This window comes from Pongo pygmaeus, chromosome 1 (assembly GCF_028885625.2).
Source record: "Pongo pygmaeus isolate AG05252 chromosome 1, NHGRI_mPonPyg2-v2.0_pri, whole genome shotgun sequence".
Classification (NCBI taxonomy): domain Eukaryota; kingdom Metazoa; phylum Chordata; class Mammalia; order Primates; family Hominidae; genus Pongo; species Pongo pygmaeus.
This window is the reverse complement of record NC_072373.2, coordinates 217987395-218059483: the sequence shown is the minus strand read 5'-3', so window position 1 is coordinate 218059483 and position 72089 is coordinate 217987395. Positions and strand designations below refer to the sequence as shown.

At 45.7% G+C, this 72089-nt stretch overlaps 3 pseudogenes; 2 read left to right on the top strand and 1 right to left on the bottom strand.

Annotated features, from left to right (window-relative positions):
- Positions 1-2629: 2629 nt before the first annotated feature.
- LOC129015599 (PRAME family member 17-like) lies at positions 2630-5469 on the bottom strand (annotated as a pseudogene).
- A 20143-nt stretch (positions 5470-25612) lies between these two features.
- LOC129016228 (PRAME family member 22-like) lies at positions 25613-28447 on the top strand (annotated as a pseudogene).
- Positions 28448-53745: 25298 nt separating this feature from the next.
- Positions 53746-54902, top strand: LOC129012863 (PRAME family member 1-like; annotated as a pseudogene).
- Positions 54903-72089: the final 17187 nt, after the last annotated feature.

The following is a 72089-nucleotide window of genomic DNA, read 5'->3' as shown; positions in this document are numbered from 1 at the left end:
CCGCCCTGTCTGGGAGGTGTACCCAACAGCTCCGAAGAGACAGCGACCATCGAGAACGGGCCATGAGGATGATGGTGGTTTTGTTGAAAAGAAAAGGGAAATGTTGGGAAAAGAAAGAGAGATCAGATTGTTACTGTGTCTGTGTGGAAAGAAGTAGGCATAGGAGACTCCACTTTGTTCTCTACTAGGAGAAATTCTTCTGCCTTGGGATGCTGTTGATCTATGGCCTTGCCCCCAGCCCCCTGCTCTCTGAAACATGTGCTGTGTCAGCTCAGGGTTAAATGGATTAAGGGCGGTGCAAGATGTGCTTTGTTAAACAGATGCTTGAAGGCAGCATGCTCTTTAAGAGTCATCACCACTCCCTAATCTCAAGTACCCAGGGACACAAACACTGCAGAAGGCCGCAGGGACCTCTGCCTAGGAAAACCAGAGACCTTTGTTCATGTGTTTATCTGCTGACCTTCTCTCCACTATTATCCTATGACCCTGCCATATCCCCCTCTCCGAGAAACACCCAAGAATGATCAATAAATACTTAATAAAAAAAAAGAAATCATTAAAAAATGATTCATTATCTAACAGTGCAGTTGTCATCAGATCACAAGCACATGGTCATTAAGGTGAGGGGCTCTGCTCCCAAGAGGAAAGCAAACTCTTTGGATCCATCTCAGATGCTGGGTTCTGATGCTGAGTTGTCTGTTTCCATCTCTTTTGCTTCTCCATCATCTAGAGGTTTCCAGTTACCAACTCCAAGCTGGAAAGACACTTGGAAAATCATTTCATGTCATATGCTACAACATGGGTAAACCTTGAAGACATTATGCTAAGTGAAATAAGCCAGTCATGGAAGAACAAATACTGTGTGATTCCACTTACATGAGGTATCTAAAGTACTTCAATTCACAAACACAGAAAGTAGAACAGTAGTTGCCAGTAGCTGGAGAGAGCGGGGAAGGGAGATGATGTGGTTTGGATGTTTGTCCCTTCCAAACCTCATGTTGACATTTGATGCCCAATATGGGAGGTGGGGTCTGGTGGGAAGTGTTTGGGTCATGCGAGTGGATCCCTCATGAATGGCTTGGTGCTGTCCTTGTGATAATTTGTGAGTTCTCTCTCAATTAGTTTTCTTGAGAACTGATGTTGAAAGGAGCTTGGCACCTTTCTCCCCTCCCTTTCCTTCTCTCTTGCCAAATGATGAATGCGCCCCTTCGCATTCCACCATGAGTGGAAGCTCCCTGAAGCCCTCACCAGAAGCTGAGCAGATGCCAGTGCCATACTTCTTGTACAGCCTACAGAACCATGAGCTAAGTAAAGCTCTTTTCTTTATAAATTACCCAGTCTCACGTATTCCCTTAGAGCAACACAAATGGACTAATACAGGGGAGTTGTGTAAAGTTTAATACATACACAGTTTCAGTTTTACAAGATGAAAAGGTCCTGGAGATTGGTTGTACAATGATGTAAATACAGTGAACACTTCTGAACTATACATTTAAAAATGGTAACATGGTAAATTTTAAATTATGTGATTTTTCTAGAAAAAATATAATTTAACAAAAAATCAAAAAGAAAAATAGGTGAGAATTAATCAAAATGATCACATTTCAGTTTTGATGCCTTGATTTGCTGCAGCTGAACCTTAATCACAGATAACGTAGTACCTCTCATCAGTAACTAGAGATTTCTGATGTATAAATACCTAAAACAGATTGATCAATCATGGAAGACACCAGAAAGTTTCCATTCAGGTTCCACTTATTTTTGACAGTTTAAAATAACCATCCTTGCAGGCATAATTCCTGCATCACTCTAGAACTTCAGGTTCCATTTCTGAGTCTAGGACACATGTCCCTGAAGGCTTTATCGATGCCAAGTCAGCATTTTCACCCAGTCCTGTCCCCAGCTGAGTCACCTTTGTTTTTCCACTCACAGTCAGCACGTGCCTGAAATACATGGCTGTGTGCTTCCTTTAAGATGCACGTGACCGGGCCTGGCTGCTCATGCCTGTAAACCCAGCACTGTGGAAGGCCAAGGTGGTCAGATCACTTGAGGTCAGGAGTTCAAGGCCAGCCTCCTCCAACATCGTGAAACCCTGTCTCTACTAAAAATACAAAAATTACACTTTGAGAGGCCGAGGCAGGCAGATCACGAGGTCAGGAGATCAAGACCATCCTGGCTAACTCGGTGAAACCCTGACTCTACTAAAAATACCAAAAACTAGCTGGGTGTGGTGGTGGGCACCCATAGTCCCAGCTACTTGGGAGGCTGAGGTAGGAGAATGGCATGAACCCGGGAGGCGGAGGTTGCAGAGAGCCGAAATCATGCCACTGCACTCCAGCCTGGGTGACAGAGCGAGACTCTGTCTCAAAAAAAAAAAAGAAAAAAATACAAAAATTAGCTGGGTGTGGTGGCACACATCAGTAACACCAGCTACTAGGGAGGCTGAGGCAGGAGAATCACTTGAACCTGGGAGGTGAATGTTGCATTGTGCTGAGATTGTGCACTGCACTTCAGCCTGAGGGACAGAGCGAGACTTCATCAAAAAAAATTTAAAAAAGCACCTGTGTCCTAGATTTTAGTGCCCAAGGGTCCAGAAGAAAGCATATCCAACTCACTAACCAGGCCTTCCCTAAGAGCAAAGATGGAAGTCAACTTTCTCAGATGGCCATGAGCCACAGGAAGGGCAGGGGACGGGACCAAAAAAGATCCTCTTGGGCTGCCTGACTTCCCTGAGTGTATGAATCAGCTCAGCCCGAATTGGGGTGAGGATCTCCCAATTGACATGACCCCTGTTGTCAAGACACTCCAGAGGGGCAGGATACAACTCCAGGCCTAACATGCTCAGCCCGCCTGTGTGACACAGCAGGTCTTTCAGAGCATTCATGGAGGTCTCATTTCCACGAAAGTAGAAGGTTTTAAGCTGAGAGTAGTGGCTCAGGGCAGGCAGGAGGACCCTGAGTTGGGAGTCCTGGATCTGACAGTCCTTTAACGTGAGGATTTTGAGAGTAGCAGCAACTTTCTCTAGCAGAGCTCCAAGGAGCTCAAGATTGGTGGTTCACATTAGGATATGAATCAGATGCAGCTCCTTTAGCTGACTGAGGCTTGGGTACTGAGACAGACACTCCATGTCCCAATGAGCTAGGTAAGCATGACAGACTATAAAGGTCCCCAAGAGGTTCTTGAAGCACCTGGGGAGAACAAGAAATTAGTTATGCTCAATGGTGCCAGTTAGAGGATGGGGGTGGGAAATAATCTCAATGGTAAACTTGAAGTGGTATTGAGTAATTCTGCACCTTACTACAACACAGGTGTTATAGTAACAGCAATGGGGAAGCCTGTTTCACCCAAACACAAATTTGTTCCCATCATCATATGATGGGCCGCATGCAAGGTGCTGCCTGATGAAGACTCAGATCATTCAGGGGCAGCTCCATTTTAGGCTCAGTCCTTCCACCCTTGCTTGTGTGATTGGTTCAAAGCCACAAAATCTTTAAAGCCTCTTTACTTCATCTTTCAGCAGACAACCTCATCTCTGGGTCAGAGAAGCCTAGTGGGAGATGTGCACAAAGAACTCAGCTGAGCAAGGTCTAGGGATATCTGCTAGGGCCACTTGCCTGCAAAGGTTCCCTGACATGCCTGCATCTGTAAACCACCTATCAGTTTATACCACTCTCCTGCCTACTCCCTCACCTCCATCCAAGAAGCACGCTTTTCCCATGTCAACTACTTTTCCTGGGGTTCAAAAGAACCTTTTACAGACAGGGAATTAGAGAGAGGATCATTGGTGTTTACTAAGCAGTGTAGACGGAGCTTCTACTGTGAAACACACAGGTTTGATGCACTTTCCCTTCTTTCATACTCTCCTCTGTATGAAGTGTAAGTTTCATCATGTAACTTCAAATACACTTCCTAAAAAGGAATTCACAAATGCACCCTCCCTAGATCTGAACCCCTGACTAACTAGCTCCCTACATGTCTCTCTGTGTAGCATCTACCCCAGGTCATCCCTCTACCCTTATTTGAGCGGTCTTGTGATACCCACTTCAGGATATAGAGCACTGAACAGCATAAGGCGCTGACATTCTAGCGTCCCTTTCCCTGTGACATCACCAGTGGCTGGCACATGGTAGATGCCCACTAGCATTTACTGTGAAAAAGAATAAAAGTCTATGGTATGGTCTGCAGAGAAAGCTCACCATCCTTTCTTACCTGAGCAGGTTCTCCAGATGCTCTTTGATATTATTGACCTTTCTTATGTAAAGCATCTGAAGGTAGTACAGGCAGAGGAATGGACAGTCCAAGTCAGGAACTAAGTGCTGTTGGCCGCTTACATATAACTCATTGTCATAACTGAAGGCTAAAAAGAGTTTGTGAAGATTGCTCATCTGGCTCAGGTAAGGGGCAAACTTTCCTGTTTTATTCAGAGAGCACTTTCTCCTATCTTCCAAATCCTGGATACTGTCTGGGTATACCCTTTTCAATAAATTTCTGAAAGTTGAAGTTGGCATTGAGTAATTCTGCACCTTATTACAACACAGGTGCACTAGACCTCTTTTGTAGTGGATCCACCCACAGAGATAGCTCAGGCATTCATCCAGAGTACTTTTCTTTAGACAGAGGTTTATGAACACCTTCAAGGGCTGGTACTCTCCATCCCTGGACAGTCCTCCACTGTCTGCCTTTTACTCACGCACTCTGCGGAGCAGGAGAGCGACCTAGCTCCAGAGTATATGGTCCAGAAATTCTCATCAACATCCCACAAATGCAGCACTTGAAGTTTCCACCTGCTGTGAGTAACATAGAAGAAAAGCTCAGAATGTAGGCAAGGACCCACCCGTGACCTGAGCTTTCACTCCACATCCAGGACATCAATCAGCTGCTCCTGTCCTCAGTGCTCCTCCTTCTGTCTCTTCTCCATCCTGCTCCCCTTTTATTCTGCCTGGTTCTCACTTCGAGAACCTTTACCATCCACTGGGAGAAAGCAGGTTCCTGTTTCCTCAGTAGACCCTCTATGGTGAGCAGTCCTTTCCCAGAGGATCTGGGCAATGGTCAAGACCTCTCATGGGCACCAGCAGAAGCCTCTGAGCCACCCTTGCTCCCCAACCCCACCACTCCTCCTGAGCCCGCTGTCCCTTCCCTGGATGCCTGGACCCTTCCCACCAGGCCACCTGAGTCACCTCACCTGGGGCAAACCTTCTGGGCCAGCAGTGTATCAAGTCCCTTCAGCACAGCTTGCAAGGTCTCCAGATGAGGTGTCTTCATCAGGGACCCCAGAGGGACGTGGGTGAAGGGCCAGGCCTGCACCATCAGCTTCAGGGCCTCACAGTGTCTCATGCTGAAGGCCTCCATGAACATCAGAGGGAAGACCTCCCTGGGCAGCTCATCCAGGGTGAAGATGGTCAAGCACTGCTTCCTTAGCAGGCTCTGCCCTGCCAGCTCCAGGAGCCTGGATGGGGACTGGAGGCTCATTCTGACAAATCTGCAAGGAAAAACTCTAGAGGACAATCCAGTGAAAAGGCAAGTTTCTCAGGCCCATCCCCTGCAACCCCCTCTTCTCCTAGGGCCAAAGTCATTTCTCTAGCATGTGTGAAAGAGCCCTCAGTTTACTCCAATTCCATTCCGCAATACGTGGCCACAGAGGCATAGTTCTGCCCTTCTGCTACCAAGAAGAGTATGTCCCAACCTCTAAAGAGCAGGCAAGGCACTCCTATAGGGTCCATGAATTATTAGCCACTGCTCCACTAAACTGATAACACTGGGAAGTGTTACCAAGGATCTTTGAAGCTCAGATCTCCACTTTTTTGAGAAAACAAAAATGTCTTCTTAGCCGGGCGTGGTGGCTCATGCCTGTAGTCCCAGCACTTTGTGAGCCCGAGGTGGGGAGATCATGAGGTCGGGAGTTTGAGACCAGCCCAACCAACATGGTGAAATACCACCTCTACTAATACAAAATATTAGCCAGGTGTGGTGGTCCATGCCTGTAATCCCAGCTACTTGGGAAGCTGAGGCAGGAGAATCTCTTAACCCGAGGGACAGAGTTTGCAGTGAGCCAAAATCTAGCCACTGCACTTCAGCCTAGGTGGCAGAGCAAGACTCTGTCTCAAAGAAAAAAAAAAAAGTGAAGAGAAGCCAAGCATGGCAGCCTACAGCTGTAATCCCAACACTTTGGGAAGCCAAGGCAGAACAATCACTTGAGCCGAGGAGTTCCAGACCAGCCAGGGCAACATAGTGATATCCCATGTCTACTAGACTCTACTAGAATATTAAATAATTATCTGAGCATTGTGGCACATGCCTATAGTCTCAGCTACTCTGCAGATGGAGGTGGGAGGATGGCTTGAGCCTGGGAAGCAGTGGTTTCAGTTATCTGAGATTTTGCCACCACACTCCAGCCTGGGCAACAGAGAAAGACCCTGCCTCAAATAATAATAATAATAATAATAATAATAATAATAATAATAATGATAACAACAACACACTTTGGGATTGAGTCTAGGGGAAGAAATGGATCCTACATTCAAAACAAGACTCTACTCTTGAAAATAGTGTATGGGGCCAGACATGGTAGCTTATGCCTGTAATCCCAAGATTTTAGGAGACAACGTGGGGGGTTTGCTTGAGTCCAGGTGTTCCAGACAACCTGGCTAACAAAGTGAGAACCCATCATTATAAAAAAATTTAATAGAACCTGGTGGAAAGAATATCTTGATAATTTTAGTAAAAAACAAAGCCTATCTTTCAAAATCACAATAGCATTCCTGGGTGGGGTGACTCTTGCCTGTAATCCCAGCACTTTGAGAGGCTAAGTGCTGGCAGATCACATGGAGTCCAGGAGTTCCAGACCAGCCGGGGCAATATGGTACAACCCCATCTCTACTAAAAACACAGTTTGCCAGGCCTCATGGTGTGGGTCTGTAGTCCCAGCTACTGAGAAGGCTGAGGTGAGAAGATCCCTTGAATACAGGAGACAGAGGTTGCACTGAGGCAATGATCACACCACTGCAGTACAGCTGGGTGACAGAGTGAGACGTTGTCTCAAGAAATTAAAATCACAATAGCATAGTCTATAAACTGTAAATTAAGGGCACACAATCTACAAACTTTAAATATCAAGGAATGAGATATTAATTAATTGGATTCTTTTTTTTTTTTTAATTGAGATGGAGTCTGTTGTCCAGGCTGTAGTAAAATGGTGTGATCTTGGCTCACTGCAAACTCCACCTCCCGGGCTGAAGGAATTCACCTGCCTCAGCCTTCTGAGTAGCTTGGATTACAGGCATATGTCACCATGCCCAGTTAATTTTTGTATTTTTAGTAGAGAAGGGGTTTCACTGTGTTGGTCAGTCTGGTCTCAAATTCTTGACCTCAGGTGATGCACCCACCTTGGTCTCCCAAAGTGCTGGGATTACAGCCATGAGCCACTGTCCCTGGTGCAATTGGATTCTTTTTTAATTCTTTGGTTAAGAATTTTGAAATGACATAAAACAAAGCACAAATAATTTTTTTTTTCCTTTTTAAGGCAAAGTCTTGCTGGGTCACCCAGGTGTGCACCAACATGCCTGGCTAACGTTTACATTTTAAGTAGAGATGGAGTTGGCCTCATGTGATCTGGCTGCCTTGGCCTTTCAAGGTTGCTGGAATTACAGGTGTGAGGCATCATGGGAGTCTCAGCTACTTGGAAGGCTGAGGAGGGAGGATCAGTTGAGCCAGGGGGGCAGAGGTTGCAGTGAGGTGAGGAGTTTGAGAGCAATGTAGCCAACATGGCAAAATCTCATCTCTACTAAAAATACAAAAATTAGCTGTGCATGGTGGCAGGTGCCTTGTAATCCCAGCTACTTGGGAGGCTGAGGCAGGAGAATTGCTTGAAGCCGGGAGTTGGAGGTGGCAGTGAGCTGAGATTGTGTCACTGCACTCCAGCATGGATGACAGAGTGAGACTCCTTCTTGGAGAAAAAAAAAAAAAGAACTTTGAAATGTGGCAGGGCCCAGTAGCTCATGCCTGTTATTGCAGCACTTTGGTAGGCCAAGGCAGGTTGATCCTTTCAGAGGTCAGGAATTCAAGATCAGCCTGGTCAACATGGTGAAAACTTACCTCTACTAAAAATACAAAATTAGGGCTGGGTGCAGTAGCTCACACCTGTAATCCCAGCACCTTGGGAGGCCGAGGCAGGCAGATCACATAGTCAGGGGTTAGAGACAAGCCAGGCCAACATGGTGAAACCCCATCTCTACTAAAAAGACAAAAATTTGCCAGGTGTGGTGGTGGGTGCCTGTAATCCCAGTACTCAGGAGGCTGAGGCAGGAGAATCACTTGATCCTGGGAGGTGGAGGTTGCAGTGAGCTGAGATTGTGCCATTGCTCTGCAGCCAGGGCAACAGAGTGATGCTCCGTCTCAAAAAAAAAAAAAAAAAAAAATTGCTTATCAAGCCCTGAAGCAATATGGGAAAAAAAATGCAAAATTTAGTCAGGCATAGTGGTGGGCGCCTGTAATTCCAGATAGCAGGGGGGCTGAGGCAGGAGAATCACTCAATCTGGGAGGTGGAGGTTGCAGTGAACCAGGATCAGGCCACTGCACTCCAGTCTGGGTGACAGAGCAAGAGTCTGTCTCAAAAAAGTAAAATAAAAGAGAACTTTGAGATGGCATAAACTAAAACAGAAATAAAATATTTGGAGAGTGACTGGGCCTGGTGGTTCATGACTGTAATCTCAGCACTTTGGGAGGCTGAGGCAGGTAAACCACGAGGTCAGGAGTTCAAGACCAGCCTTGCCAACATGGTGAAACCCTGTCTCTCTAAAAATACAAAACAAATTAGCCAGGCGTGGTGGTGGGCACCTGTAGTCCCAGCTACTCAGGAGGCTGAGGCAGGAGAATTGCTTGAACTCAGGAGGTGGAAGTTGCAATGAGCCGAGATTGTGCCACTGCACTCCAGCCCAGGCAACAGAGTGAGACTCTGTCTCATAACAAACAAACAAACAAAAATATATATGTAGATATATATTTGGAGTGTAGATAAAACTGTATTAGAGGAAAAATCAAAGCCTACATCTGTTCATCTGAAAAACAAGCAGGAGAATTCTCTGTGTCGTCTTGACCTCCATGTCATCATCCGGACTGTCTGACTGTGGGTCATAGGAGTGCCCTTTGTGGAGGTCCCTGACTTACCAGATCTGGACTCACTTTGCAGTGTGCTCGGATCTCGTGGAGAACCAAGCAGTAACTCCAGGCACCACAGCTCTTGGTCTCTTCTGGGGGTGCTCACAAGCTTTCTTGAACCTTTCTCATCACACCTCCCCTTTTCAACCACCAGCTTCCCATCAGAGGGTGATGCCTGATTGTATTTCTGAAGCTCCACTCAGTTAAGCCTGTGAATTCAGGTGTCCATTCAATCCCTTGGATATCCTAATCATGAAACTGAAAGTGTTGGGATAAGGATGCAAGTCAAGAATTCATTTTGATAACGTTGATCCAGACAAAGATCTCTGAACCATAAAGCTTTCAGGTTCTGTTTTTCTGTCTAATCTCAGGAGCAGATTGAACCCTTCCCTCTCTCAAACTCAAAAATAGGAAGGAAGGTCACATATTAGCACAACTCATTCTCTGTGGAGGGCATTAATGAATGAATTCTTGACTTCCACCCTAATCCTAACAAACACTGATGGAATTTACTAAGGGACTGACTGATAAGGTGGGTGGTGTGTGCCTGTAATCCCATTGAGCAATTCATATTTAGGAATTATTTTCTTATTTTGCTGAGAATATTTTTAAAATCCTGAATGAGTCATTGAATTTTTTCAAATATTTTTCCTGCATCAATTAAGATGATCATTTTCTGGTGCTTTTATTCTATTTATTTCTTTAAATACATTCGTTAAATTCAAATGTTCAACTAATTATGCTTTTTTTTTTTTTTTGGGAGACGGAGTCTCTCTCTGTGGTCCTGGCTGGAGTGCAGTGGTGTGATCTTGGCTCACTGCAACCTCCATCTCCCGAATTCAAGCAATTCTCCTGCCTCAGCCTCTTGAGTGGCTGGGATTACAAATGTGCACCACCACGCTTGGCTACTTTTTGTGTTTTTACTAGAGACAGGGTTTCCCATGTTGCCCAGGCTAGTCTTGAACTTGTGATCTCTGGTGATCTGCCCACCTCGGCCTCCCAAAATTGTTGGGAGTGCAGGCGTGAGCCACTGCGCCTGGCCCAATCATGCATGTTTGGTTGATATTCAAATGTTAAAACCATTTTCATTGTCCCTTTGGTCATTTTTATAAATTGTTGGAAGACACATAGATGGGTGGGATTGGAAGGAGAAGAGTGGAGAGACAGGTGGCCCTAAGGTGGGTGGAACGTACATGTGCCTTCATTTTACTGAGGACTAAGTTCTGAATTTTTTATCTTGCCCAAATTCCTAAGGAGTCTACAGAGTCATGCTCCGAAATCATAAATTCTCATCAGATGAGTTTTTTTTAGCCCTGTATATGGCGACTTACTTTCCAATCTGACTCTGGCATAACATCCTGTGACAGAGGAGAAAGTCAAGATATTTTGTCCCAAGGCATGTTTCTTTGCCATATCTTGAAATGGCCCTGCAAAGCTGTCCTTTATGGGGGAAAATCTGCATCTGTAAAGAATCTCCATTACCACAGCTAGATCTTTTTCTTGCAGGCTCTCCCAATCCTGAAGAGATGAACTGTCTGGCACCTTTTAAGGGTCTGAATAGTAAACATTTGTCATCTGTTGACTTCAACGGTGGCCACTATAAGACTTTAAAAGAACCTTGGTCTCCACAATCTTTTATTTCACCCTGACCATTTCCTTTCTATGGATCCCGAGTGTTTAGACAAACTCAACCAATTGTCAACCAGAAAATGTTTAAATTTACCTATGGCCGGGAAGCACCCCACCCTTCAGTTGTCTCTCCTTTCTGAGCCAAACCATTGTAATTCTATTCTATTCTATTCTATTCTATTCTATTCTATTCTATTCTATTCTATTCTATTCTATTCTATTCTATTCTATTCTATTCTTTTCTTTTCTTTTCTTTTCTTTCTCTCTCTCCCTCCCTCCCTCCCTGTCTCTCTCTCTCTCTCTCTCTCTCTCTGTCTTTCTTTCTTTCACACGGATTCTCAGTCTATCACCCAGGCTGAAATGCGGTGGTGTGCTCTTGGCTTACTGTGATCCCTGTCTCCCGGGTTCGAGTAATTCTCCTGTCTCAGCCTCCAGAGTAGCTGGGAATACAGGCACACACCATCATGTCTGGCTAATTTTTGTGTTTTTACAAAAATTAGACCGGGTTTCACCATGTTGGCCAGCTGGTCTCTAACTCCTGACCTCAGGTGATCCACCAACCTGGGCCTCCCAAAGTACTGGGATTACAGGCATGAGCCACCACGCTCCCGACCATGTATTTCTTTTTTCTTTCTTTCTTTTTTTTTTTTTTTTGACCTGGAGTCTCGCTCTGTCACCCAGGCTGGAGTGCAGTGGTGCGATCTCAGCTCACTGCAAACTCCAGCTCCCAGATTCAAGCAATTCTTCTGCCTCAGCCTCTTGAGTAGCTGGGATTAAAGGGGTGTAGCACGATCACAGGCTAAATTTTGTATTTTTAGTAGAGATGGGGGTTTCAGCATTTTGGCCAGGCTGGTCTTGAACTCCTGACCTCAAATCATCCACCCACCTTGGCCTCTGAAAGTGCTGGGCATAGAGGCGTGAGCCACAGCACCCAGCAGACAGGCCATGTATTTCTTAGATGTATTTAATTGATGTTTCATGTCCTCCTAAACTGTATAAAATCAAGCTGCGCCCCAACCACCTTGGGCACTTGTTCTCCAGACCTCCTTTTTTTTTTTTTTTTTTTTTTTTGAGATGGAGTCTTGCTCTGTCACCGAGGCTGGAGTGCAGTGGCATGATCTCAGCTCAATGCAAGCTCCACCTCCCAGGTTCACGCCATTCTCCTGCCTCAGCCTCCTGAGTAGCTGGGACTACAGGTGCCCGCCACCACGCCCACCTCATTTTTTTTTGTATTTTTAGTAGAGACGGGGTTTCACCATTTTAGCCAGGATGGTCTCGATCTCCTGACCTCGTGATCCACCTGCCTCGGCCTCCCAAAGTGCGGGGATTACATGCTTGAGCCACCACACCCGGCCTCTCCAGACCTCTTGAGGGCTGTGTCATGGGCCATGGTCATTCATATGTGGCTCAGAATAAATCTCTTCACATCTATTACAGTTTGACTCTTTTTGTCAACATTACTATAATATTTTTCAACTGCATACATATTATATGTGTGTATTTACTATATACAGTGTTCTGATGGTATGTATAATTTATTTTACTACTTATTTATTTTAAGTTTGGAAGGGAGAGCTTTATTATTCATAAAAGGTGGCCATGGCCAGGCAAGGTGGCTCACAGCTGGAATTCCAGCTCCTGATCCCAGTGGGTGGATCACCTGAGGTCAGGAGTTCGAGACCAGCCTGGCCAACATGTTTAATCCCTGCTCCCACTAAAAATACAAAAATCAGCTGGGCATGGTGGCCCATGCCTATAATCCCAGCTACTTGGGAGGCTGAGGCAGAAGAATCACTTGAACCTGGGAAACAGAGGTTGCATTAATCCAAGATGGCACCACTGCACTCCAGCCTGGGTGACAGAAGGAGACTCTATGTCAAAAAACAAAAAAAAAATAAGAGTGTCCAAGTGTCGGATGGCCACTCTGACGGGAGGAACAGCGTCAAGCAGTTGGTTGCTATGAGTGGTAGATTCTTAAAGAGCTGATTTCTGTTTCACCCTTAAGGAAGAAAGGCTAATGGTGGTTAGCAAGGGAGGGGGTATAATGAAGTATGTGGACCCCCCGGCCCACCATCTCGTTCTCCTTGAGAACTCAGTTTTCAAGGATAACTGGGGGTCCCTCTTGACCAACAGGGGGTCTGTTTCTTCAGTTAGGGGGCTTAGAAATTCACTGTTATTTCTCATTTCTCCCCCTGTTCACCAGGATATGCTAGAAGCAGCATCAATGGCCAAAGTTTTAATTTGTCTCATGTGGATGACAGCGTGGTGGAGCTACCTGCCTCGGTCCACCCAGCACCTAGGTGGGACTCCTATGGACGTGAGATTCAGAGCCAAAAGACTTACAGCCAATTAAAGCATCCTAGGCCAGATGAGCATGGTGGTGGGCAGGCATGCATCAATCCTTAAAATGTTTTAGGCAACATAAGCCTAAAACCAAAGCCAAAAAGCAAGGTTACAAAAATTGACTTATCTATAAGTTCTACACATTGAGCTACTGCAACCTTGGTTTTAGTTAGACTTGTAGCAATTAGCTATAAACATAAACATTTCCCTTAAACCACTTAAGGTAAGGAATTTAGTGACTTCTCTGTCCCACAGCATTTTTTGTGGTTTCTTTTGTAATCTGTCCTAAAGTGGCCAAAAAATATCTTTATCATATCTCTATTTGCATAAACCCAATAGTGAGAACAACTATACACAAAAGGCTTTATCACCACCTGTCTTGATATCCTCTTGGTGATTCTCCTTTAATGCTCTAGAAAGCAGGAATGTTTCCATAATCGGAATGGATGGATAACGACCCAGGAGGAAAAGTCCCTCAGTTGCCAACTGTTGAGGCATCTGTGTGCCCATTCCTTTTTTTTTTTCTTGGATAGAGTCTTGCTCTGTCACCAGGCTGGAGTGCAGTGGCACGATCTCAGCTCACTGCAACCTCTGCCTCCCGGGTTCAAGAAATTTCCTGCCTCAGCCTCCCAAGTAGCTGGAAGTACAGGCATCCCCCACCACACCCAGCTAATTTTTGGTAGAGACAGGGTTTTACCTTGTTGGCCAGCAATAAGGAAATGACTCAGAACAGCTGGGCTCCCAATTTAACCCACCCTCAAGCCTGGAACCTTGGCCCTAAGTGAAAACAGCTAACCCCATTTTTCTGCCCAAATGATTGCCCTTTTGGCCTTCCCCACACCCTACCCTGGGCCCATAAAAAGACCAGCTGGCAGAGCAACACAAGCAGCTTCTGCAAGTGGTTGGGGATGCAAGATGCTGAGCATCAGAATACAAGTGGCTGAACGTTGGGGATACAAGCAGATGAGCATTAAAGCCTACAGAGAGATGCAGCTACCTTCAGATGGTGTTTCTTCAGGGGAAGATCACCTTCTTGCTGCACCATCCCCTTTCTTTTTTTTTTTGAGACGGAGTCTCATTCTGTTATCCAGGCTGGAGTGCAGTGGCATGATCTCAGCTCACTGCAAGCTCCACCTCCTGGGCTCAAGAGATTCTCCTGCCTCAGCCTCCCAAGTAGCTGGGATTACAGTCGCCCGCCACCATGCCCAGCTAATTTTTTTTTGTATTTTTAGTTGAAATGGGGTTTCACCATGTTGGCCAGGCTGGTCTTGAACTACTGTCCTCAGATGATCCTCCTGCCTCAGCCTCCCAAAGTGCTGGGATTACAGGCTTGAGCCACTGCGCCTGGCAGCACCATCCCCTTTCTAACTCCCCTTTCCCCTGAGAGCCACATTTATCGCCCAATAAAATCCTTCACTTATGCTACCTTTAAATACCTAATGTGACCTGGTTCTTCCTTTACACAGAATAAGAACCTGGGCGTCAAAAAGGGCAGGTGCGGGAAGCTGTCACTCTGACCCTACACTGAGCTATTAATACTCAGCCATCCGCAGACTGCAGCCAGAGTGAAACAAGCCACTCTAGTTCCTGCCCATGAAGAAGGTCAAGGTCAAGGGAACAATCCTGTCTCAGGAACACACTTTGTTGGACAGATTATCAAATGCTTAAAGAAGATTTTACAAATTTAATGGCATTACCATTGCCCTTGTTTTTCTCAGCCTTCTACAAAAGTTGAATGAACAAATGCTATCTTGAAACTAAAATCAGCTTAATCAGGCTGGGCAGGGTGGCTCACATCTGTAATCCCAGCACTTTTGGAAGCTGAGGCGGGTGGATCACTTGTCAAGAGTTCGAGACCAGCCTGGCCAACATGGAGAGACCCCTTCTCTTCTAAAGATACAAAAAGTAGCTGGGCATGGTGGTGCATGCCTCTATTCCCAGCTACTAGGGAGGCTGAGACAGGACAATCACTTTAACCCAGGAGGCAGAGGTTGCAGTAAGCCGAGATTGCACCATTGTACTCCAGCCTGGGCGACAGAAGAAGACTCTGTCTCAAAAAAATAATATTAAAAATAAAATAAAATTAGCTACATCTACAGGGAAGTCTAGATTACACAAATCAAAATTTTTTTTTTTTTTTTTTTTTTGAGACGGAGTCTCGCTCTCTCACCCAGGCTGGAGTGCAGTGCCATGATCTCGGCTCACTGCAAGGTCTGCCTCCTGGGTTCATGCTATTCCCCTGCCTCAGCCTCCTGTGTAGCTGGGACTACAGGCACCTGCCACGACGCCCGGCTAATTTTTTTGTATTTATCGTAGAGATGGTGTTTCACGATGTTAGCCAGGATGTTCTTGATCTGCTGACCTCATGATCTGCCCGCTTTGGCTTCTCAAAGTGCTGGGATTACAGGCATGAGCCACCGCGCCCGGCTGACCAAAAGTTTTACCACTGATTTTTTTTTTTTTTTTTTTTGAGATAGAGTCTCCCTCTGTCACCAGGCTGGATTGCAGTGGCATTATCTCTGCTCACTGCAACCTCTGCCTCCCGGGTTCAAGCGATTCTCCTGCCTCAGCCTCCCAAGTAACTGTAACTATTGTTTTACGCCCCCATGCCGGGCTAATTTTTGTGTTTTTAGTAGAGATGGGGTTTTGCCATGTTGGCCATGCTGGCCTCGAACTCCTTTCCTCAAGTGATCCTCCCACCTTGGCCTTCCAAAGTGCTGGCATTACAGGTGTAAGCCACCGTGCCTGGCCTCTAACTAAACATTCTCTAAGTTCTACTGTTCAAAGTTTAGCTTCTTTCACTAAGCATATCAATTACTGGCTATGTATACATTTTTTTAATCTCTATTTTTGTTTTTCTTTTTTGAGACAGAGTCTTGTTTTGCAACCCAGGCTGGAGTAAAGTGGCACGATCACAGCTTATTGCAGTCCTAACATGCCACATTCAACCAATCTTCCAAATCTACCTCCTAAATAGCTAAGATTACAGGCGTGTGCCACCACACCTGGCTAGGTTTTGTGTTTTTTTATTTTTTGTAGGGACAGGGCTTCACCATGCTGCCCTGGCTTGTCACTAACTCCTGGCCTCTGGGCTCAAGCAATCTGCCTGACTCAGCCTCCAAAAGTGCTGGGATTACAGGTGTGAGCCACCAAGGAAGGCCTGGAAATTTATTTCTGTGCATAGAAAACCTTAGTGCAACTGGGTTGAACTAGGCAGTGTTCCAGACTCCCTCTGTAATCCAACTCTTTGGTTTGACACATATTATGGAGATTGGAAGCCAAAGTGTAAGGGAAATCGATATAAAATTAGCACATGACCACTACTTAGGAGGCTGCAGCAGAAGGATCACTTGAGTTCAGGAGCTCAAGGCTGCTATGAGCTGTGATGATGGCACTGAACTCTAGCCTGGGCAACAGAGTGAAGAAGGGCTTATCTCAAAAAACAAAACAAAACAAAACAAAAACAAAAAGAAACAAAACAACAGTCAGGGGTAGTAGTTCATGCCTGTAATCCCAGCACTTTGGGTGGCTGAAGAGGGCAGATCACTTGAGGTCGGGAGTTCAAGACCAGCCTGGTCAACATGGTGAAACCCCATCTCTACTAAAAGTATAAGAAAAATTAGCTGGGTGTGGTGGCAGGCCCCTGTAATCCCAGCTACTTGGGAGGCTGAGCCAGGAAAATACCTTGAACCCAGGAGGCAGAGGTTGCAGTGAGCTGAGATGGCAACACTACACTCCAGCCTGTGCAAAAGAGTGAGACTCTGTCTAAATCAAAGCAAAGCAAAACAAAACAAAATAACAAAACAAAACAATACATGAGCATGATCATGTTACCCTCTACTACGTGATCAACGTCTTACTAAAACCAGACATTGGTGGCCGGGCACAGTGGCTCACGTCTGTTATCCCAGCACATTGGGAGGCCGAGGCAGGCAGATTACCTGAGGTCAGGAGTTCAAGACCAGCCTGGCCAACGTGGTGAAACCCCGTCTCTACAAAAAATACAAAAAAATCAGCTGGGCATTATGGCGAGTGCCTGTTATTCCAGCTACTTGGGAGGCTGAGGCAGGAGAATCACTGGAACCTGGGAGACAGAGGTTGCAGTGAGCCGAGATCCTGCCATTGCACTCCAGCCTGGGTAACATAACAAGACTCCGTCTCAATGAAAAAGCCAATAAACAAAAAACTAAAAAACTAGACATTGGTTTAATGGAAACATGAGAGGCAAAGGGATTGTCTCTACAGTTCTACTATATGAAATAAGTAATAGTTTCTTTTGTTTGTTTGTGTTGTTTTTGTTTTTTTGAGAGAGAATTTCACTCTGTCACTCAGGCTGGAGAGCAATGGCGTGATCTTGGCTCACTGGAACCTCTGCCTCCCGGGTTCAAGCAGTTCTCCTGCCTCAGCCTCCAAGTAGCTAGGATTACAGGTGCTCTCCACCACACTTGGCTAATTTTTTGTATTTTTAGTAGAGAAGAGGTTTTGCCATGTTGGCCAGGCTGGTCTGAAACTCCTGAGCCCTAGTGATCCACACACCTTGGCCTCCCAAAGTTTTGGGATTACAGGTGTGAGCCACTGCACCCGGCCAATAGTTTGGTTTATTGGATGCATCAATAATCAGGGCATTTTGTAGAGGAACCTACTTATCCTTTAATGGAGATAGCATGCAATGGCTACTTCATCTACTTCATTAAAATGCTTTTTCTTCGCACATTTATTTATTTATGTTTTTATTTTATTTTATATTTTTTGAGATGGAGTTTTGCTCTTGTTGCCCAGGTGGGAGAGCATTGGTGCGATCTCAGCTCACCACAACCTCTGCCTCCCCAGTTCAAGCAATTCTCCTGCCTCAGCCTCCCTAGTAGCTGGGATTACACGCATGTGCCACCATGCCCAGCTAAGTTTGTATTTTTACTAGAGACAGGGTTTCTCCATGTTGTTCAGGCTGGTCTTCAACTCCTGACCTCAGGTGATCCAACGATCTCAGCCTCCCAAAGTGCTGGGATTACAGGTGTGAGCCGCTGCACCCAGCCTTATTTATTTATTTATAAGACTGGTTCTCACTCTGTCACCCAGGCTGGAGTGCAGGGGCAGATCTTAGCTCCCTGCAACCTCTGCATCCTGGGCTCAAGTGATCTTTCCACCTCAGCCCCCCAAGTCACTGAGAGTACAGGTGCATGCCACCATGCCCAGCTAATTTTTGTATTTTTTGTAGAGATGAGGTTTTGCCACATTTCTCAGGCAGGTCTTGAACTCCTGGACTCAACAGTCTGCCCACTTTGGCTTTCCAAATGCTGGGATTACTGGTGTTAACCACCATGCCTGCTCCTCTATGCTAATTTAAACCATAATCACACAATCTGTTGTCAATGGAAATTAAGGCTGTTGAGGGAGAAATAATTTGATAAAAGTTTATTGGAAGCTGAATGTGAGAATTGACCCAGGAATATACAGCAACAAAGTGGGTGTGTTCCAAAGTCTGTTATAAGTTGGAATGCTTTCCTGAGAAAGTGTAGAAGGCAGTGGGACTCCTTATAGCTGAGTTGTCCTTCTTCAATTATGGGTACAACACAAAGGTTACAATCATTGGCCAAGGTTGACAACGTACAGGTCAAAATGCTTGATGTGCAAGACAGTCAAACTTCATGATCAAAATCAAATCAGTGTCCTTCTCAATGTCAGAAGGTGAAGCCTTCCTCAGTACTTGAAGAGTTTGAGAAGCTCATGATCAGATGATTTACTCGGGGACACGATGTAAGCCATGAATCCTAAGTCCTTCCCCAGACTGTTGGTTTGGAAGCCTGCCAACTGTGATTTGCAGGCTTTTGTTTTTGTTTTTTTGAGATGGAGTCTCACTCTGTCACCTAGGCTGGAGTGCAATGGTCTAGTCTTGGCTCACTGCAATATTCGCCTCCCTGATTCAAGCAATTCTGCTGCCTCAGCCTCCCAAGCATCTGGGATTACAGGTATGCCCCAACACACCTGGCTAATTTATATATATATGTATATTTTTTAGTAGAGATGGGGTTTCACCATGTTGGCCAGGTTGGTCTTGAACTCCTGGCCTTAGGTGATTCACCCGCCTCAGCCTCCTAAAATGTTGGGATTACAAGTGTGAGCCACCAAGCCTGGCTGATCTGCAGGTTTTCACTGGCAATATGCAGATACAGCTATGATGAAGAATAACCATGACCGTCTCATTACCCCCGACTGGTGGGGAATGGGATCTTTTGACCCTTTCTCTCCCTAAAACCGGGTTACTCATCTGTGTGTCAATAAAAATATGGTGTACTTAACAGACAGAGAAAGAGACTCTGTAAAAAAGGATTTTTTTTTTCTTATGAAATGAGCAAAGAAATGGGAATAGGTGTGAGACTATTCAGGGAGGTCAAGGAAGACAACGGTTTTGAAAGGGAAAATAAGGAGGATTACATAAGTGGTTTTGAAAGCATCCTCCTTGGCCGTAAGGATCACAATTAAGGTGGCATCGGCCAATGTTGAAAAGATTCTCCCTCCATCCCCACAAAAACCCAACATGTTGACCATGCCTTGGTTCAATCTCAAGGTCCCATTGGAACACTAAGCCCAACCCAGCCCAAACCAGCCACCACCCTTACTTCTCTTTAATTTTTACCTGATTTCCTCCAGAGAAACCTGGAACAGAATCTTGAGATGAATCACACCTTTGGTGGTACCTCTCTTCCACACGAATGAGCATACGATTTGCTCATATGGGTAACTTAAATCCCAAATGACCAATATATACACAAACATTGAAATTCGATTTTGTAGGGATAAAACCACTGCCTTCATGAAGCTGTTTTTTGTTTTGTTTGTTTTTGTTTTTGATACAGGCTCTGTTGCCCAGCCCAGAGGGCAGTGGATTGATCCCGGCTCACTGCAACCTCTGCATCGTGGGGATCAAAAAATGGATCTTCCCATTTCAGCCTCCAGAGTAGCTAGGACCACACGTGTGTGCCACCATGCACCACTGATTTTTTTTTTTTTTTTGAGATGACATCTCCCTCTGTTGCCCAGGCTGCAGTGCAGTGGCATTATCTTGGCTCACTGCAACCTCCACCTCCCGGGTTCAAGTGATTTTTCTGCCTCAGACTCCTGAGTAGCTGGGACTACAGGTGCATACTACCATGCCCAGCTAATTATTGTATTTTTAGTAGAGACGGGGTTTCACCATGTTGGTCAGGCTGGTCTCGAACTGCTGACCTCGTGATCTGCCCACCTTGTCCTCTCAAAGTGCTAGGATTACAGGCTTGAGCCACCGCGCCTGGCTTATAAAGTTTAAACTCTGAAACATTGTATTTTTGTTTATTTATTTATTTATCTTGAGACTGAGTCTTGCTCTGTCACCCAGGCTGGAGTGCAGTGGCACGATCTTGGCTCACTGAAAGCTCTGCCTCCCAGGTTCATGCCATTCTCCTGCCTCAGCCTCTGGAATAGCTGGGACTACAGGCACCCATCACCATGCCTGGCTAATTTTTTGTATTTTTAGTGGAGACAGGATTTCACTGTTAGCCAGGATGATCTCGATCTCCTGACCTCGTGATCCACCCGCCTCGGCCTCACAAACGGCTGGGATTATAGGCATGAGCCACCGTGCCTGGCTGAAACCTTTTATAATTTTGTTTTGTTTTGCTTTTTGAGGCAGAGTCTCTCTCTGTCACCTAGTCTGCAGTGCAGTGGCATGATCTTGGCTCACTGCAACCTCTGCCTCCTGGGTTCAAGTGATTCTCCTGCCTCAGCCACCTGAGTAGCTGGGACTACAGCTGCCTGCCACCACACCCGGCTAATTTTTGGATTTTTAGTAGATACAAGGTTTCACCATTTTGGCCAGGATGGTCTTGATCTCCTGACTTCGTGATCCACCCACCTGGGCCTCCCAAAGTGCTGGGATTACAGGCATGAGCTAACGCCCCCAGCCCATTTTGATAATTTTGATGGGGCCAAAGACTTCCCCAACATTAATCCTTTTAGGTTTTGTTCTTCTGTTTAATGTCAGGAACAGAGTGAGAGTTCTGTCACACTCAGGAAAAAGAAGGTCACATACTAGTAAATTTCATCAGTGTTTGTTAGGGTTAGGGTGGAAGTCAAGAATTCAGTCATTAATGCCCTCCACAAACAGAGATGGAGTGGCAGTAATATGTGACCTTCCTAGTCATGAGTGGAAGACAGGGAAGGGTTCAACCTATTACTGAGATTAGACTGAAAAGCAAAGCCTGAAAATATCATGGTTGGGAGTTCTTTGGTCACATGAAAATCATCAAAATGTGGTCTTGACTTCCACCCTAATTACAGTGCTTTCATTTTCATGATTGGATATCTGATTCAATCCATTATTCTGCAGAAAGCCAAAACTTCAATCAGGCTTAACTGGGTGGAGTTCAGAAATCCAATCAGGCATCACTTTCTAATAGGAATCTGGAAGTTGATAAGGGAGGTGGGATTAGGAAGGTCCAAGGAAGTTGCTGGGTGCCGTGGCTCATGCCTGTAATCCCAGCACTTTGGGAGGCTGAGGAGGAGGGCGGATCATGAGGTCAGAAGTTCCCAAGACTAGCCTGGCCAATATGGAGAAACACCATCTCTACTAAAAATACAAAATTAGCCAGGTGTGATGGCGCATGCCTGTAATTCTGGCTACTTTGGAGGCTGAGACAGGAGAATCACTTGAACCCAGGAGGTGGAGGTTGTGGTGAGCCGAGATCATGCCATTTTACTCTGAACTGGGCAACAAGAGTGAAACTCCATCTCAAAAAAAAAGAAGAAAGATCCAAGAAAGCTTGTGAACATCCACAGAAGAGACCCCAGGCTGTGGTACCCGAAGTTATTGCTAGGTTCTCCAAGAGGTCTGAGCAGACTGCAAAGTGAGTCCAGATCTGGTAAGTCAGGGACCTTCACAAAGGCACACCTATAACCCACAGTCAGACAGTAGAGATGGCGACATGAAGGCCAAGGTGGCACAGAGAATTTTCCTGCCTGTTTTTCAGATGAACAGATGTAGGCTTTAATTTTTTCTCTAATGCAGTTTTATCTCTTCACTCCAAATATTTTATTTGTGTTTTAGTTTATGTCATTTCAAAGGTTTGTTTGTTTCGTTGTTCGTTTGTTTTTCTGAGATGGAGTCTTGCTCTGTCACCCAGGCTGGAGTGCAATGATGTGGTCTTGGCTCACTGCAACCTCCGCCTCCTGGATTCAAGTGATTCTCCTGCCTCACCCTCCTGAGTAGCTGGGATTACAGGTGCCCGCCACCATGCCCGGCTAATTTTTGTATTTTTAGTAGAGACAGTGTTTCACTATGTTGGCCAGGCTGGTCTCGAACACCTGACCTCGTGACCTGCCCATCTAGGCCTCTCAAAGTGCTGGAATTATAGGCATGAGCCACCATGCCCAGCTTCAAAGTTCCAAATCAAGCAGTTAAAAAATAATGCAATTGACTGAAGTCTTTTTTTTTTTTTTCTTTGAGACAGTGTCTTGCTGGGTCATTCATGGTGGAATGCAGTGTTGTGATCTTGACTCACTGCAACCTCTGACTTCTGGGCTCAAGCAATCCTCCCTACTCAGAAGTTCTAGCCTTCTGGATGGCTGGAATTCAGTCACGCACCAGTATAACTGACTAATTTTTTTGTTTTTGTTTTTTTCTTTTTTCTTTTTTTTTTTGAGACGGAGTCTCACTCTGTTGCCAAGGTTCAAGTGCAGAGGTGTGATCTTGGCTCACTGCAACTTCGGCTTTCTGGGTTCAAGTGATTCTCCTGCTTCAGCCTCCCAAGTACCTGGGACTATGGGTGTGTGCCACCACGCCTGGCTAATTTTTGTATTTTTAATAGAGATGGGGTTTCACTATGTTGGCCAGGCTGGTCTTAAACTCCCAAACTCAGGTGATCTGCCCACCTCAGTCTCGCAAAGTGCTGAGATTACAGGTGTGAGCCACAATGCCGGCCCTATTACTATGTTTTTTTATAGTGATGGGATCTTGGTTTGTTACCTAGGCTGGTCTGGGTCACCTAGATTGAAGCAAACCTCCCACTTTGCTTTCTTTTTTTTTTTTTTTTAATTTACGAAGTATTTATTGATCATTCTTGGGTGTTTCTCGGAGAGGGGGATGTGGCAGGGTCATAGGATAATAGTGGAGAGAAGGTCAGGAGATAAACACATGAACAAAGGTCTCTGGTTTTCCTAGGCAGAGGTCCCTGTGGCCTTCTGCAGTGTTTGTGCCCCTGGGTACTTGAGATTAGGGAGTGGTGATGACTCTTAAAGAGCATGCTGCCTTCAAGCATCTGTTTAACAAAGCACATCTTGCACCGCCCTTAATCCATTTAACCCTGAGTTGACACAGCATATGTTTCAGAGAGCATGGGGCTGGGGGAAAGGCCATAGATCAACAGCATCCCAAGGCAGAAGAATTTCTCCTAGTCAGAACAAAATGGAGTCTCCTATGCCCACCCCTTTCTACACAGACACAGCAAAAATCTGATCTCTCCTTCCTTTCCCCACACTTCCCCCCTTCTTTTCAACAAAATCGCCATCGTCCTCATGGCCCGCTCCCGATGGTCGCTGTCTCTTCGGAGCTGTTGGGTACACCTCCCAGACAGGGCGGCCGGGCAGAGGCGCTCCTCACTTCCCAGATGGGGCGACCGGGCAGAGGCGCTCCTCACTTCCCCAACGGGGCCGCCCGGGCAGAGGCGCTCCTCGCTTCCCAGACGGGGCCGCCCGGGCAGAGGCGCTCCTCGCTTCCCAGACAGGGCCGCCCGGGCAGAGGCGCTCCTCGCTTCCCAGACGGGGCCGCCCGGGCAGAGGCGCTCCTCACTTCCTCCCAGACCGGGTGGCAGCCGGGCAGAGGCGCTCCTCACCTCCCAGACGGGGCGGCCGGGCAGAGGCGCTCCTCACTTCCCCGACGGGGCCGCCCGGGCAGAGGCGCTCCTCACTTCCTCCCAGACCGGGTGGCAGCCGGGCAGAGGCGCTCCTCACCTCCCAGACGGGGCGGCCGGGCAGAGGCGCTCCTCACTTCCCAGACTGGGCGGCCCAGCAGAGGCGCTCCTCACTTCCCAGACCGGGCGGCCGGGCAGAGGCGCTCCTCACTTCCCAGACGGGGCGGCTGGGCAGAGACGCTCCTCACTTCCTCCCAGACGGGGTGGCGGCCAGGCAGAGGCGCTCCTCACCTCCCAGACAGGGCGGCCGGGCAGAGGCGCTCCTCACTTCCCAGACGGGGCGACCGGGCAGAGGCGCTCCTCACTTCCCAGACTTGGTATTACAGGCATGAGCCAACATGACTGGTATCATATTCCATTTTCAAGAATGGAGTCTTTGTTCTGAATGTGGGATCCATTTGTTCCTCTAGACTCCATTCCAAAGTGGGTAATATTTTTTTTATTTATTTATTTTATTAAGAAAGAGTCTTGCTCTTCTGCCCAGGCTGGGGGTACAGTGGCACAGTCTCAGATCACTGTAACTTATGCTTCCCAGACACAAGCCATCCTTCTACCTCAGCCTGCAGAGTAGCTGGGACTACAGGGGTGCACCATCACATCCGTCTATTTTTTGTATTTTTTTGGAGAGACAGGGTCTCACTATGTAGCCCAGGCTGGTCAGCAACTCCTGGGCTTAAGTGATTGTTCTGCCTTGGCTTGCCAAAGTGTTGGAATTACAGCTGTGAGCTTCCATGTGTGGCCCCTCATTACTCTTTTGAAAGTGAACATAATGGTATCTAATTAAAAATATCCCTTTAGTCTCTCCCAGCCAAGTTCATTGTGGGAACAGAGATTGTAGGCTTTTTGGGGCCACAGGAGACTCCCATTACCATTGTTTTATTGTTTTGTTTTGTTTTTCTTTTTGAGACTGAGTCTCACTCTATTGCCCAGGCTGGAGTGCAGTGGCACTATCTCAGCTCACTGCAACCTCCACCTCCTTTATTCAAACGATTCTTGTGCCTCAGCCTCCCAAGTAGTTGGAGTTACAGCCACCTGCTACCATGCCTGGCTACTTTTTGTATTTTTAGTAAAGACTGGGTTTCACCTTGTTGGCCAGGCTGGTCTCTAACTCCTGACCTTAAATTAGCCACCCACCTTGGCCTCCAAAGTGCTGGGACTACAGCTGTGAGCCATCAAGCCCAGCCACATGACCATTGTTTTAGATCCTTAAATTAAGAAGACATTCTTTCTCAAAAAAGGAGCTGAGCTTTGAAGATTCTTGGTAACACTTCCCAGAGCTAATAGAGTTGGGTGGAGAAATGGATGAAGTTTCATGGAGTAAGAGGGATCTTGCCCGCTCCTTAGAAGTTGGGAGACACTTCTTGGTACCAGAAGGGCAGAACTATGTCTCTGTGGCCAATTATTGCAGAGTGGAATTGGGATAAACTAAGGACCTTTTCACACGTGCCAGAGTAGTGACTTTTGGCCCAGGAGAAGTCAGGGTGTGAGAGGTCTGGCCTGATAAGTTTGTCTTTTCTCTGGATTTGTTTTCTTGCAGATTTATCAGGATGAGCCTCCAGGCCCCACGCAGACTCCTGGAGCTGGCAGGGCAGAGCCTGCTGAAGGACCAGGCCTTGGCCATCTCCGTCCTGGATGAGCTGCCCAGGGAGCTCTTCCCCCCACTGTTCGTGGAGGCCTTCACTAGCAGATGCTGCGAGGTTCTGAAGGTGATGGTGCAGGCCTGGCCCTTCCCCTGCCTCCCTCTGGGGTCCCTGATGAAGACACCTGATCTGGAGATCTTACATTATGTAGCGGATGGGATTGATTGCCTGCTTGCCCAAAAGGTTCGCCCCAGGTGAGTTGACCCTGGTGGGGAGGACCCAGGTGTCCAGGGAATAAACAGCTGGGTCAGGCAAATTGGCAACCTGGGGTCGACCAGGGGCTTCTGATGGTGCCAGTGAGAAAGCTGGGAAAGTTCTTGGCCATTGCCCAGCTCCTCTGGGAAAGGACTGCTCACCATACAGGGTCCACTGTGGAAACAGGAACCTGTCTGCTCCCAGTGGAAGGTAAAGGCACTAGAAGTGGGTACCAGGCAGAATCCAAGGGGGAAAGGGATGGAGAAGAGAGAGAAGGAGGGGCGCTGAGGAAAAAAGCAGCTGAACTCCTTGATGTGGAGTGAAAATCCAGGTCAGGGGTGGGTCCTTGCCTACATTCTGAGCTTTTCCCCTATGTTACTCACAGGCGGTGGAAACTTCAAGTGCTGGAATTGCGGGATGTTGATGAGAATTTTTGGACCATATGGTCTGGAGCCAGGCCCCTGTCCTGCTCCCCAGAGGTGATGAGTAAAAGGCAGACGGTTGAGGACCGTCCAAGGACAGGAGAGAAGCAGCCCTTGAAGGTGTTCATTGATGTTTGCCTCAAGGAAGAATCCATGGATGAAGATCTGAGCTTCTTCTCTGGGTGGGTCCAGCATAGAAGAGGTTCAGTACACCTGTGCTGTTCTAAGGTGGTGAATTATTCAATGAACATTCTAAATTTCAGAAACATACTGGAAACAGCATACCCAGACAGTATCCAAGTATTGGAAATTTGGAACATACGCTGGCCGTGTATGATAGTAGAGTTTAGCCGTTACCTGAGCCAGATGAGGAATCTTCGCAAACTCTTCATCTCCGATGGCTGTCGTTACCTGCTAAGCCCTGACAGCCAAAAACAGTTAGTTGCTGAATTCAGCTCTGGGCTCCTCAGGCTGGAGTATCTCCAGATGCTTTATATAAGAAGGGTCCGCTTCTTTGAAGGCTACCTGGACCAGCTGATCAGGTGAGGAAGGATGGTGAGCTTTCCCTGGGGGCCATAGCACAGCCTTTTTTTGTTAGAGTAAACACTAGTCAGCATCTACTGTGTGCCAGCCACTGGAGATGTCCAGGAAAGGGGACACTAGAATGCATTGTCCTGTTTGGTGCTCTATATCCTGAAGTGGGTATCACAGGATCGCTCCAGTAAGGGCAGAGGGATGATCTGGGGTAGATGTTACAGAAAGGGGCATCATGTAGGGAGCTGGTTAGTAGGGGGTTCAGCTCTAGTGAGGGTGAATTCCTTTTAGTAATTCCTTGTTATTAAGTGTGTTTAAAGTTAATATGATAAATATGAATAGCTTTTGTGAATTCCTTGCTAGGAAGTGTGTTTAAAGTTAATATGATAAAAAAGAGGCAACAGAGGGGAGGGTATAAAAGAAGAGAAAGTGCACCAAACCTGTGTGTTTCACAGAGGAAGCTCGGTCCTCACAGCTTCCTGTGAGCATAAATGATCCTGTCTCTAATTCCCTGTTTGTAAAAGGTTGTTTTGAACTCCAGGAAAGGTAATTGACATGGGAAATGTGTGCTTCTGGGATGGAGGTGAGGGTATAGGCATGACAGTGGTACAAAGTGAGAGGTGGTTTGCAGATGTGGCCATGTCAGGGAGCCTCTGAAAGCAGGTATCCCTAGCTGACGTCCCTAGACCTTGCTTAGGTCAATTCTTTGGGCATCTCTTCCACTGGGCTCATGTGGCCCAGAGATGAAGCTTTCTGCTGGAAGATGAAGAAAAGAGGTCTTAGAGATTTTATGGCCTTGAACCAATCACACCAGTGATGGTGAAAGGACTGAGCCTAAAATGGGACTGCCTCTGAATGACCCAAGTCCTCATCAGGCAGCACCTTGTGGGAGGATAATGATTAGATGACGAGAACAAACTTGTGTCTGGGCAAAACACGCTCTTCCCTTGAGGTTATTTTCCACCACCGTCCTCTAACTGGTGCCATTGCCCAGTAGTAACTTCTTGCTCTCTCCAGGTGCCTCAAGAGCCCGTTGGAGACATTGGCATTAACTTATGGCTCCCTAGAAAAAGAGGACTTGAAGTGTCTGCCCCAGTACCCAAGTCTCAGTCAACTGAAGCAGCTGAATCTGAGTCATGGTGCACTGCGCTTCATCCATCTTGAGCCCCTCCGAGCTCTGCTAGAGAAAGTTGCTGCCACTCTTCAGAACCTCTTCTGAGTAGACTGCGGGATTGGGGACTGCAAACTCAGGGTCATCCTGCCTGCCCTGAGCCGCTGCTCCAACCTCACCACTTTCTGCTTTCACGGCAATGACACCTCCATGGATGCTCTGAAGGACCTGCTGCGCCACACAGGCAGGCTGAGCAATTTGAGCCTGGAAACATATCCTGCTCCTCGGGAGAGTCTTGACAACAGAGGTCGTGTAGTTTGGGAGCTCCTCACCCCACTTCAGGCTGAGCTGATGCGTATACTGAGGGAAGTAAGGCAGCCCAACAGGATCTTCTTTGGTCCCATCTCCTGCTCTTGCTGTGGCACATCGCCCACTGAGCTACTGGAGTTCAATTTTTGCTTGTGGGGAAGGGCAGCCTAGTGGTGTGGAGGTATAAAAAGCTTTTTCTCTAGGCACTTGGAAACTAAAATCTGGGACATAGATGTCTTTTATTTTTCTTTTTCCTTATTTAACAATTTCACAATTTTTATTTAAAAATTTGAGACAGGGTTTCCCTATGTTGTCCAGGCTGGTCTCAAACTCTTACACTGAAGAGAGGCCCCTGCTTGGCCTCCCAAGATTCTTGGATTACAGGCATAAGCAGCTGTGCCGGGTCTATAGGTTCATTAAAATGGGAGCAGAGAAGCCTCTGTTTCAGGCATGTGCTTTCTGTGGGTGGAAAAAAAACCCAAAAAACCCAGCAGGGGGCAGCACTGGGGAAATGGTCCAATGGAGTCAATGAGACTCAGGGATCTGGGTCCTAGACAGTCAGAAATAGAACCTGAAATTCTAGAATGAGGGAGTTATCTCAGCAAGGATGGATACAAGTAACGTCTGAAGTAAAGGGAACCTTAATGGAAACTCTCTGCTGTCCTTCATGATTGATTAGCCTGTTTCAGCAATTTATACATCTGAAATCTTTAGTTCCTGATGAATTAAAAAAAGAGGTACTAGTTCATCTGTGATTTAGGTTCATCTGCAGGAAATAAAGGAATCAAAATAAACTTCATTTTGTTGTTGTGTTTTTTTCTTTGTTTTTGTTTTGTTTTAGATGGAGATTCGCTCTTGTTGCCCAGGCTGGAGTGAAATGGTGCTATCTTGGCTCACCACACCCTCCGCCTCCGGGTTCAAGTGATTTTCTTGCCTCAGCCTCCCGAGTAGCTGGGATCACAGGCATGTACCACCATGCCCGGCTAATTTTGTATTTTTATTAGAAACGGCGTTTCTCCATGTTGATCAGGCTGGTGTCAAATCCCTGATCTCAGGTAATCTGCCCACCTTGGCCTCCCAAAGTGCTAGGATTACAGGCATGAGCCACTGAGCCTGACCAGTTTGTTTGTTTGATTGTTTGTTTTGTTTTTTTTGACGGAGACTTGCTTGGTCACCTAGGCTGGAGTGCAGTGGTGTGATCTTGGCTCACTGCAACCTCCAACTCCCAGCTTCAAGGGAATTTGTGTTTTTAGTAGAGATGGAGTTTCACCATGTTGGCCTGACTGGTCTCAAACTCCTAACCTCAAGTGACCTCAAGGAAGCCTCTCAAAGTGCTAGGATTACAGGTGTGAACGGCCGTGCCAAGCCTAAACTTTAATTAATTTATGCCCATTTTTTACCTCTCCAGTCATCTCTTCCTTACTTTCTCCTGTGGTTGTTCACTGGGTTCATCCACAAAAGATGCATGCCTGGGATCTGGAAAATTCTATGTGGGCAGTGATGGTGAACCATTGTGTCAGCCCTCTTCTAATCAGGGGCCCTCACCGCTCCCCAGATAGTGAGACCCTGCTCACTCCTAATGGGCAGATCTGGGAGAATCTGTTCCTGACCATTGGCCACGTCAGGAAAGGGCTTCAGTGCACAAGGTGTGGCCCCCTGCCTTGGAAGGGAATGGCTGTAGTGTGTACTAGCGGGAGCCTCATGGCATCACCAACCCTTGCCTGTCCTCATGGTGGCTAGTGGGTTTTACTGAATTAACACCATTGTGTGTACTAAAGATGTCCAATTTCTCTTAGAAAAATGCTAAAATCATTTAGGTAGATAACACATTCTAAATATTCCTAGCCCATATCAATATGCATCCTTTTGGAAATTAACTCATTTCAATGAGACATCTTCCTGTAACACCTCCCTTCTCTCCTTATCAAAAAACAGGAAAACTAGGGCACTGACCTGTCCTCATGGTGACTAGTGGGGTTTACTGAATTAAAGTGATTGTGTCCAGTAAAGATATCCAATTTCTCTTGGAATAATGCTAAAATTATTTAGGTGGGTAATACATTCTAAATATTTCCAGCCCATATTAATGGAAATATACATCCTTTTGGAAACTAACTCATTTCAATGAGAGATCTTCCTATCACATCTCCCTTCTCTCCTTATCAAAAAACAGGAAAACCTGGGATTGACCTAGCTAACGCTCCTACACTGCCATGAGAATCCCTTTGGGACTTCCCCCATTTGGAACTGGCAGTACTCTCGTGGTTTACTAAAACTTAGGTAAACCTGGGCTTAAGCAACCACCTGGTGCTAAGAAGGAAGCAGCAACCTAGTGGTGAAGATTCACTAAGGGAATGTATTCAGTCCAAAGCAAAGCAAGCCAGACAGAGAAAACTGGAGTAAATCATTCTTCCTTCAGTGCAAAAATACAGATGTATATCTACAAGAAACTAGAGCAAACAGGAAACCGTGACCTCCCCAAAATGACAAAGCCGAAATCTAGTGGGTGACTCCAATGGGATGGCTATTTGTCAGCTCTCTAACCAATCACTGAAAATCACAGGTTTTCAAACTTTTATTTTGGTTCCAGAAATACAGATGCAGGTTTGTTCTATAGATAATAAGCAAACTATCAGATAAATAATTTTGGTAAATTTTGTTTGTTTGTTTGTTTGTTTTTTGAGGCGGCGTCTCACTCTGTCACCCAGGCTGGCATGTAGTAGCATGCTCTCAGCTCACTGTAACCTCTGCCTCCCAGGGTCAAGCAATTATCCTGCCTCAGCCTCCCAAGTAGCTCAGACTACAGACTTGCATTACCACACCGGGCTAAGTTTTTGTATTTTTAGTAGAGACAGGATTTCACCATGTTGGACACGGGGAACTCCTGACCTCAAATGATGCACCTGCCTCAGTGCTGCGATTAGAGGTGTGAGCCACCATGTCCAGCCAGTTTTGGTAGTTTCTTGATACACACTCCCCTTCCCCCCTCCACTCTCCAGTAGTCCCAGATGTCTACTGTTCCCATTATTATGTCATGTATACTTAATGTTTGGCTCCCATTTATAAGTGAGAACATGTGGTGTTTGGTTTTCTGTGCCTGCTTTAGTTTGCTTAGCATAATGGCTTCTAGCTCCATCCATGTTGCAGCAAAAGGAGGATGAGGACTTAACGAAAGGGCATTATCTTGTTCTTGTTTAAGGCTGTGTAGGTTTCCATGGTGTATATGTACCATATTTTGTTAATCCAGTCCACCACTGATGGGCATTCCAGTGGATTCCATGTCTTTGCTATTGTGAATAGTGCTGGGATGAGCATCTACATGTGACCACTCCTATTCAACATGTGCTGGAGGTCTCATGTTACTGGAGTCTCTCTATATTACTTGGGCTGGTCTAGAACTGCCAGGCTCAGGCAGTGCTCCAATCTTAGCCTTACAAAGTATTGGGATTACAGGCATGAGCCACCACACATGGCTCTATTTTATTATAACATATATTTCTAGGCCGGGTGTGGTGGCTCACACCTGTAATCCCAGCACTTTTGGAGGCCAAGACGGGTGGATCACGAGTTCAAGAGATGGAGACCACCCTGGCCAAAATGGTGAAACCCCGTCTCCACTGAAAATACAAAAATTAGCTGGGTATGGTGTCACTTGCCTGTAATCCCAGCTACTCAGGAGGCTGAGGCAGGAGAATTGCTTGAACCTGGGGGGCAGAGATTGCAGTGAGCCGAGATCATGCTGCAGCACTGCAGCCTGGGCAAAGAGCGAGACTCCCTCTCAAAAAAAAAAAAAAAAAAAGATATAATTCTATAGGCCAAGCAAGGTGGCTCACGCCTGTAATTCCAGCACTTTGGGAGGCCAATGTGGGTGGATTGCTTGAGCCAAGGAGTTCTAGCCTGGGCAACAAGGCAAAATCCTGTCTCTACTTAAAAAGGAAAAAAAGATATATTTCAGTAGCTTATGGCCTGTAGGCTGGTCATGCCTCAGGCTCGAAAGTGCATCTTTCAGAAAAGATCCTTCCCTTGTACTTCCAGGGAGGAAGTGATGAGGCAGGAATTTATGCTGAGTGGGTTGACCAAGTATACACACTCAACAGGTCATGAAATGGGCTATGAGTATTCATGAAGGGGGCCTAACGCATGCATACTGAATAAACATACACGTGGCTTATGTCCCATGTTCACTTTGGGGTGGAGACTTCACATTTCTTTTTCTTTTCCTTTTTTGATACAAAGTCTTGCTCTGTCACCCAGGCTGGACTGCAATGGCACCGTATCGGCTCACTGCATCCTCCACCTCCCGGGTTCAAGCGATTCTCCTGCCTCAGCCAAGTAGCTGAGACTACAGGTACATGCCACCACACCTGGCTACTTTTTGTATTTTTGGTAGAGATAGGGTTTCACTATGTTGGCCAGGCTGGTCTGGAACGCCTGACCTCAGGTGATCTGCCCGCCTCAGTTCTCCAAAATGTTCCAAAGTGCTGAGATTACAGGCATGAGCCACCACACTGCGCCAAGACTTCACATTTCAATGCATTAGAACTAGACCCCCTAAATCAAAGGGTGCATCAGGGACACGAAGACGCTCGTGTGCTAAGTCTCTTTCAAGTGGCCGAACCAGTCAATACATAGAGGTCTCTCATCAGCAGAAAGTTACTGGAATCAATCTCTTGTCCAGTCAAAGCTGGAGTCATGGCTTGTGGGGCAAGGGGTCAGCTAGTCAGAATCTGGGATGGATGAGCTGCAATCATTTCAATATTGCTTATCTTAGGGTCAGTGTTTGTTCGGCTGCTAGAGAAAGAGAAAAACCCTGTGGCCGTTAGAATACAGTTCATTCAGCTTGGCACAGTGGCTCTTGCCTGTAATCCTAGCACTTTGGGAGGCCAAGGCGGGTGGATAACGAGGTCAGCTGGTGAAGACCAGCCTGGCCAACATGGTGAAAGCCTGTCTCTACTAAAAATACAAAAAAATTAGCCGGGTGTGGTGGTGTGCACCTGTAATCCCAGCTACTCAGGAGGCTGAGGCAGGAGAATTGCTTGAACCTGAGAGGCAGAGGTTGCAGTGAGCCAAGATCATGCCACTGCCCTTCACCCTGGGCTACAAAGCGATATGCCAACTCAAAAAAAAAAGTATATAGTTCATTTTTTAAGGGTAGGGGCCCTTGACTTAACCCTTGCCTGGAAAGACCTTAGGTCCTGTATATAACTTGGTGTCTTATTACCCTAAATAGTCAATTCCATCAGCTTTATAATCTCTATTTGAACATGAATGCTGGCCAGTTTTTGTGTCTAAACCATGACAGGAAGGAAGTAAAATGAGATGTGTCTAACCTCACATCCCGCCATGGCCAGGAACTCAGTTTTAAAGATTTCTCTGGGTACACTTGGCTGAGAGGGAATCTGTTCAGTTTCTATGGGGAGCTTAGGATTTTATTTTTAGTTTTCAGAACGAGGGATGAATAATCATGGAGGCTTCTGCTAGGAGGGAAAAAGTAGGGAAAAATGCATTAGTTTCACTCTTCCTGTATGCCAGGCCCTATGCCAAGCCCTTAAGTTACCCCATCTCATTGGCTCCTACCAGGGTCACACAGGTGGTGGGCATCATCATCCTCATTTTTCAGGAAAACTGAGGCTCTTGCCCAAGGTCCCTGCCAAACAACATCAGGCTCTGAGTTCTCAGCAGGGTCCTCACTCAGATACCCTTTGTGTAGGGTCTCTCACCTGAGTCCTCAGCAGGGTCCTCACTCGGATGTCCTTCGTGTAGGATTTCTCACCTGAGTCCACAGCAGGGTCCTCACTCGGATGCCCTTTGTGTAGGGTTTCTCACCATAGGGAAGGTCAGTCATCACCCACAGGCACTTGACTGTTATCTGCCCTCTAAGGATGTGTGATTCCAAAACACGCTTGCTCTGAGAAAATCCAGGGCTGTATCATTTTCCCTGCCAAACCGGAAAGGAGCCAAGAGATCAAAGGATGACTCAGACAAGCCCAGCTTGGCAAATAGATGAGTTGATTAGGATTCACATGCAGGGAACTCCTGGGCAGCAGCAGCACAGCCCCAAAGATCTGCACCACCTCCTGTCTCTAAACTGCTTTTAAGTGAATTTTCTGGCTCTTTGTCCACTGATTTTGAGCAATCAGGCTCTTCTCCTTCGTAGGCTCTCAGATACTCTCTGGGCTGTTTGGGTTCTCAGGGACACCTGCTTCTTGGCTGGGCACAAGAGACTTGGCTTCCCACCTGGCCTTCATTGTTCAAGCAGGGGACATGTGCCCTTAAGTAACCTGATGGGACTTCTCACACTACAATTCTATATACTTGAAGAGGACCAGCCCCTCCACACCTGTGGTTACTTCTCATCAGGTTGGATGAGAGACTGAGAAAAGAAATAAGACACAGAGACAAAGTATAGAGAAAGAAAAGTGGGCCCAGGGGACCAGTGCTCAGTGTATGGAGGACCTGTACTGGAACTGGTCTCTGAGTTCTCTCAGTTTTTTTGATTACTGTTTTCACTATCTCAGCAAGAGGAATGCACCAGGAGAGCAGGTTGATAGTGGGGAGAAGGTCAGCAAGAAAACACGTGAACAAAGGAATGTGTGTCCCAAATAAGTTCAAGGGAAGGTACTATGCCTGGATGTGCACGTAGGCCATGTTTATGCTTTTCTCCACCCAAACATCTCAGTGGAGTAAAGAGTGACAAAGCAGCATTGCTGCCAACATGTCTCACCTCCCACCACAAGGCAGTTTTTCTCCTATCTCAGAATAGAACAAATGTACAATCCGGTTTTATACGGAGACATTGCATTCCCAGGGTCAGGCAGTAGACAGAGGCCTTCTTCTAATCTCAGCTGCAAGAGGTCTTCCTCTTTTACTAATCCTCCTCAGCACAGACCCTTCAAGGGTGTCAGGCTTGGGGATGGTCAGGTCTTTCCCATCCCATGAGGTTATATTTCAGACAATCACATGAGCAGAAACCTTGGACAATACATGGCTTTCCAGGGCAGAGGTCCCTGCAGCTTTCTGCAGTGCATTGTGCCCCTGATTATTCGAGAATGGAGAATGGCGATGACTTTTATCAAGCATACTGCCTGTAAATAGTTTGTCAACTAGGCACATCCTGAACAGCTCTAGATCCCCTAAACCTTGATTCCATACAACACATGTTTCTGTGAGCTCAAGGTTCTGGCTAAAGTTACAAATTAACAGCATCTCAGGGCAAAGCAATTGTTGAGGGTACAGATCAAAATGAAATTTCTCATGTCTTCCTTTTCTACGTAGACACTGTAACCATCTGATCTCTCTTTCTTTTCCCTACATATCCCCCTTTTCTTTTTGAGAAAACCGCCATCGTCATCACGGCCCATTCTCACTGGTCGCTGTCTCTTTGGAGCTGCTGGAAACACCTGTAGACTAATAACAGAAAAAACAGATACACAAGGATTAATATGAAATTTACAATAGTGGAACTTCCGATGGTTTTAACCCAAGTGATGGGGTTAAGATTTGTGAGGCCATCAGCAGCTTTCATGATTGCCTCAGTTTCTGACATCAAATTTAAATGGGCTTTTGATACCTCAAAAATTTGTTCTTTTAATTTTAAAATATCTAAAGTAAGATTATCTTCTCTTCCTTGTAGATGGCATCTGACCATGTCCCAGTGATGCTCAGACTCATTATAGGCTCGGGGTTTAATACAAAAATCTGATGTATTCCAGTCACACTGTAACTAAAAAAGATATTCCATGCTCATGAGTCTATCTCCCATCCAAAGGACAGTTTGTCTAAGATCATTAATTTGGTTTGCCAATTTTTTATCCATTTGGGTTTGAGAATTCCACAATTTTGAGGAGTTCTTTTGCCAATTATTTACATATTCTACAGTTTGAACAGAGAAGTGTAAAGCAATTCCAGCAGCTGCAGCAGTAACTATGACTGCAATAAGACCCAAAATCACTGCAACCAAAGTAAAAATGCATCTTTTGGATCTAGTTAGAACTCCTTTAATACTTCCGTTAAAATATGGATGGATGGGGAAGTCTCCCACGGTCGGTCTATGGACAAAGGGATCCACACGCCCCCTCTTACCCTCACCAGCAGAATACGGTGCTGCCAAACAAAAGTTGAATCAATGAAAGTAAACAGTCTACAATTTTCACAGGTGATAGTTTGGGAATCTGGTTGAATAACTATGTTTCCTACAACTAGCATATAAGGAGGTTTTACACAACTTTGCAAAGGAATTGTCAGATTGGAATTTAGGTTCATAGTATAATATGGCTTACGATCTCTTGCTCCTATAGCTTGATTTTCAGACCAAATTCTAATGTGGTGCGAGACCACAGTAAGCTTTCATAATTCTGGATGTTCAGGACCAGTAGCAGGACTAATTAACTTTATTCGAGGTGATGAAATTCCCTTTTCACCCCATTTCCATGGATAGGTTGATTCTAACTTTCTATAAACCTGTCCAGCCTTTTAGTTAAATCACTATCTTAGGCCAAATTAGTGGGCCAGATGGATGGAGCCTGTGAGCATGAGTGAGTCTGGCCTGTACAATTATCATATAATTGGCTCGAGGTGCCCAGTCTATAATAGTTCCAAATTCATTGTTTTGTAATGCCACCACAGTATCAGCCACACATTCTTCCCAAACTGAAACTTTTGGGCCTTTGGATTCTTTGGGAATTTTCTTGGGGCAAGGCTTCCCCTTAGGCCTAAATTTTAATGATCTTTGATAAGAAGAGTCCTGTAAATTATTTATCTGTGGCCCGAGTGACATTCCACTTACTATGTGATAAGTAAATCTACTGGTGGCACCGACAGTAGGTACTTCTACCAACAAATTTGGGATTGTAGGCATTAAACATCCTGGTACCTTTCCTTGGCAAATAGGAGGATAATGATACCCAATGAAAATATTTATCATCAATTCTTCTTTTTTAGGTTGAGCAGGGCAATGGTCATCTGTGAGGCCTGGTACCCATGCACTAGTATTAACATATACTTCAATAGGATTATCCATCCATGTGACTGCCTGAATTAAGGGCGGGAAAGGCACATAGGCCCAGGAAGTATGATTAGCTGCAGCTGCTCCTGCAGTCACATGGAGACTTACCACCGTTGATACAATCATCAAAGCTGCAGGCAGCATGTTCTCTGGAGTTTGTGTTACCCTTGTGTTCTTCAGGCTTTTTTCAGCTAACTATGTCAGCTTCTTTAATTGGGCCCAGGTCAACGGCTCTGCTTTCTTGGTGGATGGCAACTTCATCTGTTCTTCTGATATCACCATTTTGTTCACCCGGTGATTCGATGTTGCTCGATTGCGGGTTTTCCATCTCCGTTGTGGCGCTTCTCTTTGCATCTCTGATGTGTTCATTGTAGAACTTTAAATGTCTAGTGGGTATCCAAACAGGAAGCTGATTTTCTCCTGGTGAAACACAAGCAAAGCCTCTCCCCCATGTTATCATTTTCCCTATTTCCTATGTCTTATTTTTGTTGTCTTTCCACCAAATCAGTTTTCCTTCATGTGGGCTGTTCTTTTTACCAGTAAAATGTTGCTCTGCGGAAGTAGTGGTCTGATTTCTATAAATGTTTAAAAACTTTGAAGTATAGAGTGCTAAATTAAGTTGCATCTGGGGAGTGTTATACTCCTTAATGTCTTTTTCCTTTTTTTGTTTCACCAATTGAGCTTTGAGTGTTCTATGAGTTCTTTCAATTATGGCCTGTCCTTGGGAATTATAGGGGATTCCTGTTGTATGTGTAATTTTTCACTGATTTAAGAATTTTAAAAAGTTTTACTACAGTATCTTGGCCCATTATATGTTTTAATTTTTTTTTGGAGCTCCCATGACAGCAAAACAAGATAATAAATGTCTTTTAACATGGGAAGTACTTTCTCGTGTCAGGCAGGTTGCCCATACAACATGTGAATAAGTATCAACTGTCACATGGACAAATGACAATTTTCCAAATGAAGGTACATGTGTGACATCCATTTGCCATAATGCATTAGGACATAGACCTCTGGGATTAACTCCTGCCTCCTGAGTGGGCAGGTGTAGGATGACTTGACACTGGGTGCAATGTTTTACAATATTTTTTGTCTGTTTCCATGTGATATCAAATTTATTTTTTAGTCCTGTTACATTTACATGAGTCAAAGCATGAAGTTCTTGTGCTTCTATGAATGCAGATGATACTAGCAAGTCAGCCTGTTCATTTGCTTTAGTTAAAGGCCTTGGTAAATTAGTATGTGCTCAAATATGAGTAACATAAAATGGGAAATTTCTTTTTCTTACAATTTGTTGTAACAAATTAAAGGGCTGGTTTAACTGATCATCCATACTATATTTGATTAGGGCTGTCTCAACATCCTTTGTAGCCTGTACTACATATGCAGAATCTGATACAATGTTAATAGGCTGATTAAAATCTTGTAACACTGAAATGACAGCAACCAACTCTGCTCTTTGAGCTGAGTGATACTGAGTTTCAATGACTCGTTCTTTTGGCCTGGTGTAAACCACTTTTCCATTGCTGGAACCATCAGTAAACACTGTCAGAGCATTTTCTAAAGGTTTATGTCTGGTAATTTTAGGTAAAATTCAAGTAGTCAATTTTAAAAACTGGAAGATTTTTGTTTTTGCATAATGATTATCAATAATTCCCATGAAATCAGCAAGACCAATCTGCCATACAGCAGAATTGATAAAGGCTTTTCTAACCTGTTCCTTGTTTAAAGGAACAATGATTTTATCTGGGTCACTTCCACACAATTTTATTATTTGTAATCTTGCCCGACCAATTAATGTAGTCATTTGATCCAAGTACAATGTAAAAATCTTAATTGTACTGTTAGGAAGGAAAGATCACTCCACAAGATCTGTATTTTGAACAATAACACCTGTTGGAGAATGTGCAGTAGCAAAAATCAAAAGTTGGAGCGGGGCTAAGTGATCTAGTCTCTTTACTCGTGCTGACCAAAATTTTTCTTCAATTAATTCAATTTCTTTAGTTGCCTCTGGAGTTAATGTTGTTTTGCTATTCAATTCTGGATCCCTACTCAAGATAGAGAACAAATTTGACATGGCATAAGTAATGATGCCTTGAGTTAACGAATCCAATTAATATCTCCTAGCAATTTTTGAAAGCTGTTTAATGGTTTTAATGTGTCTTTTCTTATGTCTATTTTTTGTTGTTTAAATTTCTTTCCTCTACCTGCATTCCCAAGAAATGGACAGGAGTAGAGGTTTGAATCTTATCAGATGTTATTGTTAGTCCTGCATTTGCAACCTCTGTCTGCAGAAATGTGTAACAGTCAATTAATATGTCTCTCATTTCTGCAACTCACAAAAGATCATCAACATAAGGAATGACGTAGCAGTCTGAAAACTTGCTCCTAACTGGTTGAAGAGCTTCAGCTACAAAAATCTGACAAATAGTTGGACTATTAAGCATTCCCTGAGGCAACACTTTCCACTGAAACCTGGTGGCTTGTTCTTTATTATTTTTGGCTGGTATAGTAAAAGCAAATTTTTCCAAATCCTGTTTTGCTAGAGGAATGGTAAAAAAGCAATCCTTCAGATCAATTATAATTAAAGGTCAATCTTTGGGGATCATGGCCAGAGAGTGCAACCCAGGTTGCAGAGCCCCCATAGGTTGAATTACAGCATTGACGGCTCTTAAGTTGGTTAGCATGCGCCATCTGCCGGATTTTTTCTCAGTTACAAACACAGGAGAATTCCAAGGCGAAAATGAAGGTTCAATATGTCCCTTTGCTAATTGTTCTTTTGCCCATACGTGTAAAGCCTCCAGCTTTTGTTTTGGTAGCAGCCCCTGATTTACCCATACAGGTTTTTCTGTTTTCCAAGTTAATGGAATGGGTTTTGGAGGCTCTACAGTGGCCACTCCTAAAAAGAATACCCTATTCCTTTTCTTTCTTGATTTCCCTCAGCCTCAATTGGGATTTTAATGCCATCTCCATTTTTCCCTAGTCCTTTGTCAGGGAGATATCCCATGTTAGTCGTGATTTGTTGACTCGTGGGGCTGTATAAGGAGGCTGGGATAGTAATCTCTGCATGCCCTTGTTGTAACAAGTCTTGGTCACATAAATTAATTGGAATAGAAGTAATCATTGGTTGAACTGCACTTTCTTGATTATCAAGTCCTAGACAATGTAAAATCATGGCACTTTGACACACTTTTGAGGTGGTGCCCACACGGACAAGTCCTGTAACAAAAATTGGCTTTTGTTTAGGCCAATTTTTTGGCCATTGTTTTAAGGCGATAATGGAAACATCAGTCCTGGTATCCACTAATCCTATAAACTGCTTTCCCTGAATAGTGACTGTACACACAGGTCTATTCTCTGAGACCTGACTAGCCCAGTGAGTGGCTTTTCAAGCAGGGTTGGTACTTCCAAATCCTCCTGTTCTTTCCGTTTTGTTTTCCCCAATTTTAATATAAGGCAAAAGAAATAATTGAGCAATTCTATCACCTGGATTGGCACTCCAGGGAACAGTGGAGCTGATCACTAACTGAATTTCCCCTTTATAATCTGAATCAATCACCCCAGTGTGAATTTGGACTCCCTTCAAATTTAGACTTCATCTTCCTAAAATAAGGCGTACCATCCCTTCTGGCAGTGGGCCATATACCCCTCTAGGAATCTTTTCGGGTTCTCTCCAGGGAGTAAAGAAACCTTTTGAGTAGAGCATAAATCTACTGCTGAGCTGCCTGCTGTGGCGGGGGACAGCTGTTGTATTGTTGTAATTGGCTGATTCCCTGAAGTGGTGGTATTTGCTGTGGGGGTTACTGTCCCTGAAAACCCTGAAGAACAACAGCTGAATCGGGAATGCCCCAGTTTGTTGTGGGGCCTGAGGCTGGCCCCTCGCCGCTTTTTCTGACAATAGTTGCCAATTTTTATCATATTTAGAATGACATTGATTAGCCCAATGTTTTCCTTTTCCATGTCTTGGACACAGGCCAGGTGGTTCTTTATCTTTACTCTGTTTATTTAAGACTGGGCAGTTCTTTTTTAGATGACTGATTTGACCACAATTATAACATTTTCCCCCAAATCTTCTAACTGTCCTCCAAAAGCAACTCCCATCATTGCTTGAGCCATTAGCATTGCCTTATGCATAGCTCCTCCAATCCCAGCACAAGCTTTCACGTATTCTGTAATTACATCAACTCCTGCTGGACCTTTTCCTTTTAATGACTTTATGGCTGGTTGAAATTCTGGATTTGCCTTTTGATAAGCCATTATTTCCACAATAACTTTTTGGGCATTATCATCCGAAATAAATTTTTGAGAGGCATCTTGCAACCTTGCCACAAAGTCTGGATATGGCTCTTTGCAGCCTTGTCTAATTGAATTAAAAGAAGGGCAAGCGGTTCCTGGGTCCTGAATTTTTTCCCAGGCCCTGAGGCAAATAGCCCTTGGATGTTCAATACCCTCATTCTGCATTACTGATTGTTGGCCAATTTGCTCCAATTTGGACCTGTTCCTAGCAATTGATCTGCATCTATATTAACAGCAGGATAAGTAGCCTGATTTTTTCATGCCTGTTCTTGTAATCCATCAATCCACCAGGTTTTAAATTGTAGGAACTGAGAGGGTGAAAGGGAAGATTTAGCCAACATTTCCCAATCATAGGGAATAAGTCTATTTCCATGAGCAATGGAATCTAGTAATGTTCTCATATAAGGGCAGTTGAGTCCATATTGTTTAACTCCTTCCTTCATATCTTTTAACATTTTCATGGTGAAACATTCATATCTAGCCTCAGTTTGGACAGATGCTCCAGCTTGCCCCACTTTCCTGGCCGGTATTGGTTGTAAAATTACCAGGAACTGCCATGCTTCAAGATCTCCCTGTTTTCTGGCTTTATCAATGGTTTCATGCAGTGTACTACCTTTTCCACTAGGTGGTGATGTAGAATTAAACTCCACTAGGTTGCTGGTAAAGTGCCGTGCTATTTGTCATGGGACACACCACTTGAGGTCTGTATTGAACCTCTGGAGATGGCCCATACTGAAGCTCAGCTGGCGGCCGGTATTGATAAACTACCGGTGGTTGGGTCTTATTTTCTACTGGCTGATATTGTGGATACTGCATCTGAATTGGCATCGCCGGGATAGAGACTCTATCATTTTCTACTTGATATTCTCTTCGGGTTTGCACTTGTCTAACCTGCATGTGAGGTTGTAAAGTTACAGGCATCTGAATCGCGGGAGGAGGAGTTGATCGCCATTGTGGTTTAGGCTGTAATAGCCCCAATAACTCTGGACCTTCTTCCGCCAGTTTTGATGATTCAGGATATATTATCTCCTGTAATTGATTGTAGTCAACACTTTGCGTTGACTGAGCCATTAGTCTCTGCTACATTTTTACAATATGAACTTTCTGTTAATTTCCGGGACTTTGTCCCTGCCTCTTCTTCACAATCTATTACAGAGCTTTCAGGGGCATCAGAAACTGAAAAGCTATCTTCCTCTATTTGAAATGGTTCTAAAGTTACTTTAATAATGGGCCAATCATTCCATAGTGTAAGAGGGATGATTTAACCTTCCCTACTTGCTTGTTTTGATTCTTTGCCAATTTTCCCCAAATCTTTTAGATCTAAAGTTCCCTGTTTTGGAAACCATGGGCAGAATTGTTCTATTATTTGAAATGGCATAATTAGATTTTCTGTAGAGGCTCTAACTCCCCATCTTCTTAGAAGAATTTTAATGAAGCTGAGATAAGAGGCATATTTACTTTCAGTTTGTCCCATCGTTACCCTGGGTTCTTCCGAGCACACAAGCTTACCGCGTGGCTGACCGTGGACGTACTTGGGAATCTCTCATTGACTGTCCTCAATGTTCATATTTTTAGGGTACATTCACCCTAGAGAAAGGCCCACGTTGGGTGCCAGATGAAGAGGCCAGCCCCTCCACACCTGTGGGTATTTCTCATCAGGCAGGACAAGAGACTGAGAAAAGAAATAAGACACAGAGACAAAGTATAGAGAAAGAAAAATGGGCCGAGGGGACTGGTGCTCAGCATATGGAGGACGCGCACCAGCACTGGTCTCTGAGTTCCCTCAGTATTTATTTATGACTATTTTCACTATCTCAGTAAGGGTAATGCAGCAGGAGAGCAGGCTGATAGTGGGGAGAACATCAGCAAGAAAACATGTGAGCAAAGGAATCTGGGTCACAAATAAGTTCAAGGGATGGTACTATGCCTGGATGTGCACATAGGCCATATTTATGGTTTTCTCCACCCAAACATCTCAGTGGAGTAAAGAGTAACAAAGCAGCATTGATGCCAACATGTCTCGACTCCTGCCACAGGCAGTTTTTCTCCTATCTCAGAATAGAACAAATGTATAATCAGATTTTATACTGAGGCATTCATTTCCCAGGGGCAGGCAGGAGACAGAGGCCTTCCTCTTATCTCAACTGCAAGAGGCCTTCCTCTTTTACTAATCCTCCTCAGTACAGACCCTTCATGGGTGTCAGGCTGGGTGGAAGGTCAGGTCTTTCCTATCCAATGGGGTCATATTTCAGACTATCACAAGAGGAGAAACCTTGGACAATACCTGGCTTTCCAGGGCAGAGGTCCCTGCGGCTTTTCACAGTGTATTGCACCCCTGGTTACTCGAGAATGGAGAATTGCTATGACTTTTACCAAGCATACTGCCTGTAAATATTTTGTTAACAAGGCACATCCTGCACAGCCCTAGATTCCTTAAACCTTGATTCTATACAACACATGTTTCTGTGAGCTCAAAGTTTGGGCTAATGTTACAGATTAACAGCATCTCAGGGCAAAGTCAGGGTACAGATCAAAATGAAGTTTCTTATGTCTTCCTTTTCTACATAGACACGGTAACAGTCTGATCTCTCTTTCTTTTCCCTGCATACACTAGTCTTCTTCTTTAGTCTGCTAGATATGGGAAGGGTGTAAAGAAAAGTTCTCTCATCAATATGACCTAGCCCCCAAAAAGCATGCTTGATTTTTCAATGTGGTAAAGAAATATTTAAACCACGTTTCATGTCTATATGATTATTAGTATTTATATATTATTTTGTTTTGTTTTGTTTTTGAGATGGAATCTCGCTCTGTCACCAGGCTGGAGAGTGGTGGCACAATCTCGGTTCACTGCAACCTCCACCTCCTGGGTTCAAGCAATTCTCCTGCCTCAGCCTCTCTAGTAGCTGGGAGTACAGGCATGTGCCACCATGCCCAGCTAATGTTTGTATTTTTAGTAGAGACAGGGTTTCACCTTGTTGGCTAGGGTGGTCTTGATCTCTTGAGCTTGTGATTCTCCTGCCTCAGCCTCCCAAAGTGCTAATATTACAAGCATGATCCAACATGCCCTGCCATATTTATATATTATTGGTAGTAGTTTGCTAAAAGGGAATTTTGATATCTTTATAAGACACAACTAGTTTAATTAAGGAAGAACCACTGCCCACCATGAGGACAGGTTCGGGTTGGTGATGCCCTGAGGCTCCAGGTAATCACTGATGTGAATGTCCCCTTCCAAAGCAGGGGCCATGCCTTGTACAGTGAAGCTGTGTCCCAGCACAGCTAATGGTCAGAAATGGATTCTTCTGGATGTGCCCATTAGGACTGAACAGGGTCTCAGCATCCGGTTAGCAGGGAGGGACCCTGAGAAGGGGCCTTACTCAAGTGACTCACACTCATTGCCCACATAGAATGTTTCCGGCCCTGTGTGTGCATCTTGTGTATATTAACCCACTGATCAGCCACAGAAGAAATAAAGGAGGTAATAGATTTGTAAAGAGAAGTAAAGAACAGGAGGGAATTGATAAAAATGAGGAAATTTCATTTGGATGCCTGACTTCCTAGGGCAGGACCTCATTAAAAACACAGCTCAGTGCTTTTGATTTTCTTTTTTTCTTGTCTTTTTTTTTTTTTTTTTGAGACGGAGTCTTGCTCTGTTGCCCAGGCTGCAGTGTAGTGGCACTATCTCAGCTCACGGAAACCTCTGCCTCCTGGCTTCAAGCGATTCTCCTGCTTCAGCCTCCCAAATAGCTGGGACTACAAGTGCCTGCCACCATGCTCAGCTAATTTTTTTTTTTTTTGGCCTTGAGTCTCAACCTGTCTCCCAGGCTGGAGTGAAGAAGCACAATCTGGAGATCTCAAGTTCATGGACCAGGGAGTCTGCAGGAGTTTGTTTATCTTGGGCTGGGGGTGCATGGAGAGTAGGTAGGGCTCCTGTGACCACAAACCCAAGGACTCTGGGATCAGAAGGCATCAACAAGGGCCAGGACCTACCCTGGGGCCTGTGCTTGCAGGGACCCTCATTCTCATTTGTATGTGGGCTGCATGAGTGATTTCAGATTCCTCACCCATCCCCATTGGCTTTTCTAGGGGAGATGCATCTATAAAACCTTTAGGTAACCCTGTGTAGAAAAAGATTGCAGAACCCACATGGGCCTATGCTGAGTGAGGCTTTCTCCAGGTGGGCACAAAAACCCCTAGCTACCCAACCACTGCCAGAGCTTGGGGTGGGGGGCCCCACATGGAGGCAAATGCAGGGAGCATTGGCAAAGGCAGGGCTGAGTGAAAGGGGAAGAGGAGCACATGGAAAAGCCACAGGGATATCTGACATTTCCAGGGCCAGAGGCACTTGGGAGTGGGAGAGGCATGGCTCGGAGATAGGTCCAGGGCTTTTTGTGAGCCCTGAGGCCCCAGCAGGTTTACCTCCCTCCCAAGATCTCTCTAGGCTATTGTGCCTGGGAGTCAGGAATGTCTCTGCTGCAACCCTGTGGGAAGGGCATAGATCCCTCAGGGTCTAAAGTTCAACTTTACACATTATCCTCCAATGAGGGCTTTTACCCAGGGACCTCTTGTCTGCAGATCCCACATCTTGCTGGAATCCCAGAGGAAGTTGTCCTACCAGGGACATGGGATGTTATATTTTTCTCTTACATGGAACCAGCTCTGTCAGGTAGAGTTATGCCTTTCTAGGTGGCCGCACACACACACACACACACATACACACATGCTTACCATGTGGTGATTGCAGTGATGCCCACTGGGCCTGGGGTTCTTCCATAGCACCCAGTGGAAAAAAGCCTCACCTAAGGCTAAGAAGAGACCTGGCTTGGACAAAAAAATACTTACTGCATTCCAGGTGCAGCCTTATCAGCCCTAAGGCTGGGCCAGGGGAAACTGGGAAGGGATGGCCCCTGCACTGGGACCTGTCCTAGGCTCTGCCATCATCCTGGCAGCCTTGGAAGACCAGAGGGGTCAGGTCTTCCTCTGCAAGCCAGGCAGCATCACCACCCAGAAGTCCAGGGTGCCTCCTTAGGTCCAGAGCAGCAGCTGTGGAGTTTCCAGCTTTGTGCCTTGCCATGTTCACCAGCATCAATCAGTATAAATTGGGGAAAATTTCTTAATTACTGCTGGGTCTCTCTGCATTGTGGCCATGTTCCGAAGTCCAGGAGAGATGGGCTGATGGCCTTGGGATGCATAAAGTGACACCGGCCCCATCGGCTCATGCTGGGGGAGAAAACAGAGGCTCAGGAATATACTAGAGAGCCTAAGCAAGGGCCACATAGGAGTTTTGGAATCCCATTGTTGACTGTGGGACTGGAGAATAGGTCAGGTCGTTTCCTGACATGAGTTTCAAAGGTTGCTCTGAGCTTGGCAGCAGATGAGCACCTCGAGAAGAACTGGTGACAGGACATGGTAGAAAAGACCCCAAGTGCAGGATTCTCACTGGGGTCCTGGGGGTGCTGCAGCACCCCTTGAAATGGGCAGGAAGAGGAAGTCAGTCAGCCAGTTCTTTCCAATATTTAGCTTGTTGAACAGCTTGGGGGTTCCACTGAGCCCCTCACCTGAGGGATTTGCCAATCATTTGCTGCCAGAACATGGGCAGGTTTTTCTCTGGCCAAGTCTCTGGTTTATCAGGTTAAAAATGGGGAAATTTGCAACGTGCTTTAGATTCTCCATGAGGAAGGGCTGAGGTCCAGTATGATCGGTACCAGCCGTTTGTTGTGCCTCGTGGATGCTCAGTGAACACAGATTCTCACAGCCATTATGGGTTCTGATCTCACCCTCAGCCTCAGGTTTACAAAGTGGGGCATGGGAAGTAGAAGCCTCACTGGGCTCAGGTGATCCTCCCACCTCAACTTCCCGGGCAACTTGGCCTACAGGTGCACACTACCTCCCCCCGGCTAATATCTTGTATTTTATTAGAGACAGGGTTTCATCACATTGCCCATATTCCTCACAAACTCCTGAGCTCTAGCACTCTGCGTTTCCTGGCTTCCCAAAGGGCTGGGGTTGGAGGCCTGAGCTTTCTTTCTTTCTTTCTTTCTGTCTTTCTTTCTGTCTGTCTTTCTTTCTTTCTTTCTTTCTTTCTTTTTCTTTCTTTCTTTTTCTTTCTTTCTTTCTTTCTTTGTTTCTTTTTCTTTCTTTCTGTCTCTCCTTCCTTCCTTCCTTCCTTCTTTCTTTCTTCCCTTCTGTATTGCATGCTTGCTTGCTTTTCCTTTTGTTCTTTTTTCAGACAGTGTCATGTGGTCACACAGGATGGAGGGCAGTGGCACCCTCTCAGCTCACTGCAACATTCACATCGTGGGTTGAAGCAATTCTCCAGCCTCAGCCTTCTGAGTACCTGGGAGTGCAGGCATCTGCCACTATGCTAGGCTAATTTTTTGTATTTTTAGTAGAGGCGGAGTTTCGCCGTATTAACCAGAATGGTCTCGATCTCCTGACCTCGTGATCAGCCCACCTTGTCCTCCTAAAGTGCTGACATTACAGGCATGAGCCACTGTGCCTTGGTCTGAGCTTTCTTTGTAGGCCTAATGGTGGTGCTCTGATAAGAATCTCTATGTTCAATATTAGCAACAGGAAAGGACTCTAAGAAGGAAGAAACATGAATTATCAATTTAGAGTAGGAAGGGAGTGGGTGAGATTAAGATTTGGATGAAGGGTCCTGGAAAATGACTGGGGCCAATGGTTGCTGGGAAATGTTCCACTGTGGGAAGATCCCAGAGTCTAAAGGAAAGATTTCCAGATGACAGCACCATGACAGGGACATATGGACACTCGTTCATTTCTCTCTCACATCCTGTAGAGCCCACAGTTTCTACCTGGGTGACTTCCAGCTTGGGAAAGTCTCCCTTCCCAAGTCTGGCCCCAATCTTCTCTCTGACCTCTGCTCCAGCTCACATTCTCAGATTCCATCTTTGCAAGCTGGTTTTCTGAGAGGAGCCCATCATTTTTGTGGGTAAACATACTTTACCTTCTAGTAGGGCCAAGACTATACCTGCCCCCTGTGTTCTCAAAGCCAATGTTTTGGTTTAAGAGTCTGCCCTATCTCTTTTGATGATTCTCCTTTTAATTTCTGAACTCAATCTAGGGTGGGTGAGATGGCTGATGCCTGTAATCCCAGCACTTTGGGAGTCCGAGGTGGGGAGATCATTTGAAGTCAAGAGTTCGAGACCAGCCAGGCCAACACGGTGAAACCCCATCTCGACTGAAAATACAAAAAGTGTGTCAGGTTCGAATGCACCCATAATTCCCAGCTACTCAGGAGGCAGAGGTGAGAGAATCACTTTAACCCAGAAGGTTGAGGTTGCAGTGAGCTGAAATCATGCCACTGCACTCCAGCCTGTGTGACAGATGGAGGCCAGTCTGAAAATCAGTCAAACAATCAATAAATAAACTCAATCTTGACAAAAGACTTTCAGTCCTGACATCTAGATGCCCACAAGATAACCGCCATGTTTTATATTGTCTTGTTTCCTTTCCGGGATCCCATTAGAACACCTAGTCTCATACTGTCAGTCCCTACCTCACTTGATCACTTTGTCCTGATTTCCTTCAGTGAAGCCTTCACTCAGTCTTGAGACAGATCACACCCTCAGTGGTTCCTTTCTTCTACCTGAGTGTGCACATGATCTGCTATGTTAGATAGCATAAAACCCAGGCGACCATTCGATATACACAGCTTTTTATTCTGTTTTCTTGGGAATGACATCACTATCTTCTTCAGGCTGTTGTAGCTCTGAGACATTTTGATAATTTTGATGGGCCAAACATCTTCCAATAAGGAAACCTTAAGGTTTTTTTTTTTGTCTAATATCAGGAACAGATTAATGCCTTCCCTGTATCACTATGAAAGTCATCTATTGCCAAACTTCATCAATATTTGAGAAATTAATGAACGAATGAGTTTTGGACTTTCACCCTATTACTTATTCTTTTACTTCCATAAATGTGTATCTAATTCAATCAGTTAGTCAGAAGAAAGTTGAAAACTCAATCAGGATTAACTGGGTGTGACTACAAGATCTAATCAGGTATCACTTTCTGATTGGAAGCTGGTGATTGAGAAGGGAAGAATGTTGGCTAGAAAGGTCTATAAAAGCTCCTGAGGGTACACAGAAGAGACCCATGGCACTCATACCTGGAGCTACTGCTTGGTTCTCTGAGAGGTCCCAAGACTCTGCAAAGTGAGTCCAGTGCTGGTAAGTCACCACCTTCTTAGGGTCATGCCCATTTGATCTGCCGCCAGCCAGTCAGGGATGGTGACACACATCCCAAAGTGGCACAGAATATTTTTCTGTCTGTTTTGTGAGATGAACAGATTTAGGCTTTCATTTTCCCTCTAAATGTAGTTTTGTCTTCATCCGTCCAATTGTGATTTGTGCTTGGTTTTTGTCATTTTAAAATTCTTAGCGAAGGAATATTTAAAAATATATTAAAAATTTACAGTTAGATGAATTTTTATTTCTTGACATCTGAAGTTATTTGTTTTTGCGCCCTTCAATTACAGTTCATAGACTTGGTGTTATTGTGATTCTCCAAGTGTGCTTTCATTTTCATGAAATCCTTAAAGGTATCCCACATACCAATCTCAAGAGTGCAGTTTTGCTGAGATTATGGGATTTATTTTTGCCCCTAGGATCTGTCCAAAAGTGGGTAATTGTGAGTATGTGGAAGTGATGTGTATTGGAACCTTCATCTTGGAGTTACAGTGCTCTAGAATAGCATCATAGCACTTTTACAGTTTCTGGTTAATTTTTTTTTTTTTTTTTTTTTGTGATGGAGTTTCCCTATTGTTGCCCAGGCTGGAGTGCCATGCTGTGATTTGGCTCACTGAAACTTTTGCGTCCCGGTTACATGCGATTCTCCTGCTTCAGCCTCCTGAGTAGCTTGGATTACAGGCACTCACCACCATGCCCAGCTAATTTTTGTATTTTTAGTAGACACGGGGTTTTGCATGTTGGCCCTGCTGGCCTCAAACTCCTGACCACAGGTGATTTGCCCACCTCCGACTCCCAAAGTGCCGGGATTACAGGAGTAAGCCACTGCGCCCAGCTACAGTTAGCATCTCTCTACATACCTTCCAAATGCTGTGGAATACCATCACACCACTTTTACAGTTCCAGTGAATTATTATTTTTTTTTTCTGGGATGTATTCTGACGCTGTCACCCAGACTGGATTACAGGGCACTGAGCTGGGCTCCCTGGAAACTCTGCCTCTAGGGTTCAAGTGCTTCTCCTTCCTCTGCCTCCAAAGTAGCTAGGATTACAGTCATGAATGATCATGCTTGGCCAATATTTAAATTAATTAATTTATCAATTTGCTTATTTTTGAGTCAGAGTCTAACTCTGTCACCCAGTCTGGAATGCAGTGGTGCGATCTCGGCTCACTGCAACTGTAGCAGGACGAGTCACAGACAAAACTCCTCAGACACCAGATTAAAGAAGTAAGAGGTTTTTTATTCATCCGGGAGGTCAGCAGACTTGTGTCTTAAGAGACGAGCTCTCTGAAAAAGAAACTCCTAGTCCTTTTAAGGGTTTACAACTCTAAGGGGTCTATGTGAAAAAGTCATAATAGATCAAGTAAGCATGAGGAACATGACTGGGGGCTACATACATCAGCTAACAGAACAAAAGGTTTTACAGTGCTTTCTTATACAATGTCTGGAATTTACAGATAACACCAGTAGATTTGGTCAGGGGTTAATATTATTATTATTTTAGCCACCAGGGCCAGGTGGTGGTGCCAAGGTCGTCTAGCTATTTATCTTACTTCTGTTTCTTTCCAACTTTTTGCTTTCTCCCTTTTCTCCTGTCTTATAAACTAGGGAAAAGGGGAGGATGGGGAGAAACTGAGAAGGACAACAGGAGAAGTGTTAGCCTCATACCATACAACCTCTGCCTTCTGGAGTCAAATGATTCTTAATTTTTTTATATTTAGTAGAGACATGGTTTCATTATGTAGGCTAGGCTGTTCTTGAACTCCTGACCTCAAGTAATCTGCCTGCCTTGGCATCCAGCAGTGTTGGGATGACAGACATGAGCCACAGCACCGGGTCCATTACTGGTAGAAAGTTTTCAAAATAAAAAATAATGGCATCGATTTTAGGGAGTCACTTTAGTGTTCCCCCAGCATGTTCATGCTGTGAACTGAGAATGTAGGCTGTCTGGGGACACAGGACACTCTCATTCTCAATGCTTTAGGGTGGTAAGTGACAAAAAATTTCTCCTCAAAGAGGTGGAGCTTGGCTTTCAGGATCCTCAGTGGCACTGTCCGGTGGTTCTGGGATTCAATGGAGCAATGGATGAAAGTTAATAAGCCAGTGGTCTCTTTGACCCCTCCCTTCTTACTGTTTGGAAGATATTCTTCTTGGTACCAGTAGAAGCAGAAGTATAGATTGAAGCCACCAAGTGTAGAGTGGAACTGGAGTAAACTGGTAATTTTTCTACCTCTACTAGAGCAATGATAGTGGTCTTGGAGAAGATGAGGTGATTCTGTTTGCCCTGAGAGGGATACATTTTCCCTGCATTTGCCTTCTAGATATTTTCCTTGCAGATCCATCAGGAGGAGCATCCAGACCCCACCCAGACTCCTGGAGCTGGCGGTGCAGAGCCTGCTGAGAGACCAAGTCTTGGCCATCTCTGCCGTGGAGGAGCTACCCAGGTGCTCTATCTCCCACTCTTCATGGAGGCCTTCAGCAGGAGACTCTTCCAGACTCTGATGGTGAGTGTGCAGGCCTGGCCCTTCACCCACCTGCCTCTGGGATCACTGATGAAGACGTTTCATCTGGAGACCTTAAAAGCATTGCTGGAAGGGCTTCATATGCTGCTAACACAGAAGGATCGCTCCAGGTGAGGTGACCCAGGAGGGCTGGTAGATAGGACTCAGGTGTCCAGGGAAAGAACAGCAGGGTCAGGCAGAGAAGTAGCCCAAGGGTGGCCCAGAGTCTTCTGATAGTGTTGGCAAGGAAGCTCAGGGAGGCTTTGGCCATTGTCCAGATCCTCAGAGAAAGGACTGCTCACCATACAGGGTCCACTGTGGGAACAGAAACCTGCCTTTACTCAGTGGAAGGTAAAGGGAATAGAAGTGGGGACCAGTCAGAATCAAAAAGGAAAAGGGATTGAGAAAAGACAAAGAGAACAGGGAGCACTGAGGACAGGAGTAGCTGATTTATGGTATGAGAATGAAAGCAAAGGTCTGAGACGGGACCTTCTAAATTCTGAGCCTCTCCCTTACTTTACCCACAGGAGGTGGAAACTTCAAGTGCTGGATTTGCGGGATGTTGATGAGAATTTCTGGGCCATATGGCCTGGAGCCTGGGCCCTGTCCTGCTTCCCAGAGGCCATGAGTAAGAAGGAGACAGCAGAGGACTGTCCAAGGATGGAAGAGCACCAGCCCTTAAAGGTGTTCATAGACGTCTGCCTCAAGGAAATACCCCAGGATGAATGCCTGAGATGCCTCTTTCAGTGGGTTTACCAAAGGAGAGGTTTAGTACACCTGTGCTGCAGTAAGCTGGTCGATTATCTAATGCCGATTAAATATCTCAGAAAGTCATTGAAAATAATCCACCTGAATAGTATTCAGGAGCTGGAAATTCGCAACATGTCCTGGCCACAACTGATAAGAAAGCTTCGTTGTTACCTGAAGGAGATGAAGAATCTTCGGAAACTCGTTTTCTCCAGGTGCCATCATTACACGTCAGACAATGAACTCGAGGGACGGTTAGTTGTCAAATTCAGCTCTGTGTTCCTCAGGCTGGAACACCTCCAGTTGCTTAAAATAAAATTGATCACCTTCTACAGTGGATACCTGGAACAGCTGATCAGGTGAGAAAGGATCATACACTTTGTATGCAGACCACAGCACCGCCTTGTTTTGTTACAACAAACACTAGAAGGCGTGTAGTGTGTGCCAGCCAGTGGCAACATCACAGTGAAGTGGACACCAGAAGGTCAACACATTGTCCCATTCAGTGTTCTATGTCCTGGAGTGACTACAACAGGATTGCTCCAATAAGGGCAGAGGGGTCACCTGATGTAAAAGCTAGAGAAGGACATCATGTACAAGCTAGTTAGTGAGGGTTTCAGCTCTATTGGGGGTGCACATGTGAATTTCCTGTTACAAAGTGTGTTTCAAGTTGAGATGATGTGAAAGAGACAATAGACGAGGGTATGCAAGGAGGGAAAGTGCATCAAATCTGTGCATTTCATAATAGGTCTGTACTCACCAGCTTAGTGATCACGAATGATCCTGTCTCTAATTCCCTCTCTGTAAAAGGTTGCTTTGAACTCCAGGAAAGGTAATTGACATGGAAAATGTGAGCTTCCGGGATGGAGGTGAGGGAGTAGGCATGACAGTGGTAAAAAGTGATAGCTGGTTTGCAGTTGCAGGCATGTCAGGGAGCTCCTGCCGATAGGTAACCCTAGCTGATGTCCCTAGACTTTGCTGAGTTGAGTTCTTTGTACACATCTCCCACCGGGTAACTGTGGCCGATAGATGAAGTTTTCTGCTAAAAGATGAAGATAAAAGGCTTTAGAGATTTTGTGGCCTTGACCCAATCACACAAGTAATGGTGAAAAGGCTGAGGCTAAAATGGGACAGCCCCTGAATGATCAGAGTCCTCATCATGCAGCAACCTGCATGCCGACCATCATCAGATCGTGGGAACAAAGTTGTGTTTGTTTGAAGCAGGCATTTTCCTTGAGGTTATTCCCCACTACCTTCATCTAACTTGTACCATTGTCCAGAATTAACTTCTTGATCTCCACAGGTGCCTCTAGAACCCCTTGGAGAACTTGGAATTAACTTGTGGCTACCTATTGGAAGAGGACTTGAGGTGTCTCTACCAGTACCCAAGACTCGCTTACCCAAAGCATCTGAATCTCAGCTACATGCTGCAGTTCTGTATCAGTCTTGAACCCCTCGGAGCTCTGCTGGAGAAAGTTTCTGCCACTCTTGAGACCCTCATCTTGGAGGGCTGTCAGATCCACTACTCGCAACTCAGTGCCATCCTGCCTGGCCTGAGCCGCAGCTCGCAGCTCACCACCTTCTACTTTGGCAGAAATTGCATGTCTATGGACGCCCTGAAGGACCTGCTGCGCCACATCAGCGGGCTGAGCAAGTTAAGCCTGGAGACGTATCCTGCCCCTGAGGAGAGTTTGAATTCCTTGGTTCGTGTCGATCGGGAGATCTTCACCCCACTTCAGGATGAGCTGATATGCACACTGAGGGAAGTCAGGCAGCCCAAGAAGATTTTCATTGGCCCCACCCCCTGCCCTTCTGTGGCTCATCACCATCTGAGGAACTGGAGCTCCATCTTTGCTGCTAGGGAAGGCGTGCCTAGCGGGGTAGAGAAATCCAAAGTTCTCTTCCAGGCACTTGGACACTAAAATCTACTATGTGGGTTCAAGCTATTATTCTATTTTCTTATTTCCATTTTTAATAATTCCAAAAGTTTTATTGAAGACAATTAGAGACAATGTTTCTCTATGTTGCTCCAGCTGGGCTTATGGGATCCTCCTGCCTCAACGTCCTAAAATGCTGGGATTACTGGGATGAGTGACTGTGTCCAGGCCACATGCAACTTAAGGGAATCACAGGCAAGTGCTCAGTGTTAGGGAAAAAAAAAGATAACAGCAGGGGGCAAGGCTGGAAGAAAATGTTGAAGTGACGTCAATGAGAACTTCAGGGACCCGTGTCCTACAGAGTCAGAAAGAGAAGCTAAAGCTCTGCATTGATGAGAATGTTATCCCTGGAAAGACGGTTACCGAGGAGTATCAGAAACAAAGTGCCTGAATGAAAACTTTTAATCTGTTGTAGCAATTTATCCATCAGAATTGTCTAGTTATTGAGTTACTGATGGAAAAATAATGAAATACTAATTTGTCTGTGATTGAGTTTCAGCTGTAGAACATCAAAGCAACCAAATAAAATTTGATCATTTTGAGTATTTCCCGCCCATTCTTGTTCTTTGTTTTCTTTTGGAGACAAAAATCTCACTTTGTCATTTAGGCTGGAGTGCGGTGGTGCAATCTGGGCTCACCACAATCCTTTCCTTCAGGGCTCAAGTGATTCTTGCACCTCAACCACTCAAAGAGCTGGGACTGCAGGCACGTTCCAACAAGCGTGGCTGATTCTTGTATTTTCAATAGCGACGGGGTTTTTCCAGGTTGATCAGCCTGGTCTCAATATCCTGGCTTCGAGTGATCCACCGACCTTGGCCTCCCAAAGCGCTGGGAAAACAGGCATATAGATGATCTCCACCCATTCTTTACTTCTCCTCAGTCATCAGTTTTTTTCTTACTTTTTTGCCCATGGGGAGCAGCTCGGCCAGGCAAAAAGGGACGGGCAGAGAAGGGCCTCAAGGAGAAGATAGGAATGGGGTGGTGTCCTGCTCGCACAAGATGTGTGGATGCCAGGCCCAGAAGGCAGAGCTGGGGCCATCCATCAGGGGGCCAGGGTGAGAAGCAGAAATGGCACCTGCTTCAAGGACCTGGCCAGCTATCTGGCCACTGTGCCCATCCTGCTAACAGTGTCAAGCTCCCGGGTCTTGAAGGGAGGTTCTATGCAGATCCACCCCAGGCTGTGTTTCCAAGATCCACCCACCATAGGGGTGACCAGCCTGATTGCTGGGCCTGGGAACCATGAACCACTTCTGGAGGCACTCCCCTTTGCTGGATCATGAGTCAGGCCTGTGCTCCATGTCCCTGAGGCAGCCAACTGTGTCACCCACACCCTTTCATGGCAAAATGGAACCTGGTCCCAGGTCTGGAGTCTCCACCACAGCCTCTACCTCACTGCCCACTGCCTCCTGTTAGCCTGCAAGCTTCTGGATGAGAGTGCAGTTGGGGCTTGTTAAACTACACCCAGGAGCATTGGGTTTGTTTGTGTGGGGTTGGCCAGAGCTGCTGTGAACCTGCATCTCACCTGTCACCTCTGCAGGGAAACACAGAGAGAGGGCACAGCCGAGGCTGCGTACACTTCGGAGCTGATGGGAGCCTGGGAGAAGAGGGAGTCCTGGTCCTCCCGAGTTGGTAGGGCAGTCGCTCCAAAGGCATAACTGAAGGTGTCCAGGTCACAGTTACCAACTGAGGTTCCCCAGTGCTCTCCAGGGTCCAGGAGATCCCCCCTTCTCCTGCAGCTTGGGGGTGTCTGCTCTGACAGCCTCATTTCTCATGGCACCTGCTCTAATTTTGGAGTGTGGTTGTGGTCAAGCCCAGATGCTGTCGCAGCCCAGGTGGGCCTGTGCACACTTGGGTCAGTGCTGATACACCGTCCCACTGCTGTCTTGAACCCTCTGGACTTTGGGCCCTGATGAGTGTGGAAGGGAGGCTGAGGGGGTTGTGTACAAATCAGCACTCGTCTTTGGATGCTCCTTGGTACGAGTGACCTGGGCAAAATGGTTGGTGGTAGGAGGCAGACAGAATCCAGGACAGGAAGGTGAGGGTCACTGGTGAGGCTCCACCTTCTGACCAAGGAGGACCTGAAGCCCGTGGACTGGGCTACCTGTCCTATAGACCAGAGTGTGAACATGTGTTGCATTTTTTGTGCCTGCCTATGGCCACCTATGACCTAATCAGCACAGACTTTCTCCCGTCTGATGCTGAAAAAAGCCCCAGACTCAGGGAGAACATCAGGAAGACCTGTGGCAGAGAACTACCCACTATTGGAATGATTTTCCTGCAGAGACAAGCAATCCGTTCTGGGTCATTTGTCTGCTGAGAGCTGTAGAGATGAAGAGATGGCTCTCCTGCAGAGAGCAGCAACCCACTCCAGGGCCTCCTCTCTACTGAGAGCTGTGGTGATGATGGAATAACCTGCCAGGAGGGCGGGGTCACCCTCCCCAGGGCCTCCTGTCTGCTCAGAGCTGAACACTTATCGCAAGACCCTGGTTTCAGAAAGAAGCTACCCACTGTGGGTCTCTGAGCTGTTCTATTGCTCAATAAACCTCCCGTTTATCTCACTTACCCTCCTCTTGTCTGCATATTTCATTCTTCCTGGTTGCAGCACAAGACCTTGGGACCTGCCTAATGTTGGGGCTAAAAGAGCAATAACACAAACAAAGCTGAAACATGGCCCTTTCTCACCAATTTGTAGGTGAAGAGAAAAAGAGAAGAGCTACTACTCTTCCAGGAGCCCAGATGTGGGTGCTTCCTGAGCCAGGGCTGTGACTCCCTTTTGGGGGTTGTGCAGTTCCTGGCATTTCCAAGCATTCGGTGTTGGTGTCACTGTGTATTCCAGTGACAACCATGGAAGATGCTTGTGCTGTGCCTGGTTCACTTGCAGCCTTGCAGAAATCTGGCACCCATGCTGGCACCTGGAGCTGCCCGACCCACTGCTGCAGCAGCAGCAGCCAGTGACTGTCCGAAATGGCCTGACCCCCTGCTCACTCACACACCCCTCACCACTCCAGCCCTGACCCACCCTTAATAGGCATGTGCTCCAGGCCTGAAACATGAGCCAAGCATAGTCTACCAGGCTGCATGGGCAGAATGAACCCAGTGAACCCGATCAAAACTCTGGCAAAGGTGCCCCCAGACACAGAGGTTTCTGGCCAGAAATGTCACATTCCAAGGATTCCAACAGAGAAAATTACCTAAACACAAAGAAAGACAATAAGAAAAGGATGGAAGAGAGAAGTCTCTAAACAACCAAAACACAAGAAATGAAATGGGAGTACTAAGCCTTTATCAATAAAAACAATGAATATAATTTATATCAGTTCTGCAAGTGAAAGGCACAGGGTCTTTGAATGAGTAAAAAAATAAGACCCTACTATATGCTGTTTTCCAGAAACTCAATTCACCTCTAAGCATACATGTAGATGGAAAATGAAGGGGTAGAGTAAGGTATTCCATGCAACTTGAAACCAAAAAACAGCAAGTGTAGCTGTACTTTTATCAGGTAAAATAGGTGTCAAATCTCAGAATGCACTCAGGTAAAACAGAATACAAATCTAAGCTTGTAAAATAATAGACTACACTTACACAAACTATGCCTAGAAAGAACATACATCAAAATAATAGAAGCCAAAAATGACAAATCCACATGCAACATCATATTGAATGAAGAAATGTTGAAAGTATTCCCACTAAGAACTACAAGCAGACAAAAATGCCAACTTTATCCACTTATAATCTACATAGGACTGAAAATTTTTGTCAGAGCAATCTGGTAAGCAGAAGAAATGAAGGACAATTAAATTGGAAAGAAGGAAGTGAAACTACCTGTGTTTGCCAATGATGTGATCATATGTGTTTAGAAAACCTGAAAGATTCCACCAAAAGACACGTAGAGGAAATAAGTGAATTCACTTAAATCTCAGGTACAAAATCTGTATGTAGAAATAAGTAGCACTGTTTTATACCAACAACAAGCAAGGTGAGAATCAATTTAAGAACTCCATCCCTTTTCAATATTTGCAAAACAACAATAAAAACAGTGAGAATAACAAAAACAATCTAGGAATACACTTAACCATTAGGTAAAGGATCTCTATAAGGTGAACTACAAGACACTGCTGAAAAAAAGTCATAGACGACAAAAAAGTAGAAAAACATCCTGTGCTCATGCATTGACAGACAAAATATTGTGAAAATGACCACACTGCCCAAAGCAATCTAAAAATTGCAGACATCAAACATCAGTCTAAAAATGGCAGTCTAAAAATTGTATACATCAAAATATATGCATCATTTTCACAGGGTTAAAAAAAGAATCCTAAGATTCATATGGAGATGAAAAAGAGGCTGGAGAGCCAAAGCAATCCTAAGCAAAATGAACTAATATGGAGGGATCACATTGCCTGGCTTCAATTTATACAGTAAGGCAATAGTAAACAAAACTGCATGGTGCCAGTATGAAGGTCGAGACATAGAACAATGGAATAGAATAGAGAACCCAGGAATAAAGCCACATACTTACAACCCAGCGGTAGGACTGCAGCTTCTCAGTTTGTGCTGAGTGATGTCCTTTGGGGATATGGGGCCAAAGTTACGGATTTTCCCCCAAGAAAAACCAGAGAGTGAATTGTGATATTCTGTGTGATTTTTAGACTCTGACTATTGCCATAGTGCTTAGGTCGTCTCCAGGTGCCCAGAGACTCAATAACCAACCAGTGTCCACATTCCTGTCACCACGGCAAGAAAGAGTTTAGGAAGTAGGCAGAATGAAGCAAAAGGCAAGAAGTGTCTATTGCAAAGCAAAGGAACACACTCAAGAGAGGGCTTATTCAGGAGAGCGAGTCGTGTACAGGGGAGTTTGGGTTTCTAATTTTATAGGATCTCTAAGGAGAGGTTAAAATAATCATTAGGATATTAAGAAAAAATTGTGAAGTTTTCTAGAACTGAGGTGTCACCTATTTATTTATTTATTTATTTATTTATTTATTTATTTATTTATGTTTTGAGATGGAGTTTCGCTCTTGTTGCCCAGACTGGAGTGCAATGGCACGATCTTGGCTTACTGCAACCTCTGCCTCCCAGGTTCAAGTAATACTCCTTCCTCAGCCTCTGAATTAGCTGGGATTACAGACATGGGCCACCACACTGTGCTAATTTTGTATTTTTAGTAGAGACGAGATTTGTCTATGTTGGTCAGGGTGGTCTGAAACTCCCGACCTCAGGTGACTCGCCTGCCACAGATTCCCAAAATGTTGGGATTACAGGCATGAGCCACTGCGCCTGGCTAGGTGTCACCTGTTTTTATAATAAATATGGATATGCTCAGAACCGTCCTGGCGCTGGTGTGTGACTTAGTGTCATAACGAGTGTATAATTAGGACTGGGGTAGGGCATGGTTCATACCCAGCGCCATGTGAGACGGAGTCAGTGTCAGCCAGCTTAGCCCCATCCTGCTTGTTCGGATCTTATTGGTCAAGGCTTATCCTTATTCTTGTAGCTAATTTTACAAGCTCTTTTCTTGCTGCTGTATGAAATCACTGCTTGATATTTTCATGCTTCTCCTGTGACCAGCCAGCATTCCTACTTTATGGGTATTTCTTTCCTTTTCTCTTCCCTTCCCTTTCTTTTCTTTTCCTTTTTCTTTTCTCTTTCTCTCTTTCTCTCTCTCTTTCTTTCCTTCCTTCTTTCCTTCCTTCCTTCCTTCTTTCTTTCTTTCTTTCTTTCTTTCTTTCTTTCTTTCTTTCTTTCTTTCTTTCTTTCTTTCTTTCCACTTTAACTTCTGGGATACATGTGCAGAATGTGCAGCTTTGTTACATACGTGTACACATGACATGGTGGCTTGCTGCACCCATCACCCCATCATCTACATTAGGTATTTCTCCTAATGCTACCCCTCTCCTAGAACTCCACACCCCAAGAGGCTCTGATGTGTGATGTTCCCTTACCTGTGTCCATGAGTTCTCATTGTTCAACTCCCACTTATGAGTAAGAACATGTGGTGTTTTTGTTTACTGCTCCTGTGTTAGTTTGCTGAGAATGATGGTTTCTAGCTTCATCCATGTCCCTGCAAAGGAAATGAACTTATTTTTTTATGGCTGCATAGTATTCCATGATGTATATGTGCCACATTTTCTTTATCCAGTCTATCGTTGATGGACATTTGAGTTGGTTCCAAGTCATTGCTGTTGTGAATAGTGGTGCAATAAACATATGTGTGCATGTGTCTTTATAGTAGAATGATTTCTAATCCTTTGGGTATATACCCAGTAATGGGATTGCTGGATCAAATGGTATTTCTGATTCTAGATCCTTGAGGAATTGCCACACTGTCTTCCACAATGGTTGAACTAATTTAAACTCCCACTAACGGTGTCAAAGCATTCCTATTTCTTCACATCCTTTCCAGCATATGTTGTTTCCTGACTTTTTAATGATCACCATTCTAACTGGCATGAGATGGTATCTCACTGTGGTTTTGATTTGCATTAGAGAAATGCAAATCAAGTGACCAGTGATGATGAGCTTTTTTTCATATGTTTGTTGGCCAGATAAATGCTTTTTTTTTTTTTTTTTTTGAGAATTGTCTGTTAGTATCCTTCACCCACTTTTTGACACGGTTGTTTGTTTTTTTGTTCTAAATTTGTTTAAGTTCCTTGTAGATTCTGGATATTAGCCATTTGTCTGATGCATAGATTCCAAAAATTTTCTCCCATTCTATAGGTTGCCTGTTGACTCTGATGATAGTTTCCTTTGCTGTGCAAAGGCTCTTTATTTTAATTAGATCCCATTTGTCAATTTTGGCTTTTGTTGCCATTGGTTTTGGTGTTTTAGCCATGAAGTCGTTGCCCATGCCTATGTCCTGAATGGTATTGCCTAGGTTTTCTTCTAGGGTTTTTATGGTTTTGGGTCTTAACTTAAGTCTTTAATCCATCTTGAGTTAATTTTTGTAGAAGGTGAAAGGAAGGGGTTCAGTTTCAGTTTTCTGCAAATGGCTAGCCAGTTTTCGCAACACCATTTATTAAATAGGGAATCCTTTCCCCATTGGTTGTCTTTGTCAGGTTTGTCAAGGATCAGATGGTTGTAGATGTGTGGCACTGTTTCTGAGGCCTCTGTTCTGTTCCATTGGTCTACATATCTGTTTTGATAACTGTACCATGTTGTTTTGGTTACTGTAGCCATGTAGTATAGTTTGAAATCAGGTAGCGTGATGCCTCCAGCTTTGTTCTTTTGGCTTAGGATTGTGTTGTGTATACAGGTTCTTTTTTGCTTCCATATGAAGTTTTAAGTAGTTTTTTCTAATTCTGTGAAGAAACTCAATTATAGCTTGATGGGGATAGCATTGAATCTATAAATTACTGTGGGCAGTATGGCCATCTTCATGATATTGATTCTTCAGACCCATGAGCATGGAATGTTTTTCCATTTGTTTGTGTCCTGTCTTATTTTCTTCAGCAGTGGTTTGTAGTTCTCCTTGAAGAGGTCCTTCACATCCCTTGTAAGTTGTATTCCTAAGTATTTTATTTTATTGCAGCAATTGTGAATCGGAATTCACTCATGATTCGCTCTCCGTTTGTCTATTTTTGGTGTACAGGAATGCTTGTGAGTTTTGCACATCGATTTTGTATCCTGAGACTTTGTTGAAGTTCCTTATCAGCTTTAGGAGATTTTGGGCTGAGATGATGAGGTTTTCTAAGTATACAATCATGTCATCTGACAACAGACACAATTTGAGTTCCTCTCTTCATATTTGAATACTCTTTATTTCTTTCTCTTGCCTGATTGCCCTGGCCAGAAATTCCAATACTATGTTGAATAGGAGTGGTGAGAGGGCATCTTTGCATTGTGCCAGTTTTCAAAGGGAATGCTTCCAGTTTTTGCCCATTCAGTATGATATTGGCTGTGGCTTTGTCATAAATGGCTCTTATTATTTTTCTTACGTTCCATCAATACCTAGTTCATCTAGGAGTTTTTAGCCTGAAAGGGTGTTGAATTTTATTGAAGGCCTTTTCTGCACATATTGAAATAGTCATGTGGTTTTTGTCATTGGTTCTGTTTATGTGATGGATTACATTTATTGATTTGCGTATGTGGAACCAGAATTACATGCCAAGGGTGAAGCCAACTTGATCATGGTGGATAAGCTTTTTGATGTGCTGCTGGATTCAGTTTACCAGAATTTTATTGAAGATTTTTGCATCCATGTTCATCAGAGACATTGGCCTGAAATTTTCTTTTTTTTGTTGTGTCTCTGCCAGGTTTTGGTATCAGGATGATGCTGGCCTCATAAAAATGAGTTAGGGAGGAAACCCTCTTTTTCTATTGTTTGGAATAGTTTCAGAGGAACGGTAGAATTCGGCTGCGAATTCGTCTGGTCCTGGATTTTGGTTGGTAGGCTATTAATTATTGCCTCAATTTCAGAACTTGTTATTGGTCTACTCAGGGATTTGACTTCTTCCTGGTTTAGTCTTGTGAGGGTTTATGTGTCCAGAAATTTATCCATTTCTTCTAGATTTTCTAACTTATTTGCATAGAGGTGTTTTTAGATTCTCAGATGGTAGTTTGTATTTCTCTGGGATCAGTGGTGATATCCCCTTTACCATTTTTTATTGTGTCTATTTGATTCTTCTCTCTTTTTGTCTTAATTGATCTGGCTAGTGGTCTACTTTGTTAATCTTTCCTAAAAGTCAGCTCCTGGATTCGTTGATTTTTTGAAGAGTTTTTTGTGTCTCTGTCTCTCTCAGTTGTGCTCCAGTCTTAGTTATTTCTTGTCTTGTGCTAGCTTCTGAATTTGTTTGCTCTTGCTTCTCTAGTTCTTTTAATTGCGATGTTAGGGTGTCAATTTTAGGTCTTTCCCCCTTTCTACTGTGGGCATTTAGTGCTATAAATTTCCCTCTAAACACAGCTTTAGCTGTGTCCCAGAGATTCTGGTACATTGTGTCTTTGTTCTCATAGTTTTCAAAGAACTTATTTACTTCTGCCTTAATTAATTTTGTTATTTGCCCAGGTGTCATTCAGAATCAGGTTGTTCAGTTTTCATGTAGTTGTGCAGTTTCGAGTAAGTTTCTTAATCCTGAGTACTAATTTGATTGCACTTTGGTCTGAGATACTGTTTGTTAAGATTTCCATTCTTTCACATTTGCTGAGGAGAGTTTTACTTCCAATTATGTGGTCAATTTTAGAATAAGTGTGATGTGGTGCTGAGAAGAATGTATATTCTGTTGATTTGGGGTGGAGAGTTCTGTAGATGTCTCCTAGGTCTGTTTGGTCCAGAGCTGCATTCAAGTCCTGAATATCGTTGTTAATTTTCTGTCTCGTTGATCTGTCTAATATTGACAGGGGTGTTTCTTTAATTAGCAGGTAGAAGAGTCATTAGATATTTCAGGAAAGGAGAGAATTTCAGAGACTGGAAATTACCACCCATTTCTTCCTTCTCTGGGTTTCTTTGGAAGAATGTTAGACAAGGCACTCCGACCCGGACTTTTGCTGTTTTCTGGCTCTTATACTGAGTTTTGTTTTACCTTGTGTTCCTTTGCTGAGTTCTTATTTTATCTTTGTTTGCAGTTTTCCGTCTTCCTGAGACCAATCACTGCTATTCCTATGTCATGCCCATAAAGTTTTTTCTTCTCTTTTATAAACATTTTATTAATAAAAATTGTATCTGTTCATGGGGTACAGTATGATGTTTTGATATATTCATACTCTACAATGTGGAATAGTGAAATCAAGCTAATTGACATTCCTACCACTTCACATTTTTACTTTTTTTATGGGGAGAGATTTAAAATTTACCGTCTCAGTATTTTCAATTATACAATATATTATTACTAACTAGAGTCACCTTACTATGCTATAGATATCCAACTTACTCCTCCTTTCTAACTGAAAGTCTATTTTTTAAAACATTATGCCAACACATATCTGGACACATTTGGCTTTTGGGATCCCACCCTCTCCTCTGAGATGGGAGAACAGTGCAGCTTGCCCTGTGGCCAGACCCAGAATGATCCTGATGGAATTAGAAAAGACACCACACCTCTTTTCTCTTCCAGATCTGAGGTTGACCTTAATTGAAGGTCTGGGATTTGAAAACTGCTGGGATTAGAATCCTGGCTGTCACCTCACTCCCACCTACACCAGCAGGATATATAGTCCATGGGAAGCATCTGGGAACATCTATCGTGTTCGTCCTATGAATGAATACATTGTATACACCTTTACAATTTTATTGAACAGGGTTATTTCATGAGTGGTATATTGTTCTTGGGGATTTTTCTCTCAACAACATAAATGCCTTGAATTTAAAATGTCCTGCAAAGACCTTGAGTCGTTGTTTTCATGCTGGCTCCTCACTTACTCTTCCCAACTTCACTGAGTCAAAACCAAGCTCTAGGAGGTGTGGTCAACCCATCGCTTTTCCTCAGGCCTCACGTCCACTCCAGAAACCATAAGAGCAAGTCACATTGACTCTACCTCCAGGATGTCCCCAGGCTGTCTGCCGCCACTCCAGGTGATGCCAAGACCTCCTGCCTGGACATTACAGTGTTCATCTTATGGTTGTCCCTGCATCCTGGTTACCTCTCTCAGGGATCAGAGTCCTCCTGGCCATAATAGGGAACTGGAAAACAGGCCTCAGGTGGCCTCATCACCATAGTCCAAAACTGCCAATGACCTCTGGCCCACCCCTGGCTCTGGTTGCACTCTGCAGTCTCATCTGCCTGTGCCACTTCACAACATGCAACTTTCAAACCTGGTTTTCTCATTCTCTCTGTTCCCTCTAAGTCCATGAGTTAGAGGCTGTGTTCAATTATCTACCTTCTGAGATGGTTTCCACTGAGTAAAAATACTGGGTGAAACGGGCAGGGGACGGCTGATGTCTCTAGGTGCTAGATGAGTAGAAGGGAGGTTTTTATGAACTGGGTTCTGTGAGAGAACCCAAGGCCCAGAGGGCATCTCTGCAAAGACTTCATGTTATGTACATATATGTGTGTGTGGTGTGAGTACTTTGAAAGTCACAACCCTCCAGGATGGAGCTGGCCTTATATAGGTTAAGATGGTTTTCTGTTCACTCTGATGGTAGTTTCTTTGCTGTGCAGAAGCTCTTTAATTTAATTAGATCCCATTTGTCAATTTTGGCTTTTGTTGCCGTTGCTTTTGGTGTTTTAGACATGAAGACCTTGCCCATGCCTATGTCCTGAATGGTAACACCTAGGATTTCTTCTAGAGTTTTTATGGTTTTATGTCTAATGTTTAAGTCTTTAATCCATCTTGAATTAATTTTTGTATAAAGTGTAAGGAAGGGATCCAGTTTCAGCTTTCTACATATGGCTAGCCAGTTTTCCCAGCACCATTTATTAAATAGGGAATCCATTCCCAATTGCTTGTTTTTCTCAGTTTTGTCAAAGATCAGATAGTTGTAGATACATGGTGTTATTTCTGAGGGTTCTGTTCTGTTCCATTGATCTATATCTCTGTTTTGGTACCAGTACCATGCTGTTTTGGTTACTGTGGCCTTGTAGTATAGTTTGAAGTCAGGTAGCGTGATGCCTCCAGCTTTGTTCTTTTTTTTTTTTTTTTAAGTTTTTGTTTCTTTTTATTTATTAAGATAAGTACTCAGAAGTGCAGTTACTGGGTCACTCCCCTGGCTAATTAAACCCCCCCCTTTTTTTTTAATTTATGAAGTATTTATTGATGATTCTTGGGTGTTTCTCAGAGAGGGGGATATGGCAGGGTCATAGGATAATAGTGGAGAGAAGGTCAGGAGATAAACACATGAACAAAGGTCTCTGGTTTTCCTAGGCAGAGGACCCTGCGGCCTTCTGTAGTGTTTGTGTCCCTGGGTACTTGAGATTAGGGAGCGGTGATGACTCTTAAAGAGCATGCTGCCTTCAAGCATCTGTTTAACAAAGCACATCTTGCACCGCCCTTAATCCATTTAACCCTGAGTTGATCCTTTCCCCACACTTCCCCCCTCTTCCCTTCAACAAAACCGCCATCGTCCTCATGGCCCGCTCCCGATGGTCGCTGTCTCTTCGGAGCTGTTGGGTACATCTCCCAGACAGGGCAGCCAGGCAGAGGCGCTCCTCACCTCCCAAACAGGGCGGCCGGGCAGAGGCGCTCCTCGCTTCCCAGACGGGGCCGCCCGGGCAGAGGCGCTCCTCTCCTCCCAGACGGGGCGGCCGGGCAGAGGCGCTCCTCACTTCCCAGATGGGGTGGCCAGGCAGAGGCACTCCTCACCTCCCAGATGGGGCAGCCGGGCAGAGGCACTCCTCACTTCCCATACGGGGTGGCAGCTGGGCAGAGGCGCTCCTCACTTCCCAGAGGGGGCGGCCGGGCAGAGGCGCTCCTCACTTCCTCCCAGACGGGGTGGCGGCCAGGCAGAGGCGCTCCTCACTTCCCAGACTGGGCGGCCGGGCAGAGGCGCTCCTCACTTCCCAGACTGGGCGGCCGGGCAGAGGCGCTCCTCACCTCCTAGATGGGGTGGCCAGGCAGAGGCGCTCCTCACTTCCCAGACGGTGTGGCGGCTGGGCAGAGGCGCTCCTCCCTTCCCAGATGGGGCAGCCAGGCAGAGGCGCTCCTCACTTCCTCCCAGACGGGGTGGCGGCCAGGCAGGGGCGCTCCTCACCTCCCAGATGGGGCGGCCGGGCAGAGGTGCTCCTCATCTCCCAGACGGGGCAGCCGGGCAGAGGTGCTCCTCACTTCCTCCCAGACGGGGTGACGGCCGGGCAGAGGCACTCCTCACCTCCCAGACGGGGCGCCCGGGCAGAGGCGCTCCTCACCTCCCAGACGGAGTGGCCAGGCAGAGGCGCTCCTCATTTCCCATATGGGGTGGCGGCCGGGCAGAGGCACTCCTCACTTCCTCCCAGATGGGGTGGCGGCCAGGCAGAGGCGCTCCTCACCTCCCAGACGGGGCGGCCGGGCAGAGGTGCTCCTCATCTCCCAGACGGGGCGGCCGGGCAGAGGTGCTCCTCATCTCCCAGACGGCGCAGCCGGTCAGAGGTGCTCCTCACTTCCTCCCAGACGGGGTGACGGCCGGGCAGAGGCGCTCCTCACCTCCCAGACGTAGTGGTCACGCAGAGGCGCTCCTCACTTCCCATATGGGGTGGCGGCCGGGCAGAGGCGCTCCTCACTTCCCAGATGGGGTAGCCGGGCAGAGGCGCTCCTCACTTCCTCCCAGACGGGGTGGTGGCCAGGCGGAGGCACTCCTCACCTCCCAGACGGGGCGCCCGGGCAGAGGTGCTCCTCATCTCCCAGACGGGGCAGCCGGGCAGAGGCGCTCCTCACTTCCCAGACGGGGTGGCCGGGCAGAGGCGCTCCTCACTTCCCAGACGGGGTGGCCAGGCAGAGGCACTCCTCACCTCCCAGATGGGGCGGCCGGGCAGAGACGCTCCTCACTTCCCATACGGGGTGGCAGCCGGGCAGAGGCGCTCCTCACTTCCCAGATGGGGCAGCCGGGCAGAGGCGCTCCTCATTTCCTCCCAGACGGGGTGGCGGCCGGGCAGAGGCGCTCCTCACTTCCCAGACGGGGCGGCCGGGCAGAGGTGCTCCTCACTTCCTCCCAGACGGGGTGGCGGCAGGGCAGAGGCGCTCCTCACCTCCCAGACGGGGTGGCCGGGCAGAGGCGCTCCTCCCTTCCCAGACGGAGTGGCCAGGCAGAGGCGCTTCTCACCTCCCAGAGTGGGCGGCCAGGCAGAGGCGCTCCTCACTTCCCAGAGTGGGCGGCCGGGCAGAGGCGCTCCTCACTTCCCATAGGGGGTGGCAGCCGGGTAGAGGCGCTCCTCACTTCCCAGATGGGGCAGCTGGGCAGAGGTGCTCCTCACTTCCTCCCAGACGGGGTGGCGGCCAGGCAGAGGCGCTCCTCACCTCCCAGACGGGGCGGCCGGGCAGAGGCACTCCTCACCTCCCAGACGGGGCGGCTGGGCAGAGGCGCTCCTCACCTCCCAGAAGGGGCGGCTGGGCAGAGGCGCTCCTCACTTCCCAGATGGGGAACCGGGCAGAGGCACTCCTCACTTCCTCCCAGATGGGGTGGCGGCCAGGCAGAGGCGCTCCTCACCTCCCAGACGGGGCGGCCGGGCAGAGGTGCTCCTCATCTCCCAGACGGGGCAGCCGGGCAGAGGCGCTCCTCACTTCCTCCCAGACGGGGTGGCAGCCGGGCAGAGGCCCTCCTCACATCCCAGAGGATGGGCGGCCGGGCAGAGGCGCTCCTCACTTCCCAGATAGGGCGGCCGGGCAGAGGGGCTCCTCACATCCCAGACGATGGGCGGCCAGGCAGAGATGCTCCTCACTTCCTAGACGGGGTGGCGGCGGGGCAGAGGCTGTAATCTTAGCACTTTAAGAGGCCAAGGCAGGAGGCTGGTAGGTGGAGGTAGCAGCGAGCCGAGATCACACCACTGCACTCCAGCCTGAGCACCACTGAGCATTGAGTTAGCGAGACTCCGTCTGCAATCCCAGCACCTCTGGAGGCCGTGGCAAGCAGATCACTCGAGGCCAGGAGCTGGAGACCAGCCCGGTCAACACGGTGAAACCCCGTCTCCACCAAAAATACAAAAACCATTCAGGCGTGGCGGCGCGCGCCTGCAATCCCAGGCACTCGGCAGGCCGAGTCAGGAGAGTCACAGGAGCCCGAAGCAGGGAGGTTGCAGCGAGCCGAGATCATGGCAGTACAGTCCAGCTTCGATAACAGCGGGAGACTGAAAAAAGAAGGAGAGGGAGACCGAAGAAAGGGGAGGGAGAGGGAGAGGGAGAGGGAGAGGGAGAGGGAGAGGGAGAAAGGGAGAGAGGGAGAGGGAGAGGGACAATTTTTGCATTTTTAATAAAGACAGGGTTTCATCATGTTGGCCAGACTGGTCTCGAACTCCTGACTGCAGTGATCCACTCACCACAGTCTCCGAAAGTGCTGGGATTACAGATGTGAGCCACTGTGCCTGGTCAATTGCTGGACTTTCATGATACACATGGAGTATCCACAGTATCACAAGGGCCATTTTTTTCCATAATCCAATGTATTTATATTATTGATAGTGAGCTAATGTTGATGTCCCCAAGGTAGCAATTTATTGACTATACCAATGATAAACATTTCCATGCATCACGTGGTCAACAGCATTTGCTACCAAGTCCCATGTTCCATGCCCAGCAGTGGGAACACAGGATGATTGAGACAAAGTTCCTGACCTTTAGCAGCAGTATTGAACAAGTAACATTGTCAAGAAAGAAGAAAACCTTGTAAAACATACCATACCCCTACAATTCCGTAATCATTTTCCTGGATATTTAATGAAATGAGTAAACACACACCTGAATGTTTAGAGCAGCTTATTCATAATCGCCAAAACTTGGAAGCGAGCATGTTGCCCTTCAGTCAGTGACTGGATAAACAAACTAATCCATCCAATCAGTGAACTATTATAAAGCCATAAAAAGACATGAAAGATTCCTAATGCACGTTATTGTACAAGTGAAAGAAGGCTATGTGAAAAGACTCATCCTGTTAGACATTCTGGAAAAAGCTTTTGCCTTTTTCTATGGAGACAGTAGAAAGCCCAGTGGTTGCAAGGGGTTGGGAGTACAATGGGATGAATGGGAAGAGGACAGAGGACTTTTAGGGAAACAAAACTACTCTCCATGATGCTCTAATGGTGGACACATGTCATTATCACTTTGTTAAAATCCATGGAATGTACAAAACCAGCAATGATCCCTCATGTGAACTATGGACATTGGGGGATAATGATGTGTCCATGTGGCTCGTTGATTGTTGCAAATGCTCTGTGTTGGTGTGGGTGTTGATCCTGTGGAGATGCTGTGTATTGAAGGGGGAAGAAGGCAGATGAGAACTCTGGACCTTCTGCTTAGTTTTTCTGTGAATCTAAAACTGCTATTAAAAAAAAAATAGGCTGGGTGTGGTGGCTTATGTCCGTAGTCCTAGGATTTTGGGAAGCCGAGGAGGGTGGATCACCTGAGGTCAGGGGTTCGAGACCAGCCTGGCTAAAATGACAAAACCCTGTCTCTACTAAAAAATAATACTAATACAAAAATTATCCAGGTGTGGTGGTGCATGCCTGTAATCCCAGATACTCTGGAGACTGAGACAGGAGAATTGCTTGAACCCTGGAGGCAGAGGTTGCAGTGAGCTGAGATCGTACCACTGCACTCCAGCTTGGGTGGCAGAATGAGACTCCATCTCCAAAATAAATAAATAAATAAATAAACTCAACACTGGGTGCGGTGGCTCATGTCTATAAGGGCTCACTCCCAGCAATTTAGGAGGCCGAGGCAGGTGGATTGCTTGAGCCCAGAAGTTCGCGACCATTTTGGGCAACTTGGTGAAACCTGGTCTTCACTAAAAAAACAAAAATAAGCCAGGCATGATGGTGCATGCCTGTTGTTACATCTACTAGGGGGATTGAGGCAGGGAGATCACCTGAGCCTAGGAGGTTGAGGCTGCGGTGAGCCGTGATCATGCCACTGCACTCCAATCTGGACGACAGAGTGAGACCTTGTCTCAAAATAAAATAAAATAAAATAAACTCAATATTTTTTAAAACTTTAATGTTTCCTTTTAAAGCTCAAATTGTATTATTCTAAATACATTTTAAAGAAGAAATGATTATTGTTCAGTGTCTTTAAAATTAGTTTTTAAAATCTTATTTGTTTTGAAATTTCAACCCAAGTTAAGTATTCTTTTTCTCACCCTCCTTGAGACGGAGTCTTCCTCTTTCACCCAGGCTGGAGTGCAGTGGTGCATTCTCGGCTCAGTGCAACCTTTGCCTCCCACGTTCAAGCGATTCTCTTGCCTCAGCCTCCTGACTATCTGGGATTACAGGCGCCCGTCACCACGCCAGGCTAATTTTTTGTATTTTTAGTAGAGACGGCGTTTCACCATGTTGGCCAGGCTGGTCTCGAACTCCTGACCTCATGATATGCCCACCGCTGCCTCCCAAAGTGCCAGGATTACAGGCATGAACCACCACACCTGGTCATTAACCATTCTTAAAATATCACATTGCATGCTTTAAAAGTTCTATATCTTTCATATACATAAATTACAACACAAATATTTATACTCTAATAGTATTCACATTATAGTAAAATTTTTTCATGCTCTGTCGCCCAGG